The 70,587-nt window shown below is 55.1% G+C and overlaps 2 protein-coding genes across 2 annotated transcripts; both read right to left on the bottom strand.

Annotated features, from left to right (window-relative positions):
- Positions 1-19,701: 19,701 nt before the first annotated feature.
- FGF4 (fibroblast growth factor 4) lies at positions 19,702-21,487 on the bottom strand (the record flags this gene model as incomplete). The annotated part of the gene is made up of 3 exons (XM_081063370.1): positions 19,702-19,878; positions 20,409-20,512; positions 21,148-21,487. The coding sequence occupies 3 exons, from the start codon at positions 21,485-21,487 to the stop codon at positions 19,702-19,704; spliced, it is 621 nt and encodes a 206-aa protein (XP_080919496.1).
- Positions 21,488-47,088: 25,601 nt separating this feature from the next.
- Positions 47,089-54,746, bottom strand: FGF3 (fibroblast growth factor 3; the record flags this gene model as incomplete). The annotated part of the gene is made up of 3 exons (XM_081061853.1): positions 47,089-47,451; positions 52,121-52,224; positions 54,530-54,746. The coding sequence occupies 3 exons, from the start codon at positions 54,744-54,746 to the stop codon at positions 47,089-47,091; spliced, it is 684 nt and encodes a 227-aa protein (XP_080917979.1).
- Between the last annotated feature and the right edge of the window lie 15,841 nt (positions 54,747-70,587).

Raw genomic sequence — 70,587 nt, 5'->3', positions numbered from 1 at the left:
TGTGAGCACCCACAGACACTCACGGACAAAACCCCTCCATCATCCCATCACCGAGATATAATCAGTGTGGGAGTTGTGGCGTCCATCCTTCCACAGCTTCTTCTAAGTGTAATGACATATATTTATATTTTTCTATTCACCTTTCTATTCAAACCATTGTTAACCTGCTTTTTCCACTTAATTTCTTGGGAGCACCTCTCTGCATCATTTTGAATGGCACAGAATGGGAACTCGGTGTTATTTAACTCTCCGCACTGGCAGGCGCTGAGGTGGTTTCTTTCCACAACCATTTTTCTTATTGTGGAAAGTACATGTAACACAAGTTTACCATTTTAACAATTTTAAAGTGCACAAGTCAGTGGTATTTAGTACATTCGGAATGTCACATAACTGTCACCACTGTGTCATTCCAGAACACTTTCATCAGCCTGGAGGAGTCAATTACCCGGCCTCCATCAGCGGTCGCTCCACACCTCCCCTCCCCCACCCCAGCAACCACCAGTCTGCTTCCTGTGCCCACGGACTTTTCATACAAATGGAGCCCCCCACCGCGTGGCCTTTTGTCTGGCCCCATTCACGTGGCAGGATGTTTTTACGCCTCATCCCTGTTGTAGCTCGTGTCGCCGCCTCATTCCTTTTCATGGCCGAGTAGTATTCCGTTGTCTGGATGGACCCACCGGCCCGTGTTGATCTGTTCATCGTTTGGGCATTTTGGTTGTTTGGACCTTTTGATTATGATAAGTAGTGTTGGATGAACATTTGCGTACAGGTTTTTGTGTGGCCATGTTTTCAGTTCTTCTGGGGCACACACCCAGGAGTGGAATTGCTGGATCGTAATGGTAACTCTGACGTGTGGAGGGACCGCCAGGCTGTTTTCCACAGTGACTGCCTGTCCCACACTCCAGCACAAGTGCGGTGGGCAGCCAGGATCACTCTTTCCTCAGGAAAAAGGGCTGGAGGCTGAGGGCTGGCACACGCTCTCCTCATTCTGCCCCATGCTGCCCCACTGCTGGAGCCCCTCTGGGTGACAGGTACCTTGAGAGGACATGGATGGCCCTGGGTGACAGTGACACATCCCACCCGTCTTGGGGATCTCGTTTCAGCCTCTGGAGTCTGGGCTGACACGGGCACATCCCGAGGTTGCGCCACTTTGGGGAGAAGTTGGCAGGTGGCACAGGCTGGGGGGCTGGAGGGGAAGGCTGGCCTGGTCAGGGGGGTGTGGGGAGAGCCCTCTGTGCGCTTAGTCTTCCTGGGAAGCCCTGGTCATACCCAGGACTGCTGTTCTTTCTAGATGGCTGTTGTGGAGGGCTGGATAGGGTCTCCAGCCCCTCTGGGTGGTGGCTGAGGGAGGGGACCTGAGCCGATTGCCATGGGGGTGACATGTGAGGCATTTCAGAATGCCAAGTGCAGTGGCTGGGAGCTGGGGCGAGGACTGAGGACCGGAGAGGTGAAGAAGGGGAGTTCAGCGTCTTTTAGACAGAGGGTACTGCTTCTGGGATGAAAATGCCTGGAGAACACTGGCCTCTCAGCCCTGTGAGGTGGGCGTGGGCCAACCAGGAATCAGAGGAGCCAGCGCTGGCGTCTGTGGCCGCTGGGGTCCAGGGACTCGATTCTGAGGACCCCAGTAGGGAGGGAATACACATGCCGACAAGCCCAGGCAGGGGTCCCTGAGCACCCAGGAGCCAGGTCATGGAGGCCGCAGGTCACATCTGCACCCCCGTCTCTCTCCAGAGGTGGGTCCTGAAGGACAAGCAGAAATTAAGAGGGACATCTGGGCAGAGGAAGAGCAGCTCAGAGGTGTGGAGGTGGCCCTGTGCAAGGAGAGGACCAGGCTGGCTGGAGACCACGTGCTGGAGCCTTGAATGCCTGTCTGAGACAGGCGTCCACCAGCCGCTGCTCAGAGGGACACCCCTTGCTCTGCCCTGAGGATGGCCTGCCCGGTGAGGGCCAGCGAGGGGACAGGGAGGGGTGGCCTCAGGGTCCTGCAGCTGAGAGCCCCGCCCCAGCCCAGCCCTGGGGGGCTCAGGAGCCCAGGATCCCCTCAGAGCAGCCTGGGGGCCAGATGACCTTGACCGCCTCCATCCTTCTCCTTTCAGGGTTTTCCACCCTTGCCAAGGACTGAGAGCATCACTGGAGACAACACTTTGTACTTCAATAGGCACTTTCATCTGCTTGGACGCCTTTGCAAGCCCGGCTTAATTAAGGCTCCCAGCGCCCAGCCTCCTAAGTGCTGTTTTGCAGCTGGATGGCGTACAGAACAGAGGGATTAAGTGATTTGTCCAAGACCGCACAGCAGCGCTGGGCAGACCGCTCCCTGGCCTCTGCCTGCCGCCTTCCCTCTCTTCTTGTTGGGTCTCGTCCTGCTGGGCCCTGGGCACTCAGCCAGTGGCCTGCAGCCCCTGGAAATCCATTCTGGCCCTGCTTGCCAGCAGCCAGCCCACGGCGAGCGGGGCAAGGGACCTTTTCGGGATACAGTGGCTGAAGGCGAGGGTGGATCTTTGGGCCTGGAATCTGCTCCCACAGGGCCTGTGGGGCCCCCACAGGGCCGCCGCTGGCTCGGGGCCTCTGGCACTGGGCTGAACAGGGGTGAGGGGGCCGGGCAGAGATGCCTGGCTGTGGTGGGGGGTGAGATTGGCTTCCCTCCTGCCAGGAAATTCCTTACGTTCTTTCTTTAGGTCTGTGAGCTCATGCGCAAGTGTGGTGGGTGCATTTTATAAACCGGAAAATAAATCACTCATTGAAAAGGAGAAAAACAAATGAATTTCCAACCTGAAGGACCAGTGGTCGTCAAAGTGAAGGACAGGGAGGTGGCCCGGCCATCCCCAGGAGCTGGACCAGCTCGGTGTTTGCAAAGCACTAGCTCCCTGCTCCGGCCCCCCACCTGCTCGGCAGCCCTTCATCCCAGGCCCTAACCCGCTGCCTGGATGACGTCAGGAGCCTCCTGGCTGGTCTCTGCTTCTTGTCCCAGGGTGGCCTGTTCTCAGTCCACAGCCACAGTGAGCCTCTGATAGCACAAGTCACACGGACTCCTGCTCTGCCCGCCAGTGGCTCTTAATTCACTCCAAGTGGAAGCTGACAGCCCGCCATGGTCCCCACAGCCCTGGTTCTCTGCCTCCACCCCTGCCTCCCCTCACCTGCTGCTCCCTCACCCCACTCCTCACCCCACTCTGCAGCCACTGGCTTCCTTACTTTTCCAGTCCAGCCTGGCCCTTGCCTCAGCCGTGCTCTCTGCCTGGCATACCCTGCCTACTTGCTGGTTTCTGCCCGCACATCAATGCTCAAAGACCACTTTCTTTCTCAGCAAGCCCTTTCCTGACCACCTGCGTGAGACCGCTGCTCCCCACATCCTGTCTGCGCAGCATTGCCCGTGATCCCTCCTGCTTCCTTCCTCATCTTACCTCTCATCGCCATGTAGGATGTTGTCACTTTGTTTCATTTATCGCCTGACCCCCAAACTGGAACAGAGGCCCCGTGAGGCCAGGAGAGTCGCAGCGTCACCAGAAGAGTGGCTGGCGTACCATGGGCGGCAGGAAATGTCTGCCCAACTTTAAGTACCCCATGGCCCCTCCAAGCCAAGAACTGACGGGTGCCCTGGAGCCCGGGAGCTCCTCACTATGTTACATTTCCAGAGTCAGCTGTGGGACAGTTTGTTCAGAATCACGAGCCAGCAAGGTCTCCAGGGATGAAACAGAGAGTCAAGAGTGAAGCCAGACCCCAAACATCCCAGGGCAGGCAGGACGGCATGGTGGGTGACCAAGATTTGGAAAGTGGTGGCCCAGCCAGGGACAAGGAGACTCCAGGAGACAAGAGAACAGCAGGGCAAGCTGTGTTGGGTGGTCCCAGGGGAGAAGAGGGACAGAGAGATGCAGGCCAACACTCAGGACACCTGGTTGTGTCCCCAGCACCAGACATCTGTGGTCCCAAGGGACCTGCAGCACAGCCCCTTGAGAAACACACGTGTCTCCCGAGCTACATACAGTGAGCTGTAAAATGGCTTATGCAGAGCCCCATGGCCAGGACCACCCCGATGTGGGGTCTCAGCCAATCGGCCAATCCCACAGCCCAGGCGGACCTCGTCCTTCCTGTCCTGATCTTGAGGGTCACAGTCCCTCCCTAAGACCTGTCCTGGAGAAAAGGGTGCAGAAGAGTCCCCGAGGCCCCAGAAAGAAGAGCTGAGAATCAGGGTGGTCAGACTTAGAAAGCAGAAGCAGGGTCCCAGTTAAACTTGAATTTCAGAGACATATCAGGTAATTTGTTAATTTCAGTATATCCCAAATTCACTATAAGTACATAAACGTTGGGGCATTCTTACTCTGAAAGGTATTTGTTCATTTAAAACTCAAATTACACGGGGCATCCTAGGTTTTATTTGACAGTCCCTGAGGTGACTTGGATAGGAGCCCACGTGCATGCACAGAGAGCATGTGTCAGGGACCAGAGAGACCAGCTGAGCCGTCTCTGTCTAATGAACGCAGCCCATCTGGCCTCAAGAGCGGGTGCCCCGTCACTGGGGGTATTCAAGGCATAAGCGGAAGGGTTCGGTGCGGTGCAAGAAACGGCAGTCCTGGAATCCTATGATTTTCAGGGCGTGAAAGAGACTGTAGAAGCAACTAAATCTCATTTTACAGATGAGGAAACTGAGGCAGGGAGGTGGACTGACGGGCTGGCTTCCTGACTCCCTGCTTTCTGCACAAGTACACTGCCTGGAGGGAGTGTGGGCCGGGGTCCAGTGTGGCAGGGCCGGAAAGGGGGCTGCAGCAGCTGCGCCCTGTCAGCCTGTGTCTGCCTGGCCTTCAGGCCCCTCTCCACCTCACTTCCACTGCTGGGGACCCCAGAGGCCCCACATTAGCACATGAATAGGTAGAGATTTCCTGAAGCCATTTTGCCCCCAAAAATGCACATTTCTCACCAAAAGGCTCCAAGTCTAGGGCAGCACAGACTCTAGCAAGCAGCCAGGCTGATCCTGTCCCCAGGGGTGGAGGTGGCTGGGCCCTCCCAGGGGTCTGCCTGGCTCTGTCAGATCTGGCTGGAACAAATAAGCCTGCAGGGACCCAGGGTCCTGAGGCCTTCAAACGTCCCCAGGGAACAGAAGGGAACAGGAGCGCGGGGCCCTGCAGGGAGCTGCCTGGGAGCAGATCATCGTGGCTGTTGGTGAACCACAGCCTTAGAACCCATGCCTCGTGCTAACTCCTCCACTCAACAAGCACTGCTGTGCTGGGGTTGCATGGGTGAAGGAGATAAAGGAGACAACGGACAAGGACCTACTCTCCAGGGGCTCAGGGTGGGGGCACACACAATAAATGTGATGGTTTGGGTTGCTTATAGGGACTGGGGAGGCACCGAGGCTGGCGCTGTTGGAGGGAGTTTTTGCTGGGGTCGGGAGCTCACCTGTGCCGATCTGGGGCAAGAACACACCAAGCTGAGGGAGCAAGTGCAAAGGCCCTGGGGCTGGTTGGTTTGGCGAGTTGTAGAAAGAAGACAAGGGACAACAAGGTAGAAGGTGAGGCTGGGGAGGTGGCAGGGACCTTGTGGGCTGAGGGTCGCTAGCTAGCAGGTTCTGCCTTCCTCCAGATTATGTCTCATGGCACACACGGCCCATGCCTGGCTTACTCCTCTGTCTGCTGTGTCTGGCCTGTGACATTGAATGGCGTCTGCCAGGTCAGTCCTCTCTCTTCTATCCAGAGCCCAGGAGAGTGGCCCACAGCCCAGCCAGCCTGTCCAAAATGGGGATGGGCTTTTCTTCCCAACCTGTAATGGATTCAATGGTACCGCCCCGCACCCCACCCCACCCCAACCCCTGCAAAAATCTGTCCAAGTCCTATCCCTTGGTACCTGTGAATGTGACCTCACTTGAAAAGAGGGTCTTCGCAGATGTAATTACGGTAGGGATATTGAGATGAGACTATCTTGGATTTACAACAGACCCTAAATCTAAGGACAGGTGTCTTTAGAAGAGAAGGGGAAACAAACAGGGACACAACAGAGAAGACAAGGTGACCATGGGGGTAAGAGGTTAGAGGGATGTGCCCACAGCCCAGGGACACCTGGAGCCTTCAGATGCCGGAAAAGGCAGGAAGGACCCGCCTCAGAGCCTCTGGAGGGAGCCTGACCCTGCGACACCTTGAGTTCAGACTTCTGGCCTCAGAACCGTGAGAGATTACACATCTAATGTTTTAAGCCACGCTGTGTGTCATCCCCTGTTACAGCAGCCCAACACTCTCATACACCACGCTTTGACCTCTCTTTAACCTGACCCGTAGAGATAGGGGTGAACCTCCTTATCTCCTTATCTTTCCTGGATAATCTCTTGAACTTCTTACTGGGAGAAGGCGCCTAAGGAGAGTCTAGGGTTAAAGGGATTTGGGGGTCAAATTGTCCCCCCCACACCAGTTAGGCAAACTTGTGCAGGTGACTTCACTTTCAGGCTTCCCCTGTGAAGTGAGGTGACCACAGCACCCACCTCCCAGGGGCAGCGGGGCTTCTCCAGAAGATCCCAAAGCCAGGATCTCTCGAGCTCTGGGGATGGTAGCCCCACAGCTAGGCTCCCTTCCTCCTGGGCAGCACCCTGGGAAGGCGATGGGGCTGTTTGAGCCATTAACAAATTCTGGAGACAAACGCATCCCTAATCACATTAGCTCTGAAGTACAAATCAGGTCCGGCCCTGGGGCTGGTTTCAAAGAGCCAGGGGATATGTCCGGTTCTGGGGTATCTCCAGGCAGTTTGCTTCTCTCTTGAAACCTACAACCTCCTGGGCTGGTGTCAAGGAGCTGGGAAGAAGCCAGAGGCTTCCCTGGGAAGTGTGAGTGTGTCTGGGGAAGTTGGGCAGGGAGAGAGACCATCCACCCCACCGGGGCATGTCTGGGGCCTATGCCTGGCTCTGCAGCCTGGGGCCCCTGCACCCTGACCTGGGCTTCTATGTTGCCTCATGAGCACTCCCTTCTCAACCTGGGGCCCGGGATGTATTCGTGATGTTTATCAAAGATGGCCTCCCTGTCGTGAGTGAGAGTCTGGCAATTGACAAGCTGTTAGGAGACAGGGAGGCATGATTGGACCGTGTGTCTCATTCTCGGGCAAGCTACCCTGGGCTTCTTGGTGATGAGAGCCCCAAGGCTCCCATGAGCGGTAAGGAAAAGCAAGCTCAGACAGATGCTCGAGCCTCTGCTTGCATTCCATTGGCTCACGCGTCCACTGACCAAGTCACATGACCATGCCCACTGTCAAGGAGAAGCAGCGCCCACCCCTTCCTGCGAGAACCGCAAAGTCGTATTCCAAAGGGAGATGGCACAGGAACGGGAAGAATCTGTGACTCTTTTAGCAAGCTACCAGTCTTCTTTATTTTTTTTTTAACTTTCCAAGTGGTAGACATTTAACAATTCACCTTAGTATGATTTGTTTATTGTCTTATCACATGATAATGCGTGTGGAGGAGGCAGGTAGTTATTAAGCTTTCTTTGTGTCCAGAGACACAACCCAGTCCACCGACGAGAATATTCTGTGGAAGTGAGGACCACATGTAGAACCTCTTTCTTAAGGGCACAGTTGTCTCTTGTTGATGGATGACTCCAACTCACTTCCTTTATGTCTTTGTTGATTTGGGGGGCTCTACTTCAGTGCTTCCCCAAGTGTCGGTCACCTACACCTGCTGGTTTAGGAAATGGCTGTAGATGAGTCACAGACGTAGCAATGGGTCGCACTCAGCACACTGAATCCCTTTCCATTCTCCTTCATCCCTCAGATAGAAATGGGAAGGTCTCAATGCCAGGACCCCTCGCATTGCCTTTCTATGACTCACCAGTCACTTTTTAATGACAGCCAAGACGCAGGCTGCTGCTCTGGGAGGACCCGCTCCATCCCGAGTGTAGTCATGATTTTCTATACACTGACCTGTGTCTATGTCGACCCTTACCGTGTTAATGGATAGCAGTCTTCTAATTACAGGCTGGATATAGAGTTCCCTTAAAACAAAAAATGAGTGGATTAAGAGGAAAAGATTAATACTAGAATGGGTTATGCAGATATGGCAAGCGCCAGCCCAAATGGTTCTTTACATTCCCTCAAAGCAGGCTCCTTCTGCTTCCAAGATCTGCCCTTAACCATATGTGACACTTCAGATGCCATGTGTTCATTCAGTTGGTCATTTGATGAGCACATGCTGAGGGGTCTGTAGGCACCGCCCTCCCTCTGGGCTATAACACAGACCCAGGAAGGTAGGGTCTGACCCAGGAGCTCACTGCTGAGATGGGCAGCCTGCAGATATGTGTGAAAACAAACAAATACAGTCATTTCAGACAAGGCAGTTGCCACACGGGGAGAGTGACCCGGAGGACCAGCTCATCCAGTGTGGTCTGTGAAAACAAACTTCCCTTAGCCAGAGCTGAGACACGAGTGAAAAGAGGCGCCAGCCACTTGAGGGCTGGCAGGTGCAGAGACCCAGGGGCAGGAGCAAGACAAAAAGCAGGCTGGTGAGGCAAGGGGTGGCTGTGGATGGGCAGGAGGGTGAGTAGTAAGACGTTTCTTCTGGATGACGTTGTCACTTTTTTTTTCTTGCTCATGATTTTGTCTGCCCTTTAGCCCCTATCTGCTCAGGCTTAACTGCAGAGGGTGATGGGGGCCGTGGAGGCCCAACAACATGGGTCTAAGAGCAGGAGATGCAGGAGCTTGGAGGGAAGAAGAGCCAACCGTCCCCTTTCTGCTGACTCCAGGGAGAGACACGTTGGGCCCTTGGGACCTGGGTGCAAGTGGCAGCTCTCTGCCAGTTCCTGAGGATGGGATGAGTTTATCCTGTTATGGGGTCCCCCTCCTGGTCCTCAGGGCTCAGAAGGGGCTGTGTACCATCCAGGAGACCCATCAAGGATTTGCACAGTTCCCTCAGGACACAGAGAAATCCTGGATTCTTCCAGAAGCCTCTAAGATAAGCAAGCCTGGTTCTCCATTGCTGTCCTCCCAACACCAAAGGAACAAAATGCCAGCTGGCCTGCCTGCCCTGGATGTCCTGTGGTCCCAGGGCGCGAGCGGGCTACAAAGAGTGCTAGGTGCAAGCTTCACCCCACCTTTCCTGCCTCTCTGGTGGCGCCTGCTTCCATTATTTCCTGCCATCTAACAACTCCCCCAAACTTAGTGGCATAGGCCAACAGGCATTTTATGGGGTTGGCCGGTTCTATTGGAAGGAACGTGGACAGAACACACACCCAGGATGGCTTGTCTGTCTCTGTTCCATGATATCTGGAGGCCCAGTTTCGAAGACTCCAGTGGCCGGGAGCTGGAAGCATCTGGAGATGTCTTTGCATGTCTGGTACCTGGGCTGGGATGATTTTCACTCCAGCTCCATAAGGACTGTTGCTGGACAGCTGGAACACGTGGCCTCTTCGTGCAGCCGCGGGTGGTTGGGATTCAGCGCTGGTGGTCCAGGGCTCCAAGACGAGGGGTCCAGGGAACAAGAAGCTGGATCACCTTTCATGATGCAGCCTCGGAAGTCACTGTGGTATGTCTACTGCTGGGAGCAGTCCGAAGCCCACTCAGTCTGAAGGGGAGGGGACATCGATGGCCACCTCTCAGTGGGAGGAGAGTCGAGGAAGTCACAGCCAATTTTTAAGCCTTCACGGAGACTTGGCTATCATTTTATCCAACAGCCTGGGCATCTGCACCAAGAGGCACACGCCAGCAGGTCCTTGTGGAGAGGGCACTCTGCCCAGCGTCTCTGCTGCTTTTGCCCTTTGAACAGCGTGTTCTCCAAGTGCAGAGTATCCCGCTGGTCTCCCGCAAGAGAGGTAATTTTAGGTGGGACCTGGGTGGCATTAAATCACACAGGATCTCACAGTGCTTCCCTTTCGGCCATTCTTACTAAGAGGAGAACATTTCTGTTTGGTGATGGTAAGTTTTTAACATATCACTAACATTTGCGAATCTCCCTAAAACAACAACAACAACAACAAAGGCAAGCCCCAGGCTCAGAGCTTTGGGCAGGCAACTGCATCATGCAAGAATTTTTTCTTAGCATCATTTTGTGTTTATTTTTATGGGTTGCCTTTGGTCCATGGCAGGTGACAATAGTTTTCCATTGGGCTGATGCTGTAAAGTTTTAAAACAAAATTATTTCAATAACAAAGAGATTGGTGGGGACAAAAATACCAGGTACCTCGAAGTTCAGCTGGTATGTACGTACGTATGGTTAAAATCATAAAGGTGGAACCCAGAGCCCAAGATGAAACAGTGTCTCTTCTGGGGTGTGCAGCGGCAGTCTTTCTGGGACCTAAACGTCCAAGGTCTCAGAAATTCCGCTTCGTCCCTCTTAACCCTCCTAGCAACCCATGAGAAAGATTTCTTACTGTTATTTCCGTCCTGCGGTTGAAGGAACAGGACTCAGTGAGGTTCAATCTCATTGCTCGAAACTGACAGCAGGTGGGGGTCACACCAGAAGTGCTGTCTGCCTCCCACAGCCAGGCTTCCCCCACCAGCCGTCCTGCCTGCCCTGCTGCCAATCTACGGGTCCCATGCCAGAGAGTCCTGGCTGACACAGAGGGACATTTCAAGACCAATGCGGGGAAGCTCCAGGGATGGTAACTGCCCCCTGGAGTGGGGGCAGTACAGAAACACAGGTGTCGGGGAGGCTCGGGGTCGCAAGAGCCCCTCCTGAGTGAGGACCTGGCCACAGGGTCCCAAGATGATTCCATAAGTACAAGTCATGAAGCTCCTTGGGTCTTCTGGTCAACGCTGAGTGTGTGTGTGTGTGTGTGTGTGTGTGTGTGTGTGTGTGTGTGTGTGTAGGGCAAGTGGAGGTCACAGAGCACCCCCTTCTCCAATGGAAGAAATGGAGACTGAGGCTGGCAGTCCAAGTGTGAGGCCCTTTGAGGTGTGGGGTCTGAGGCAGGGGCCCTGGGGACTAAGGATACTACAGTCAAAGTCCACCTGCCCCCTGAGGCACACGGCACGTACCTCCTGCCGGAAGCTGCAGGATGGAGTGAAAATTGTCTGATGAGGCCAACTTTGGATGTGGCCTCTGAGAAAGGAGGTGTCTGCCCACCAGCATTGGGGTAACCCACACGGTGGACAAGACCAGGAAGAAGTAATGATACATCGGCTCTGCTTCACCCCAGGGGACACCCTCCATCCTGTGCCATCAAAAGGAAAACCCAGTCCACTTCTAAATGCAAGAGTCAGAGGAAAAGAAAGATATGGAAATAACTGAGCTAAATGCCATTTTACAAAATAAGGCCCCCCCCTTATCTAAATGCCATTTTACAAAATAAGGCCTCCTCCTTATCTAACACCATATACAAAAATGAACTCAAAATGGGTCAAAGACTTAAACGTTAAGCCCTAAGACTATAAACCTCTTAGAAGAAAACAGGGCAAAATCTTCATAACTTTGCATTTGGTGATGATTTCTCGGGCACGACAGCAAAGGCACCAACAACAATAGAGACAAACTGGACTTCATGAAAATAAAAACACGATGTATATCAAAAAGTATTATCCACAGAATAGAAAGGCAACCCATAGAATGAGAGAAAGCATTTGCAAGGCATATATCTGATAAGGGATTAATGTCCATAATACATACAGAACTCCTAAAGCTCAACAACCAGCCAACAACCTGATTTAAGAAATGGGCAGAGGACTTAAATAGACGTTTCTCCAAAGAAGACATTCAGATGGCCAATAAACACACGAAAAGATGCTCAACGTCACTAGTCATCAGGGCAATGAAACCCCAAACCACAATGAGATACCATATCACACCCGTTAGGACGGCTACCATCAAAAAAAAAAAAGAAAGAAAGAAAGAAAGAAAACACATGCTGGTGAGGATGTGGAAAAATTGGATCCTGTGTATGGCTGGTGGGGATGTAAAATGGTACAGCCATTGTGGAAGGCAGTAGGGCGTTTCCTCACAACAAATTGCACGTAGAATCACCCTTTGTATGACCCAACAATCCCACTTCTCGGTAAGACCCAAAAGAAGTGAAAGCAACACAATGTGATATATCGATGATGTATTACAGAATTGTATGCCTGAAACCTATGTAACTTTACTAACATTTGTCACCCCAATAAACTTGAATTGAAAAAGGAAAAGAAGAGAAAGCAGCATCTTGAAGAGATATTTGCATATCATGGTCGTGGCAGCGTTATTTGTAACAGCCAAAATGTGTGGTAGCAACTCAAGTGTCCATCAGTGGATGAAAGAATTACCAAATCATGGTCCATTCATACAATGGAATAATAGTCAGCCTTAAAAATGAAGGAAGCTCTGACACATGGTACAACATGGAATAACCTTGAGGACATTATGCTGAGCAAAATGAGCCACTCACGAAGGACACATATTGTCCGATTCCACGCAGATGAGGTCCCTAGAGTGGTCAGAGTCACAGAGGCAAAGTAGGATGGTGGGTGGCGGAGTGAAGGGAACCTGGGGGAGGGGATTGGGGAGCTAAGGTTTCATGGGAACAGAGTTTCAATTTGGGAATATTAATAAGTTCTGGAGATGGATGGTGGTGATGGTTACACAACAATGTAAATGTGCTTAAGGCCACTGAACTGTGCGCTAAAAAGTGGTTAAGGTGGTAAATTTATGTTTTATGTATTTTACGACAGTAAGAAAAAGGGGGGCATGGAGCAAGCAGCTGAGTGCTGAAGCTAGTCCTGGGCACCGTCTTAATGGGCTGGTGTGGACGGTAAGCACTTCTGTGCCACTAGCCCCGCGCTCCTTCACCAGCTGACACTGGCTTTTGCTCGTCAGCTGGGGCTGGTAGGTGGACTTGCCCTTGTGGAGAGCACACACTGCCTTTACACATAGGATGATCTCAGGAAAGGCTCCTTGTCGTGCTTGAGTGGAGCACTGGTGGGTCCTAGAGTGATGCTGGTCCTGGGGAAACACAAATGGGGAGCCAAACCAGGCCTCACCCCTGCCCTCAAAGATTCAAGTCTTGGGGAGAGAGGGAAAGCAGGCCCCACACAAGTAATTGCATAACTCATCCATCAATGAATAACTGCGGAGGGGATAAGAAGAGCAGGCCCGGTGTGGTAGGTGCTTGTGGTCCGCCGCCCCCAGGCCCCTTTCCCAGGTTGGTGCCTCCCTCCCCCAGCTGCTAAAAGATTACAATCCCAGTTCCTTACCCTTCCCAGAAAGGACTGCCTTTACACATACCGGGAGGGTCCATTTCCCCTGGGGGTAGCTGCATGCACTGACTGACTGAGAAGGGGGTATAAAAGTGGGCACCCAATGCTTTAAAGGTGGGATGGCTCTAGGGTGCCATTCACTCCCACAGCACCCCATGGGGTCTGGCTGGGCTAGATTTCTCTGGGATCATGTCTTGGGGTCCTGCGTTTCCTGACCCTGCCTGGCCTCCCTCATTTCCTTTCAGGTCCCCCCCCCAGAGCCCCTCCCTTGATAAACCCCTTGCTCAGGAATCTCCATGTTGAGTTTGGCTTCTGGGGAACCTGGTAGAGATAAGAGGGAGCCTGTGTCGGGGAATGTGGCTTAGTGTAGGGTGCGGCTGGCCAGGGGAGGTTCTGGGGACGAACAGGAGTACCTGAGGGACAGCCTCCTGCAGACCAGGCCCTCCACCTTCCACACACTTGACAGTGTTCATGTCTTTAGTCCTTAGAGCAAATGACCTTTGAGTGGTGATTTTAAAACACATCAGAATTAACTGATAATCTGGGCTATTATTACCTTCCCCCAAATTCAAGTCCTCCCAGAACCTGTGCATGTGACTTTATTTAAAATAGGATCTTTGCAGATGTAATTACGTAGTTAAGATGAGGTCATACTGGCTTAGGGTGGGCCCTCCGTCTGATGGCTGATGTCGTAGAAGGGCGACATTTGGACAGAGGCACGGAGGAGAAACAGTGTGAAGATGGAGGCAGGGGCTGGAGTGAAGCAGCCACCAGCCCAGGGACGCCTGGAGCCCCAGAGGCCTGGAGAGGCAGGAAGGAGCCACCCCTGGAGCCTCGGGAGGGAGCCTGGTTCTGCGACTCCTCCATTCCAGACTGCCCACCCTCCAGACCGTGAAATAAGAAATTTCTGTGGTTTTAAGCCTCCTACTCTGTGGTCATTGTTACAGCAGCCTCGGGATACACCTGGGTAAAGAGCTTGAGGTGAGGGAAGACCCTTCCAGGCTTGGAGGAGTATGTGCAAAGGCCCCAGCTGAGTATATGGGGCCTTTGAGCCCTGAGCGAACCGGGGAGTTGATGTGGGGGAGAGTTGTGGGGCAGTCAGGGGCAAGAGCAAACAGGACCTGTGCAGTAGATTAAAGATGGCAGCAAATTCTGTGCTATACTGTCCCCTGGAATCTAGGCTGGTCTGGTGGTTTGTGTGACCAGTGGCAGAAGTCATGTTCTGGAAAGTTCCAGGCCAGGCCTTATGAAGCCAAGTAGGAATCAGGAGCCTCAGATGAGCCACCCAACAGCTGAGTCTTTTGATGCCATGAAAAGCAGAAGAACCACTCTACCGGGTCAGGTCCAAATTCCCACCCCACCGAACTGTGGGTTTAATGAAACGGTTGTTTTAAATCTCTCATTTTGGGGTAGGTTGTTATGCAGCAGTAAGTGAGAACAGCCCGTTAGGCTGTGTTGAGGGTTGTAATCTTGACCTTAATTGCAATGTAGGAGGTAGGTGGGAGGATTTTTAGCAAAGGAAGGCAGGGAAATGATGTCGCATTGTCAGGCGAGGGTGCCAGAGGCCCTGGGTCTCCAGAGGCTGTCCAGTTCTCTCAGGGCCCAGCTTTTCCAGCGCAGGCATAGGTCCCTCCCCGACCGCGGACACAGCCTAGCGTGGACACCTCTCCTTCTCCCGACTATTTTTTAAAAGAAGAATTTAGGATTCAGATTATGAATCCAGAACAATTACACATTGTTAGCATGGAAGAAAGAATCTGAACTCAGGAGCCCTCGACCCTTCACACCATAGATCAGACCAGAGCCAAGCATTACAGGCTGCCTGGAGCTGGGGTGTCCCTGAGTCTCCCTAACAGGGGGTGGTCGTGGAAGCAGGGCAGGTCAGCGAGTGCGGGGCCCGAGGGACCCAGCCCTCAGAAGAGAGGGCCACACCCAGTGAAGGCCTGTGCTCCGCACAAGTGACGCCTAGCGCTGGGACAGCACAAAGATAAAGAGGATTGGGACATTAAGACCATACCGAAGTCTCTTGGGGGGAATAATCATAACAATAGGAAATAGTTTTGGTTGGCTGTGCCAAGCAATTTACGGGTATTATCTGCTCAATCCTCACACCCGCCCACCCACCCACCCCTCAGGTGGGGACCCTCAGGCACAGAGCTGTCACCTGGTTTGTCCAAGGTCACACACCTGGGAGGCAGTGAGACGGGGCCTGTGTGCTCCTCACTGAGGAGAGCAGGTGTGAGAAAAACGAAGTGGGTGTCAGTTAGGTGCTACTGCTATCATGGCACCCTTCCCCGGCAACCCCTGAGGCCCGAATCCCCAATCTTTGCCCCCCCATCATGTAGTCTCAGCCTGATTGGCAGTGTCGCTTCTGGGCTCGATTCCTAGGGCTGTGACAGGGACCCCGTGATCAGGCTTCTCGGACCTTGCCTCTTCCAGACTCCCTCCCAAGACTCCAGCCACAATGGCCTCCTGGAGCTTCCTCCAATGTGCCAGGACTTCTCCCAGCTCAGCATCTTTGTTTGCATGGGCTATTCTCTCTGCTGGAAAGCTTCCCGTCTCCCCCCGCCCCCTACCATGGCTTTCTCCCTTAGCCCTTCAAACATCACCTTCCCAGTGAGGTCAGGCTGGCAGCCAGGTGCCTTCCAATCCTACTCTCTTTTTGTCATACTGCCAGCACCACCCACCTTGCCAGGAGGGACGTTCCCCATGAATGTCGTCTCCCTCATCACAGCAAAAGCCCCATTGGGCAGGATCCTCATTTTCCTCACGTGGGTTTCTGAGCTTTGGGGACTGTGCCTCCCTGGCACATAGTAGGCATGCAACAGATATGTGTGAAGTGCATGAGTGACTTTACAGTCCCTCTTTGGACCCATCATCGGTCTATACTAGAGGCTGGAAGGTTTTCACCCCAGCGTGACAAGGCCATGTTTGGCCAGGACCACAGGGGCCAGCAGAAGAAAAGGCCAAGGCTGGACATCAGTCAGGCTTTCCCTCCCCACCCCCACCCTGTGAGTAACTACCCATGTTCCTTTCTGTAGGGCTGCAGTAACAAAGTACCACCAAATCGAGGGCTTAAACCAAGAATGTACACTCAGCGCTGGGGGCCAGAAGCCTGGGGTCAAGGTGCCAACAGGTTGGTTCCTTCTGCGACTGTAAAGGAGACTGGGCCAGGCCTCTCCCCAGCTGCTGGTGATGTGGGGCGTGGCTCAGCCACCAGCCCTCCTCCTTTCCATGACCTTCTCCCTTTGTCTCTTTACGTGAAACTTCCTTTTATAAGCACACCAATCACAGAGGGTTACAGCCCACCCTAATGACCTCAACTTTCCCTCAGTTACCTCTGTAAAGACCTTATTTCCAAATAAGGCCATATTACAGGTAGTGGGGCTTCCAACTCCATCTTTTTGGGAAGCACACGATGGAACCCATACCACTGCCCATGTATTTTTCATACCTGGATCACGGGTGTCAAAAAGAAGGGCAGGCGGTGATGACTTGGACAGCAAAACAGGTACAATTAAGGACCCCAAAGCCCTGATTGCCTCTTTTGGGTCTTTTCTCAAGTGATTGGATATATTTTATGGGGGGAGAGGAAACCCGGATTCTAGGCCCATTTGGTCAACACTTATTTTTATTGCAACCCACACGAATAAACATGTTCCATACCGCATCCTGGAAGAGACTAGTTATATATATCGTGTATATAATATTCAGAAGACAATCTCTACCTTTACTGTGATTGATGTACTCTGGATTTTCTCTTCTGTAAGATTTTCTTCCATTTCCCTTTTTACAAAAGGCTAGTTGGAGTTCATTATATTTATTCTAAGACGCATTGGTGGCATCTACTCAAAGAGCTTGAAAAACATGCTTGAGTCAGTCTTCCGAGGACCAGCTATGGGGGTTCCACTCCCCACCCCCAGAAAAGTGTAAACTGCCTTCGTTGGCATGGGCCAAGGCAAGGGGCAGAGCTCTGGTTAGTTCCAGTGTGGAAATGGCGTGAATTACCCCATCATGAGAATAAACTGCAAGATTCAGAGTCATCACGAAACTTTGTGACACATACCCCCGCCCAGGCTCCTGTCTTCAAGGCCACATTTGTGTGGACACAGCTGGCTAAAATTCATCTCCCCCACCCCCACCCCCAGCTCGAGCCCCAGCCAGTGGGGCTCAAGGCCTCAAATAGACACTGGGAGACAGGGGGAGGAAGCCATGTCTTGGCATTTCAAGGCAGGTTTTAATCGTTTTCAATACCTTCCCCCGATTATTTACATCTAGTCCACTGGGGTTCTCTTTTACATGATAAATGTTTTCCATTTATTCGGCATTTCAATGTGCACAGCACATACGTCACAATATGGTCGGCATCTGTATAAAACTACAGAGTCTGAAAACAGCGGTATACAGAAACCTCAAACCCCCATCACAGCAATAGAAACACTTCCCCATATTTCAAAGGTCCCGTTACATCTCTATATGCTTCCCATGTGATTTGCTGACTATACAAGAGGTCAAGGAGGACCGAATTCTGTACTTCAGACATCTTAATTCCTGGCAATTTGATTGGGCTCTGAGACAAGACAACGTGTGATAATATAAGGCACCTAAGACAATCGTGGTTCGTTACTATGAGACTACATTAAACACAGAATGACCAAATTCCATCCTTGTGCCCTCCCCAGGCAGCAGGAGATCTCTGAGCATCACCTTTCCTCAAGACTCCTAGATTCAGTCTAGAGCGTGGTTTAAAATTTTTTTAAAAAAGTATTACAGTACATGGACAGCAGTTTCAGCTGAGTGGTCCTATCTTACAGCTTCGCAAGTGGCTTCTCCGTTCTAGGCCTCGGTTTAAGAATAGTATTTTAAATAGATGATTAGCATCTGAACAAAGCATTTTAAAAAGGAATGTGAAAGACAAAAACTCCAATCAGATTTTCCAGTCTTGCTGTCTGTAGACTCCCATAAAGTTAATTCGGGAGACAGTTCAGAAACATCTAGGAGAGTATTAAAGTCTTCATGAGACATCCGGAGCATTTCTGGTAGCAAGCTAAGGTCATTTTGTATAAACTCTAAAAAGTCATTCATTAAAATTAAATGTTTGCCATCACCTCGGAACTTTTTTTAAACATCCCCGACCCTGCCTCTTCCATCTTTGCTCCAACGACAGGGGTTACATTTGTAAAATATATAAAGAAAAATATAAGGTTACTTGGTGACCATATACTGCACTCTAACAGCTGTCTGCAAATATTTTCACCATGATTATCCTTACTAAAAGTAAATCACGGGGTAAAGATAGCTCAAACGTGACAAGGTTCGAATGGGACGCACCGACGCTATCTGCAATCCTTTTTGGCTACATATGGAAAAAAAAGCCACTTGGGATGGCGAACTTCTGCACCCGTCGGTCTGAGCTTTCTGCAGATTTCGCCAGATGAGTGGTTTAAAGGCTTTCGAGGTAGATGTTAAATCCACTTAACCAGGGAATGCAACCGAGAGAAGCCCCATCTTCCCCGGTACAAACTCTGCATTAAGTGTTTTGTACAATTGCAAGGACATTCCACCTAAAATTAACAGTGAGTACTAGCCCAAAGCTTCCCCAGCACAGGGAAGTGTGCTTTTCAATATGTATCTATTCTACTATTTGTCAGAAGGAACTGCGGTCATAAACGGTATTTCATCACTAGAGTTGGGTTGTGGCTGCCAGTATACCCATCTCGTCCATTTCTGGCCTTGCAGTGAGATATTGATGCGTTTTCATCCGATTTACAAAATCGCTGTGCTTTTTGCCTCCCCTCCACCCCCAATGGCCACAGAAATGTGGCTGTGGCTGATCCAAAAAAGGAAAACGGGAGTTTTTAAAGTTGTCTAAAGGTCTCTCCCATCTGGTAGATGGAGGAAGATTGACTACAGCAAAGTTCAAAGGTCAGTCTTGGCAGATCTAAAAACGGAGTGGCAGCGGAGAACTCGACAGCGCACTTTCTGTACCCGAAGTAAACCGATATGCCCCAATTAATAGCAACAGGGCACAAAGGGAGTGGGGCGCTGGAGGGTGCGAGGAGAGGAGCCTCGCCTGGGAGCTGCCTTAGCGGCTGCCAAAGACCCAGGAGGGCCTTTCCTGACACAGGGGAGCTCCCTGACAAACTTACGGGACAGGACGGGACGGTGGTGCAAAGGCGGATGTCACTGGCTTTTAAAACACAGAGTAGCAGCACACTTGTGACAACTTTCTGACAAGTTAAATAAATCCAATGGAAGGGTCTCCACTGTTTTACCAGAAGTCAGGGGGTATATATATATATATATATATATATATATATATATATACATATATATACATATGTATGTATGTATGTATATATATAGTTTGTTTCTATTTTTTGTCTTTTTTTCAGAAAAATACAAAACACACCCACAGAACCATAAATAATTTGGTGGCAATATATACATATTTAAATAATTAATTTAAATATCTTACACCGACTCTTGCATCAAACTGTCCATAGATAGAGGTGCACCAAGGTGGCCCTCGGCGCTCCCCTCTGCGAGCTGCCGGAAGCTGAGGGAAGGCTCCATAGGTCACAGCCTGGGGAGGAAGTGGGTGACCTTCATGGTGGGGGACACTCGGTTCCCCTTCTTGGTCTTCCCATTCTTGCTCAGGGCGATAAACATGCCGGGGTACCTGTAGCACTCATAGGCGTTGTAGTTGTTGGGGAGGAGTATCTCCTTGAACTTGCACTCATCGGTGAAGAAGGGCTGGGAGGAAGAAGGAACAGTGTTAGACTGGACCTCCTCCTGGCCCAGGGATGCTGGGAGCCATGGTCAGGGGCCCCTTTGTGTCCCAGCCCCACTTGGGCTGACAGGTCAGGAGCCAAGACCCTCCTAGGGTGAGGAGAGGGACATGGCCAGCCCACAGCCGGTGGTGCTCCAACCACCCGCCCAACACCTGGCAGCCAGAGAATTTCCGCTCCAGTGTCCACCTTCCAGGCTGCAGTCCTGCCGGCTGGGACACGCCCCGGGGGCTCAGAGAAGGGCTCCCAGTGGCACCTTGTGATGGGCTAGGAGGCACCCACGAGGGAGGGCACAAATCTCGTAGTTCCTGCCTTGGGGCTGCACCCCTTGTGTAGGCTGGCCCTTGTCACAGGCATTTGGCGAGGCGGGGTGGGGGTGAGAGGGCTCTGCCAATCCTGTGACCCGGGCCCCAGCCTCAGTGCCTTGGGCCTGGAGGGGTCGGGATCCTGCCCGCGTTCCTCCGCGGGTGCTCTGCCGGCCCCTGTGACACTCACCGAGCCGTACAGCTTGCCCTTGTTGCTCATGGCCACGAAAAACCGACTGGCCACGCCGAAGATGCTCACCACGCCCCGCTCCACCGGCGAGAGTTCCAGCAGGCCTGGGGGAGGGGCTCGGGTCATTCCGGGGCAGGGGACCCGGCTCCGTGCCTCCCGCTCCGGCCCGGTCCTCGGCCTGCGCGCCTGCGGGACCCCCATTTCTGGAGTGGGTGTCAGTGGCCCGAGCTCCCTAGCGCAGGCCACCCCCAAGGAAACCCCAGAGCCCAGCGTGCGCGGGCGCGGACTCGCTCTCCTCTGGTCCAGACCCCGCGGCGGCCGAGCCCAGTCCGGGACCGCAGGATCAAAGCTGGCCCGGCGGCCCCCGAGTCCGGACGGGACCTGGGCTTGAGTCCCGGGCCCCCGCGGGTGCCAGGGGCTGCGCCGCGCGCCCTGTGCCTACGGGCGAAGGCGCTGGAATTCGGCGTCCGGAGCCCTAACTTCCGAAGGCGGGAGGCGGAGCTCGGCGGCCGGGGGGGGGGGCACAGCCGGTCCCTGCGGTGACGCCCAGAGCGAAGAGTGTTTGCGCCCCCGCATCCCCGCGCCAGAGGGACCGGAACCCCAGCTCGCCCGGGTTCCCAGAGCCCGCGAGCAGGTGTCAGCCCGAGGCCTCCGCGTGCGTTTGGGCGAATCGGGCGAATTGGCAGGGGCGGCGGCTGCCGGGGCCCCCGGCCCTTCCCGCCCGGCCCGCCCCACTCACTGTCGCTCGTGTCCGCGTGCACGCCGCCGATGCGGCCGTCGCGCAGCACCTGGAGGTGGAAGCCGATCCCCACGTTGCAGTAGAGACGCCGCAGCCGTTTGATGCCCAGCAGGTAGTCGCCCGCGCCGCTCTGGACGGCCGCCTCTTTGGGCTGCGCGGCCACCGGCAGACGCGCCAGCGACCGCGCCACCAGGCTCTCCCAGCGGCGCTCCAGCTCGGCCTCCAGCGTGCCGTTGGGTGCGGTGGGCGCGGCGGCGCCCCCACGGCCGACCCAGGGCGCCAGCACCGCCAGCAGGAGCGCCGGGAGCAGCGCCGCCGCGGCCGCCCCGGGCCCCGCCATCCCCGCCCTCGGGCCGTGCGTCCGTCAGGCGGTCTGTGCGCCCGGGCAGCGGGGGCCGAGCTGCTCCTGTGGCGGTCCGCGGGAGCCCACGGCCCGGGCGGGGCACGGAGTGCGTGGCCGAGGGTGGAGCGGGAGGCGAGCGACGGGGCCCCCAGGTGCCCGGAGCTACCGGGGCTGCATGGAGCGGCGGGCAGCCGCGAGGGGCGCACGGCGAGGACGAGACCCTGCGGAGCCGCGCGCGCCTCCCTGCGCGCTGGGCCAGCCCCGGGCCGGGCCGCTATATATAGCCGGGCGCCCCCTCCTACTCCTGCGGGGGGCCGTTCGCGTTCGCCTGGGCGCCCGGGGCGCTGTGGCGCTCGCGGCTGGTCGCAGGCCGCCTGCCAATCAGGACTGGGGGAGGGGAGGCGGCCGGGGACGAGTGCCGCGAGTGCCACCTGGAGGGTCCTGGCCCCCACCCCGGGCTTCGCCCGGCCTACGGACCTGTTTGTCCCGCCCCTTGCGTCTCCTCCACTCCTGCCTTCAGCCAAAGTTTTGCCTCTTTCACTTTGTCCCTGCCTGTCCCTTCTCTGTCTCTCCCCTTCGGCGCCGCCTCTACTTGAGCAGCCTGGGTGCCGCCCTAACCCGGCACCCTCAGCTCCGAGCAGCCGGTCCTTGCGCCCTGCCTCTCAGGGACTCTCAGGAACCTGCTTCTTTTCCTTAGGCCCTGCGGGCCGCCTGGGAATGACAGGTAGGACAGGACAGTAAGTAACACGTGGGCAAGCCCGGGAAGGAAGAACCCAGCGCGGTGGGCTGGAGGGAGGCAAGGCCCTGGGCTCTGGGTGATTCAGAGATGGAGTTCTGTAAGCCGGGTGGAGGCATCACCTCGGCTGGGGCCCTCGGGTGGGTGCTGCTAAGGGAAGGTAGGCGGGGTGCACGCCAAATGCTTGCACCCCGCCCCCCACCACACACCTCCATGCAAGGACAGACGGTAGGGCACACGCCATAGTGGATGTTCACTGCCCCTCTGCCCTTCGATTCTTCAGCAGGCACCGCCAAGTCCTTTAACCAGAGCTCCCAATGTGGCAGGGACCCAGGCCAGGCCCCTGGAAGACTCCTCCCCCCCCCCACTGTCCCCATCGGCATTGTGCCCATTATGGCCTGATGGGGGCGGGACTGGCCAGAGGCCCAGCTAGGTGCTGGCTCACCTAGGTGTGAAAATCCCTGTTCTCTGTTGTCCCTGAGGAGCCTGCAGGCCCTCCCAGCAGGCCCCGCCCAGCCACAGCAGCAGGGGCCTTGGAGCCCACCCCAACCCCTGCTGCCACCGACACCCGTGACCATTTCAGCGTCCCCCACCTCCCACCCAGTTCCTGCCTGAGGTGCCCTTGAACGCAACCTCTGAACCCAGGAAGGGACCTGGGAGGTTTGAGATCTCTGTCGTAAGGCCCAGAGAGGGGAGATCCTCAGGGTCAGTGAGTGGCCTTGGCTCGACCAGAACCCAGTCTCCAGACTCCTCCGTGAGCTCTGTGCTCCCCTCTGGGCCTGCAGCCCTCGTGAACAGCACCCACCCAAGCCAGCGCCTTCCTGGGCTGTAGGCTGTGGGCTCACGGCTGCTGCCGGGACACTGGGACGCTGGGCCTCTCCCGATGGACGTGCGGATCTGGTACCAAGAGGACAATTCTGGCCAGGATTCAAACACAGGAGACCTAGAACTTGCCCATTGGTTTCTGTGCGGCCCTGGCAAGTCCTTTCCTCTCTGGGCCTCTGACTTCCCATTCACAAAACAGCATGCAAGGTGGGCTGCCCCACTTCAGTCCAGGTCCAGGGGGGCACCTCCCGTGGGGAGGTGGGACCCAGAGCCTCTGATGCTTTCCGCAGCTCTTGGCAGAGGGTGGCTCCTGTCTTCACGGGACCCCCACAGGGAACCCCTCCCTGTGTCTCTTATTTGCTGGTAAGTTCAGTGAAGGACCTCGGCAGCTGATTTATCTCCCAGAACCTCCACCCACCCGCACACAGTAGTTGCTCTTAGTGACCATCCTTGGAAGGGCTTACAGCTGGCAAGGGTGTTAGGAGCTGGGAATTCTGGGGCTCACTGACCTGAGATCCAGTTCCCGCTTCACCATCACTCGCTGTGGGTTCCTGAGCCCATCCTGACTTCTGCAGCCCTCGGCCTCCTCAATCATCCAGCAAAGCCCAGTGAAATCCAGCGACTGCAGGTGAAGAATGCCACAGGTAGCACGCAGTGTTTCTGAACCCTCTCCGAGGCCCCCTCCTCTACCTGTGTCCCCTTGGCCGCTGCACACCAGCCACACTCACCTCCTTCCTTCCTTCCAACCTTCTGGCTGGAAGACGCTTCCTTAGCATTCTCCTTATGCAGGTCTCCCCTCAACCAGCAGCTACTTGGGGAGACCTCCCGTGTGCCCCACGCCCGCCAAGGCAGCCTCCTGCCAGCTGTCCCTCTGGACACCAGCCTATACTTGCTGACCCTCCAGTCCCTCAGACTGTCACGACCATTGGGCAAGTGCTGGTCTGTCTAGTTCCCAGCCGTACCCCCCTGTGCCTTACAGTGCCTGGCGCACGGGAGGCTGAGACTCAGTAGGTGTCTGTGAGTACTTGGCTGCCTGGCTAAGGGCAGCCCCTCCCATTCCAGGTGCAGTGCCAGTGCCAATCCCTCGCTCTGCCTGGGATGACAGTAGGTGCCTGCAGTGGCCTCGGATCCAGCTGCCAGTTCCCCACCAGAAGCCTCACACTGGTTTTTTGTGTGTTTTTTTTCCCTTTTATTTGAAAGGAACAGTTGGACCAAGGTGACTAATTTTTCCAGATCCGCTCTCTTGAGTACTTAAAATAGGCTCTTTTGCACCCCAGGGAGCTCGGTTTACCAAAAACCTGGGCACAGGGGAAGCCTGCAGGCCGCGGGGAGGCCCTGGGCTCTGGTCTCCTACGGTGGGTTCCCATCCAGGCCCTCTCCTGTCAGCCACATGCCATGTGGCTCTGATCAGGCTCAGTTTCTCCATCTATAAAATGGGCATAACAGCAATTACTCTTAGGGGTTGATGGCAATCTTAACTCAACCGTGGTCAGCCCTTTAGATGGCAAGCCCCTTGGGGGTGGTCCAGACAGGGCCTCGCTAATGGCATTTGTGAAATACACAAACCCATGTTTTTATCTGTAGGCGGAACAAAGGCTCAGACTGAAGCTGACCAGTCTGGGATCTACGCACCCTCCTGATTGTGACCTTTTTGAACCTACAAAGAAAATCTACAACGTCCTATCTTCATACGCACGGCTATCTTCATACGCACGGTTTCTTCTCCCATAAAGGAGTGACAGGGCTTCCCAGAACCACCAACCCAGCTGTGAAGGACTTATTTGGCTTAATAGTAATAATAATAAAAAAAAAGCACTCCATAAAAATTCACTTGTAGTCCTCAGGGCGGAATGACAGAAGAGAGCCTGGGGCAGGGTTCCCATGAGGAAATTTGCAAATGCCTGAACTGTCTTCTCTCCTTAACTTCCTTTTCTTGTCTTCTGAGAGAAGACCCTCACAATAGTGTCTTTCTGCAAAGTCAACGAGAAGGGTAACGCCATGGGTATAGATGAATTTACGGAGCCAAAGCACCCTAAGAAACAGTTTGTGTGTGGGTTTTTTTACACCTTTTTCTTCAGAACGCCCAAAGAAAGGATTCAGGCAATGTTTTGTAGCTTTTTTTTTTTTATTGTGGTAAAATACACCTAACATAACTTTTGCCATTTAACCATCTTTAAGTGTATGGTTCAGTGGCATTAAGCACCTTCATATTTCTGGGCCACCATCCCCACCATCCATCTGCAGAACTGTCTCATCTTCCCAAACTGAAACTGCCCCCATTAAATAATAACTCCCCACCTCCTCCCCCAGCCCCTGGCACTCACCATCCTACTTTCTGCCTCTATGAATTTGTCTTCTCTAGGAAACTTATATAAGTGTAATCACGCAGTATTTGTCCTTTGGGGACTGGGTTCTTTCACTCAGCATAATGTCCGCCAGGTCCGTCCATGGTGTAGCAGGTGCCACAATTTCTGTCCTTCTTAAGGTTGAATGATATTGCAGAGTACGCATGTTGCACATTTTGCTTATCCGTTCACCCGTCAATGGACACTCACGTTGCTTCCACATTTTGGCTGTTGTGAATTATGCTGCTATGAACACAGGTGTGCATATACATCTTCAAAGGCCGGCTTTCAGTTCTTTTGGGTCTATACCCAGAAGCGGAATTGCTGGATCCTGGTACTTCTATGTGCAGTTTTTTGAGGACCTGCCAAACTGTTTTCCAGAGCTTTTTTCTTTTACGTCACCTTGACCTTGAGGCATCAAGGAGACGGGACAGTAGGTCCTTCTTGGCTCACAGAGGCATCCAGGGTAGACAGAAGTCTGCCCAGAGGTGGCTCTGTGCCCACTAGATTGCCCTCTCTCTGGTTATTCTTCTGGTTTCTCTTTTACCTGGACTGAGTGATGGGCGCAGGGGCGGTTTTTACAACCGCAAATCAATACAGCAGTTCACCACTCAGAGGCACAGGTGTGTGGACGCCTGCAACCTGTAGATACTCAAGCCTGGGAGAACGAGAGAGAAAACGGGCCTCAGCGTCCTCATCTGTAAACAGAGGACTCAGAGTTCTCACTTCGGAGGGCACCTGGGAGAATTAAACGAGATGACCCGTGTTTAGTGCTTAGAGAGGCAGGCACACACCCACTTAGTGGGGTGCAGCTGTTCTTTCATAGGTCGTGCCGCTCAGGCTGAGCTAGGGAAGCCGTGCCTGATGCGCGTGCCAGGCCTGCCTCACTCACCAGGTGACCATGGCCATTGGCTCAGTCCCTCAGTGCCCAGTATGGGGCTGTCGGGAGAACTAGTGCTGGGGTACTATCCATGAGTGTGACCCATTGGGGGTTACCAGCACGTCTCCAGATAAAAGCCGAGGCCAGGACGTTTATTCGACACTCTGGGGAGCCAGGCTATTACGCTGGGCTGAGCTTTGTATAGCTGATGCTGTTCTTCCCACCCTGGAGGGTGGGGCCCGGCTTTCACCACCATTTCACAGAAGAATTAACCAACTGAAGCTCAGCCTGAGCAGCTCACTCAAGGTCACGGGGCCAGCAAATAGTAGAAGCCAGAACTCAAACCCACGGCTGGATGCCACGCCCGGGCTCTCAGCAGCTCTGCTCACTACCTCAGTTTCCTCTTCTGTAAAATGGGTTCGTGGCTTCCTGGGGACATTAGGGATCTTCTGTCGAAGGAAATGGCAGGGAGGAGAGGGGAGAGGAGAGGTCTTGCATTCTCTGAGAAGGTGGGTTTCTACAGCAGACCTCAGCTCTCTGGCTGAAACGGAGGAAGCCTCCACCTGGCGTGGAGTTGCTGACTGTTTCTTCCCTGCAGAGGCCAGTGGGTGTGGGCCTGGGGCCTCGCTGCCTTCTGCCCTGGGGTTCTGCCCCCTCCCTGGGAGAGGTGTTGCCACGGATCCAGGCGTGGGGGGATCCCTAGGAAAGGGGTCTGCTGTAGCACCTGGACAGGGGCGTTTCATTGAGGCTGCACATTTTCCCACTGGGGTGGGAGTCTTGGGCAAAACGAGGCTCCCACTTTGGGGCTGATCCCTCCCTCCATCTCGTTTGCACAGGAGTCACGGCTCTGCTCCTGGGCAGTTCTAAACTTTGTGTTGTCACCTGCACAACACACTTTGGTCCATTTAGCAATCAAGGAGTGTACCCCCGAAGGGACCGATAAATACGACTCCCCCAGATTTGGATTTGGGTTGACCTTGGTCTGAAAAGAATTCTTTTTTTCTTGGGAGACACATGTGTTTCTTTGTTTCAGGGGAGAGGACTTCGGAGGGGAGGGGGCCAGGGCCTCACTCCCTCAGGTTGGGCAGCCTGCCCACCATGCCTCCTCAGCCCAGGGTTCTTTCCTTCACAGGTGGCAGGTGTCTCTCAGGGACCCCAGCTCCTTTTCCGCACTAGCCCACTATCTTCAGGGACAGTTTGTTCTCATGGATGTGAATGAGCTGCCTCCCTTGGGCTTTTTCAACTTGAAATCCAAAATTTATCATACATAGTTGCAGACGACGTAATCTCTAGTGCATTTTAAATATTGACATTTTAAAATAAAATTCTTCTATTACTCTTTTAAATGTATCCAATGACGACTGAAAAACTATAGCGATTCGTTATCTGCCAGCCTTTATTTTTTTAAAAATGAGATGAACGAGCTTTCCTCCAACTGCCAAATATCATAAATCCTAGCCTTTTTTCTTCGCGTTTATATTTCCACTCTATTTCCCTCGCCAATTTTACCCAAGTTTAAGGTACTTTTAACCTTGAAAATCTTTTTTGATCATTCTGTCATAATTCTCTAGAACCAAAATACTTCTACGAATGAAAATATTTTTAAAAATGAATTTCTGGTGACAGTTGGCATTCAATATTCTTGTTCTGGATTGTGTTTTCATCACAATTATCATTAATACATAATCTAGCAAAACGTGTGCAATATCAAATAATGGACAAGTAAACAGTACAATTGAAATTCCATTGCAAATGAATCTTTCGGTTTGAAGGAGGAAGGCTTTGGGTTCCCCTCCCCCCCAAATAATTCATACGATCATCATTGCTCATTGCTGGGCTAATATGCGATTGACCCCAGTTTCATTCTCATTTTCCATTTCTACCGGTGTAGAAGCCTAGGAGCCTTATTCATAGAAAAGGAGAGAGAATGGAAGTTTGTTACGGAGATGTCACGTAGGGATTGGAACACCTGTCAAGGTATATGCTCCAAATCACGCACGGTTTTTCATCAAAAATGTGTTTTTTCCTGCTCTGTCTACTGACACCTAACTAGATTTTTTTGAAACTGGTTGAGTGCAAAGACCCAGAAGCTGCCCAAGTTGGCAAAGGATTTATCGTCAGTCATTGGAGTCACATTCTTCAGCTTCCGGAAAAGTTTATCCAAAGGTCTTTTCACCAAGACCTGTGAAAGAATTATTATTGTGCCAGTTTTTGTTGTAATTGGTGGTCCATTAAACCCCATGAGATGGGGGATGGGGAGAAAAAAGGAGTGGAAATGGAACTATTGCTAATTTCAAGGCGGCTTGGCCAACACCATGGGGATAAAATGCTTCTAATGTACTTCATATTATGTTTTACGTATATTTCTTTCCACACTTGGGAGCTACAGCTTTCATTCATCCAATATATAGAACATTTCTGCCAGGTAACAAGATAATCTGCGAAGCCATTCTTCAGGGGGAGAGGCCACGACGCCAGATTACAACCAGGAGACATCTGACAGCATTTTTCAATTCTGACAATCAAGTTAATATGGGTCTCTATAGCAAACTCCCTATTTCTGACCTCTAACTCTGAGGGCTGGTAGACGCACAAGAGAGAAGGGGCCAGATCTCTGCCTTGAGCTGGCTGCCTGCTGGTCTCAGGAGCTGCCACCATCTTGGCTGTCCTGGCCTCTTTGGCAGGAGAAATGTCAACTGTGTGGGACTTAAGAGGCAAGGTCATTGCATGAAACTGTCATGCCTCCGGCCCTCCCCTCCCCAAGACATCTGCATTCACAGCTGCCTAGTGCAGGCCAAACTGCCTGAGCTGCCCCTCACCCTAGCAGGGGTCTGCTTCCAGGTCTGGAAGAGCTAGGAGTGTCACCTGATTTGTCACCTTGTCCCTTTGTTTGCTGCCTGGAGGCTTTTGCAATTAAGGAGAGTTCCCTGTGAGTTCTGGGCAGGGTGCAAAGTTTAACTTTTCTTTTGTAAAGTTGGAGAAAGACCACTGTGAAGGGAGGTGGGCGAGGGGAGCCCCCTGGGGCCTGAAGCCTTCTCAGGGAGGGGTCTGTTCTGGACAGCACACATTTGGCAACAGGTCGTCTGTTCCTTCTGTTCACCAGTCTGGGGAGATGGGGGCTGGGAGATGGGGGGGGGGTGCTGGGATGGAGTGGAGAACTTTTGGAGAAGCGTTCCTCCCCCTTCTTGCCTAGTTAGCTAATCACATTTCAGACCTCAGCTCAAACTTGAACTTTCAGGAAAGCCTTGCCTGACCTCTCCAATCCAACCCCCATCACAGGATGACCATAGGAAAGTTTAGCTCAGGCCTTTTGATGGAGAAACAGGGTGCTCTTGACTATGGCACTGGGACCCAAGGTGCACACCTGGGCATTTCTGGGCGATGGGGGCCTGTATCACCTTCCTTGTTCCCTGTGACCCACCATGCACTGTGAGTGCCTGAGAGCAGCCTGGTTGTTGGCATGTGCCTCTGTGGTGGGAGCCAGGTGCCCCTGGGAAGGACGCAGCGTACCCGCTTCCCCTGGGACGGCTGGGGTGTCGGCTACGAGGCTGGCGGTTTAGAGGGCGGCACTTGACCCATCGTAAGCGTCCCCCAGGGGACCGGGCAGAGCAAAGGGTGATTGGGGAAGGTGGCAAAACTTCAGGCTGGCACTCCGATGGGGCCCGTTTCTCATTCGCTCCTCAGAAACCCGAGGTGGGCAGGTGTCTTCAATCACTTTTACCAGCGAAGGAGCTGAGGTCCAGAGGGCGGTGACATCCCAAGTTCTCATGGAACGTGGAGCTGTATCTTACATGGGATCTAGAGTCAATTGGGCAAAGCAAACCCTCACTGAGTCAAATGCATCTTGGAGAAAAGCCTTCTAGAAGCCAGCACCTGTCAGGTCCCAGTAGACCATTTTTCCTGCAGTGTTGGTGCCCTGGCCGCATCCTGAGCAGTCACCCCTGATTCTAGGGCCCATGTTGGATGAAAAGTACCCCCCCCTGTATACTAGTCTCCTACTCCGGTAGGAGTTGCCGAGCCCAGGCCCTGACAGGAGGGACAGGGCGGCCCTCGGGCTCTGGGAACAGCAAAAGGCATCACCCACCACAGAAGGTAAGTTATTGTTCCGCCACTCACCAGCATTGTTGTTATTGCTGCCACGGATGGTGGAGCCACACAGACTCACATGGTCCAATCTGGGGACTGTGAGGACTGTCTGGCTCTACCTCCTACTGTGGCTGTGAGGCCTTAGGCAGATTCATATCCTCAGTCTTCCTATCTGTAAAATGGGTAGCAATGAGAGGCTGACACGAGTTAATGCCTAAAGGAGCAGGCGCTCCAACCATGTTTGCTCTCCGGAACCAGTCCCGCCTCTGACCTCACTGCACGGGACACTTCTACTTCCTCAAAGTCAGGGACGCTGACCCTCCAAGGTGGCCCAAAGGCCATTGCTGGGCCTCTGGCCTCAGTGACAAGAGGCCTTTCTCTGCCTCTGCCGCCTGCTCGTTGACGTCCCACATGCCTGCCTCTAAGCCCAGATGCGGCTTTTAAGCCGGGGCAGACCCAGCCTGCTATTCTGGGGTCTTCTTTCAACTATTTTGGCAAAGACCAAATGGCAGCCACCTTTAAAATAGATGCTCCCAGCCCAGAGGTCATTCCCTGAGAACCAGGTCAGATCGGCCCGGGCTTCTTCCCAGCCGCTCATTCAAGCCCAACTGAGACGCCGTGTGTAGCTGTGATGAGGGCCCCTCCAAAATACCGATGGCAAATGTGGGGCTGAAGCCAAAATAAAATTCGGGTGGTCCTCCAAGGTGTCTCTGGCATCTCAGTTTCACAAAAGCTTTTGCTTTTTTTGTGAAGTCATAGGGGCCAGCTGCAGGAGGCAGCCAGAATGCCAGAGTGGATTCGAAGCAGTGACAGCAGGCCCAGCAGCTCTAACTTGGGGCTACGCCATGAACGTGTGTCTTGGGAGAAAAGGCTCCTGTTCAGAAATGTATGCCTGAGAATCTCCCTGGGTCCTGGGCACCCTCACCATGGCTGAGCTCCTGAAAAGCAGCTCTGATCAGCGAGCCCCACTTCCCCTGATTTCCACTGCCAGAGAAGCTAAGCCTTTGCTCACCTAAACCGTTTAATATCATACACATATAATAATGGAGGAAACTTTTTAACAAAACAGAAAGGAACTCCATTGTATTAAAGGTGGCAGGTCATCTTCCAAAGACATCAAGTTGTAAAACGGTTCAGGTGTGTAACCTGCCAGGTGTGTAACGCTGGCCATCCTCTAAACTCAGCGGGTCCCCTCCCTTTAGCTCGAGGGTTTTTACTATCTTACCCGCCTCACCACTCTCTCCTCACGTTCCTACCTTGGCTTTGTGATGGCGTCTGGCCTGGAGTGCAGGGAGCATTTTGTCCACTTCGAAGGCCAGTAAGTCATTCAACAAATGCTGGCTGTGCTTCTGCACGTGCAGGCTCTGTTCCAGGTATAGGGATGCGGCAGAGATGGAGCTGGGGAGAAGCAGACACTGAGCAAGGAGTTACCCACAGGGTAAGGATTCAGAAGGGGGAGCCAGAGTTTCTGTGGGTGGGGTGTGATGAAGGTGAGGCATCTGGTCGACCTGAGGCTTGGGTTGGAATGGGATGGGGTGGGTGGCGTGGGCAGAGAGTATAACACGTGCAAGGCCTGGAGGTGAGACACAGGGGGCTTCTGGGGAGAGGGCAGGCAGCCCAGGGAGGCACAGGGCTTTGCAAAGCCGCTGGGTGGGGCACAGTAGCTTCGTGTTAGAGGCAGGGCTCTCTGGCTGCTGTGAGCACCTCCAGGTGGGGCAAAAGCTTCAGTCCCAGCTCCCAGCACAGAGCCAGACGTGGGGGCAGCACAAAAGGCTTCTCCCTTTCATCCGATGTCAAACCAAGCTTGTGGTGGGTTCTGGTCCTCTGATGGCCATCAGCCCTGTTTCCGCCCTGTAGTGCTGGGGCAGCCCCAGGTCTGAATGTCCTGCTGGGACCCAAGGGCTTAGTCTGTGCCTTGAAATTTGCCCTTGACCTGTGCAACCTAATGGGCAGCCTGGACCTGCCTGCACCCCACGGCACACGGTGGGGCTGGAGACATGGGAGATGGGTTATGGGGTCTCATGAGCCCGGGAGAGGCATTTTTATCTGGAGAGCAAGAGATGCAATTGGAGAATAAAAGCTGGGGGATGGCTCCACCCATCTATCTAAGAGCTCGCTGCCATGGAATGGGGGTGGGGCACCCCATTCTGGAAGGAGCCAGGTAAGATATATTTGCAGCTTTTGGGGCCACACAGCCTCTCTCCGCCACTCAATTCTGCCACAGACAACAGGTGAATGATGGGTGTGGTTGTGTGCCTGGAAGACTCCATTTTTCAGAACAGGTGGTAGGCTGGTTGGGGTTCAGGGGTGTGCAGAGCCCTGGTGGATGGATTGGTCATGTGGCCTCATTCCACAGCTTGCCCACCTCCAGCTTCTCTGTCTCTCCGTGAGTGGCCCTTCTGCCCTGTGGTCCCCAAGTTAAAACACCATCTCAGCCCTCTAGAGACTTACGGAATCCAGGAACAGTAATGATAGGCATTATGTCACGATAATAGCCACCGTTAACTGAGCAAGTACCATGGGCATTTTTTTCTTATCTCGTGCAGACCTCACAACAGCTGGAAGCCGAGGAGGAAACTGAGGCAATGAGGTCAGGCATATGCAAACTACAATGATGATTTGATGTCATTTAAGGAAACAAGGGAGCCATGCTGGTCCTCCAGTGCCATACATGTAACAGAAATCCCCTTATATCATGTAAATAATCAAAACCTACAGAGGGAACCGAGGAACAAGGAGCCACACATAAGTTAGCCCGGGTTGTTCAACACAAACCCTTTGAAGATGTTGCAAAGAAATCGGAGCTCCAAGTCCTAGATGCTTGTGACGTCTCCCTTATTCTTTTCTGGGGCCCCACCCACCCCTAATCTGACAGCATGACTTTTTTAGTCAATGTCTTCACCAAGTCTTTCCAAAGCAAAGTTTTCGTGGGTGCACCAGCTCCCTTTTTGCATTCGTATTTCATTCCTCTGTTTTACAGCTTGTTTCATTTCCCGGTTGGCCTTACAAGCACAATGGTCCCAGTGGAGCTTGGGAATAAACCCCGCTCAACGTGGCTTTGAGGCGATGTGAGCATATTGAGGAGAGAACTCTGGGGAGCTCCACTCTGCCAATCACTTGCTGTGTGACAGAGGGCAAGTCACTCACCGTCTCTGAGCCTCAGTCCCCTCCTACCCTCGTGGTAGGGATTCAACAAGAACGTGAGTGAGGAGAGCGAGAGACCCCTGTGCGAGGCCGGTTGGTGATCTGATCTCCATCCACTGGGCACTTTTGGGAGTGGCGTGGCGTTTGCTGGCAGCAGGTTTCTGCTCTGGAACACAGTGGAGGGGCCTGGGGGTCTTCTTCAGCCCGGATGCTCACGCACAGGGCGAAACGGGCTTTCTGCCGTCCTCCTCTGTCATGCCCGGCCTCTTGCGACTGTGCGATTCTGCTTCCCAGGACCCAGGGCTCAGCCGTGGACGGCAGTCAAGTCGGCCCCGGGATGTTTGGTTTCTCACGAGCCATTGTGGTCCCAGGGGGCAGGGAATGTGGACATGCCAGAAGCAGTGACCGTGGCACTCGGAAGGGGCCCGGCCTCTGTCCATCTTGATCACCCAGGCCAGGAATCCGGCAGCAGAAACGCCCCTTGAGATGGAGGCCCCGATAGGGCCTGAAGGGAGGGGCTGCTTCCTCTGGCAGAGGGCGCGGTCACGGTGAGTGGGCCCACCACAATGCGGGAGGGCGGGCCGGGGGCCAGAGCCCTGGCAGTGGCTCCTGAGAGACGCTGGGAAGCAACCCGATCTGGCCATTGCCTCTTTAATGGCTCCCCATGCCAGACGGAAGAGGTCCGATGGCCTTGGGTGTACCTCTAGATCTGGTCTCCCTGCACAGTCCCCACCCAAAGGGACAGCCAGCACACTTGCTCTATCCCCTCTGTGCTCCCCCTGGAAAGCCCATCCCACCTTCTCTGTGATGATGGCCTCAAAAGCAGCTCATCTTCAGAAGGTCCAGCCATCGCCCATCCCTTACCCCACCAGCCCCAGGGTCCAGCATGGTCACCTTCATCTTTGCCCCCACCTCAGGGGCTGATAGCAGTTGGCTCCACTTCTGGTTCCACTTGGGAATTCCACGACACCGAGCGCCTGAGTGTAGGGGCTGCCTGGTGCAGCCAAGGCCTCCATAAATATTTACTTGCTGAATGAACTGATGAATGAATGAATCATTTTGCAAATACAGTTTTTGTTTTCACTTAATAAATACCCCCTGCCATTTTCCCACTAAACGCCATGACTTCTGTAGAGAGGATGGAGACACCAGGGTTTATTTAACCACTCTGTTCCGTTTCTAATATTAGGTGGTTTCCGAGATTTTTTTTTTCTTTCCTATTGTAAACAATGCTGTGTCGAACATCCCTGTCCATAAACACTGTTGTTTTTTTTCTTCTTTCTTTTTTCCCCTTGTATTTGGGATGTGAACTTCAGAAGCAGAATCTCTGGATTCAGACCAAGAATTTGGGGCTGTGAATTGACCCGTTTGTGCTGACAGCAGGACGTTGCCATCTGCCCATTTAACAAAATCCTCACCAGCACTGGGTAATTCAGTTTTTGTTTTGTTTTGTTTTGTTTCCTGCTAGTCTTTACTAATTTGGCCGGCAAGCAATGACCCTGGACTTTTATTTCATTCGTTAATAAACTTTTCATTTTATAACAGTATGGAGAGTTCCTGTGTACCCCACACTCAGATTCTCCTTATTAGCATCTTGCATTATGGCACATTTGTAACAATTAAGGAACCAATTTTGACACATTATGAACAACCAACAACGGAGAAACAGATTTCCTTAGTTTTTCCCCAGTGTGTCCCTCTTTTGTCCTGGGACCCCATCCAGGACACCACATCCCATGCAGCTGTCACGTCTCCTTAGGCTCCTTTTGGCTGTGATGGCTTTCTCAGACTTGCCTTATTTTGATAACCTGGACAGCTCTGAAGTGATGCTTGGCTTTTATTTCCACTCCTTGACAGCCGATGATGTGTCCATGCGTTGCTTTGCTGTGGGTGTCCTCTCCTCGATGTCCCTTTATCTCTTGGGGTCTTGACCATTTTCCTAGAAGTCTGAGAGACTGGCGATTGTCAGCATGACCTTGCTTCACACACACCTATTCTCCTTCTCACTTGGGTTGTCATTTTGTGGTACCTGCTCATGAGCTTTTGAGTAGATGGGTGCGAGAGGGTTAGGAGACAAGGCTGAGTCAGTATTCATATTCCTCGGCTTGGCAGGGGTGGGAATGAAATCTGGGGGCGGGGGGTATAGCTACAGCTCAGCACAGGCAGTCCTTTGAGAGCCGGGGCTCTCTTTCCCAGGTGGGCCACAGGCCAGCTCCTCCCCACAAGCATATGGGGGCCCTGCCCCTGCCTTCAGAGCCATGGCCCCAGATTCACTCCCTGACCACACTCAGGACAAAATGCAGGGTCTCCGGCAGGGCCCTGCCCACCATCGCTCATGCTCTAGGTGGCCGCTCAGCAGGCCTGGCTGCCTGGAGCCTCGGCCAGGACTGTCCCCCCAACAGGGACATCACACTTGCCGGCCATCCTCTTTCCACAGTGACTCCTTCTCATCACTCAGGTCCCAGCATGGATGATACGTCCCCAGACAGATCTTCTTGGCCAAAGTGTCAGCTGCTTCCCCCCCATGTCACTCTCGAGCCCACGCCGAGTCTGGCTTTATGAAATGGGAAATGCTTGCACCATCGGAAGGTAGCTATTTGTCCCTCATATATCGTTGGGGGGGGGGCCCTGTGGAGTCGGCTGTGCCCTTCTCTGTCTGTCAGAGCCAGGGCCAGGCTGGCACCTGTGAGAGGAGCATAGGTGGCACAAGGTGGGACTTCCCCGCTATCAACGAGACAGCACCATCTGCTGCTGGGGGCGGCCACCGTGCTCGGCCATGCACAGTGGCGGGCCTGAGGACAGGCTCTGCCCATGTGGTGTGCTGCCGTGAGGAGGGTCTGGCATTGGACAGCGCTGACTTTTCCCCAATGACCAGAGGTCACCGTGTCTTTGCCCAGAATCAGAGCCCCAGCCTCACCCGCCTCAGCCGCGTCCCTTGGGATCTCAGGGTGGGCCAGCTCTCCAGAAGCCCAGCTGGCCTGTCTCGTGGACACCACATCAGGGGCTGCAGCCAATGACCTGTGGGGTCTGCCTGCCTAGAGACCCAAAGACCTTCTCACCTGAGGGTCTTCCCTCCCTGGTTCACAAGGTTCTCTATGAGGGGCGTGGGACACAAATGGGCACCCCGATCTTATAGGGAGAAACCGGCTCAGAGGGACAGAGCCACTGTCCCGCGCATGGAGCTCTAGGTGGAGGCGGATTGGAACTCAGGGCTGTCTGACTGCCAGGCCGTGCTCTGACCATGAAGACCCAGTGATGCGGGACCTAGGCAGATGGCTTCACCTCTCTGAACAGGTTTTTCATCGGCAAAACGGACATGATAATAACAGCACCTACCTCCTGGGAGAATCATGAGCCCCACGCAAGAGAGCATGTGCTTTGGGCGCAGTGAGGCTGGCGTTTCACGGGGCTGCCAGCCACGGCCAGCAGGTCGAGAACCCCCATTCCTGGTCCGGTGTCCTCTTCCGCCCTTGCCCACCTTAGCCCCTCCTGAGTCGTGGCAGCGTTATCTTCAGGGGGAAGAATGCTGCCCGGTGCCCTCTGCCAGGGAAAACCTACTGGACTGCAGCCAAAGTCCACACGGAGGCTGGCTCTGCTGCAGGCCCCGCTGAGTGCCCCGTGCTGGCCCCCGGCTAAACCACCATGAGGACTGACCCACGGACGGCTGTCTAGAAAGCAGACAAGCCATTGCCCTGTGCCCGCCATGCCAGCCTCTCTTTGCAAGGCGCTGAGAACGCAGGGCCCAGGGGGAGATGGGGCAGGCTGAGACCCTCCACCTTTCCCACCGTACAAGGTGGGCTGGTGACCAGAACCTCCAGCGCCCACAGCTGGGTCAGCTCAGCAAAGTGTGCAGCCAGCGTCACATGCCTGGCATGCAGCCCCCTCAGGGCCCGGCAACCCCCTCTAACTTCCCCACTCCCTTGGGGTTGTGGTTTAGAGGAAGGTGCTGACCTGGCTAGCGGCTCTACATGGCCCCACCCCGGGGTGAGGATGGGAGCAACAGGTGAGGGCACCAGCTCCTGCCCCCACCCAGGGAAGGGCCTCTGGTGACAGCCGCTCAGGGTCCTGTTGGAAAAGCCTCTGCATCCCTGGGCCCATGGCAGGCTTGGGGTGGGACCAGCAGGGGCTCTGACCTCCAGCAGGTGGCCTCAGGCTGGGATGGCAATAAATCTTTACACCACTTCCGCAGCAGGGAGGACATCCAATGGGCCAAGTATTCTCCTCCTGTGTTCCTGACATTTGAAGAAGCCACCGGAGAAGGAAGGACTTGACGGCCCCTTGACACAGGTGGGAGAGGAATCACAGTGTCCACTTTAAGGAGGCAGAGACCCCTGGTATCCTTTCTCTCTTTTCTCCTCGGTAATAGAAACCCTGAGTTTTGCCTGGTGTAGCACTGTTAGGAGTAAAGACTGCATTTCCCAGCCTTTCTGGCAGCTGGGAACCACCATGTGACTGAAGCCTGGCCAATGGTAGGTAAGTAACACTAGTGGGTGCGGCTTCTGGGAGATGTCCTATGAAGATGGACACAGGCCTGTTTTCTTTGTTGTTGTTGGGTGCAATGTGGATGGGATGGCTGGAGCCCAAGCAGCCATTTTTACCATGAGGTCAAAACCATATGAATATGGAGGAAAAAAGATGGGAGGAAGTTGGTTCCCTGATGAATGTGGAGCCGCCTCATCACGCTGGACCTCCTTTACATGAAAACATACATTTTTATCTTTTTAAAAGTACGTTCATCTTTTGTTTTCTGACCCTTGTAGCTGAGCTGAATTCTAGCTCATAGAAGGAAAACAGATATTCTGGACTCTGAGAGATTCAAATGGGACCAAGACGGGTTATGAATTCAAACCCATTTGGTTCCAAAAGCAACCTTGATGTGGAGGTGGAGGTGGGGGGAGCATTGGGAGGACCCTACCTTTTGCTGACGGGGCCGGGGTGCCCCAGACGAAGTGTTGGTGAACTTCAGGGAGCTGTGGCCCCCAAGCCCCACTCTGGCCTGTCTCTGTCCGGCAGAAGGTCTGAGGTGGTCCCAGGCAACGATGCCCGTATTTCAGTGGCATTGCAGAGACCTGCATACCTGGGTGGAGGTAGCACTTCTTTACCCAGCCCTCTACCTGCCCTCTAGCCCACAGAGTGTGTGCGTTTTGGGGCTGCAGCTGTGTTCCCCAGGGCCATTGTCTGTCCACAGGTCAGCAGACACAGTGACCTCAGACCTAGTTTCCAGTCTAAGCTCATGCCTTACCCTAGGGACCTGAGCTTCAGTCTCCCCACCAGTAAAATGGGGATCAGAATGGCCAGCCTTGCAAAGCGACGGGGAGAATTCTGAGTGATGATGGGTAGAAAGCAGCCAGCCCACAGTAAAGTGCTTTATGTGCTAACTTAATAAATGTGAGCAACCCGGAGGGATGTCCCTTTAAATCAGAGGTTCCTAAATGCTAGTGCATGGACTCCCCTGGGGGCTGGGCTCCTCCCCCAGGGTTCCGATTCAGCAGGACTGGAATGGAGCCCTGGACACACCTCTAGCCAAATCCCAGCTCAAGTGATCACCTTTTGAGCATCACTGGTTTAAATCAAGGGCCCTAAAACAAAAGCAGGGTGTGAGCCCCTCCTTAAGACCACCTGAGCCCAAGACCAGCAGGGCTCTGGAGCCAGGTGACTGGGATTAAATCTGGGCTGCACCCCTTGGAAGCTGTGCTGTTTGGGCGAGTCGTCTCCCTTCTCTGAGCCCTGGCTCCCTATGTATCACATGGGAGAATTTGTATCCAGCTGAGATTACTGACGGGGAGATCAATGAAAGTGATGTGGTGCCGAGCTGGGCAAGGGCCCAGTTCCACTTCCTCTTCCTTCTCACTATCCTTATTATTATCATTAGTTTGTACGGATTAAACGCGTTCTCCGCAGGGAGAGCAGCTCTCTCTTTCCGGGCCAGTCAGCAAGAGTGGGCACCTGCTGCATAGCCTATCCAGGACCCAGGCCCACCACCTGCCCTGGGCCTTGTGTCTGGGGAGGGGGTCCTCGGCCCTCCATGCGTCATCCTAGGCGGACGTACTGGGATGGTCATCATGGCCCATCCCCCCAGGTTTGGTCAGTCCTGAACTGATGGCCAACTTCTCCCCAACTGCCTGACCCACAGTGACTCAACAGACACTGTGAGGACGTCACCAACAGAGTCGCTGGTCACCCACCAGACTCCGGCAGACCAGGTCCTCAGCTGGGTCCACCTAGGGCTTGTCGCTGAGGTCACTGCCATCTGCTGGTGGGCCGTGGTACTGCAGGAAGGGGTGCCCTCCCAGACAGCTTGGGACAACCCAGCCCCCACCTCCTGTCCCCAGACTTGTCCCCAAAGCCTGGGGAGGGCCTGACCAGCCCCACTCTCACAGAACGACTTTCAGACATGGCTGTGACAGTCAAACTGATTGAGATACAATCTACATACCACACATACAATTCACCCTTTTAGGGAGCACAAGTCAGAGGGTTTGTATTGAGGGCGTGTGCAGCCACCACCTCAGTGTGACAACATTGTCATCACCCTAGAAAGGGACCCCGTACCGATTACCAGTCTCCCCTGCCCCCAACTCCCTCCAGCCCCTGGCAACCATCGGTCTTTCTGCCTGCACGGATTTCCCAGTTCTGGACGTTTCGTACAAATGGAACCACACAGTACGCGGCCTTTTGTGTCTGGCCCCCTTCCCTTCGCATCACGTTTCCAGGGTTCATCCATGTTGTGTGTGTGTCAGAACAGCTTTCCTTTTTATGGCCAAATAATACGCCATCGCACGCACGGAGAGAGCACATGTTGCTTCTCTATTCATCCACTGATGGACTTTTGGGTTGTTCCCACTCTTTGACTGTTGTGAATAATGCTGCCACGAATACTTGTGTGCAGGTTTGGTGTGGACATACATTTTCAATCCTCCTGAGTCTACACCTAGGAGTGGAATCGCTGGGTCCTGTGTAACTCGATGTGTAACATTTTAAAGAACTGCCAGACTGCTTCCCAAAGTGGTTGTGCCATTGTGGCCTGCCCCCCCACCAGATGTCCTCTCTGTCCTGCGTAGGACAAGTGTTGGAGCCTGAGAGACCCTGGGACCAGCCCTGACATGACCCTTGCCAGCTGTGTGACCTTAAGAAAACTGCGAATCTCTCTGAGCCTCAGTTTTGTCACCTGTGAAAGGCAATGAGAGAACGCAGCAGACGCTTGGTATTCCACCCACATCCCCGGGTCCTCACCGTCCAGTGCACATGCACCCCAAGCTTCCGACCACAAGCCCCCGGGCTCTGTGCCTGAGGGGAGCAGGCCAAAAGTACTGGGGAGGGCTATCTCTGGGAGCAGTCCTCCACCAAAGGCAGACTTTAGATGATGGATAAATAGGCCAGGTGTCTCACCCCTCAGGTGGGTGATTGGTAGGGGACCAGCAGTGACTGTACAATTAACTAGATAATTATAGATTGTGTAGGGGGTCTGTGAACAAAAATATCAAGGCATTGTGAGAAAAAATAAGAGGGGACCCAGTTTTGGATAGGATAGTCACAGAAGGTCTCTCTGAGGAGGTGACAGCCTGAGAAGTGAAGATGGAGAAGCCGCCAGCCAGGTGAAAAGAGACTATCCCAGCAGGCAGTGGTGTGTGCAGAGGTCCTGGGGCAAGAAAGAGCCTGGGATAGGCAGAGCAGCGAGGCTGGAGGGCGAAAAGGGAGAGAGCGTGAGAGGCATAGAAAGGGGGAGGCGGGGGAGGCCAGAAGAGCACACTGGTGAAGAGACCACTCTTGAAAACACCGCTAAGTCTTCCTGCATGCTTGGAGGGTCCGTCTGCTCTCCCGAGACATGAATTTGAGCTTTCAAGTGAACTTGCATGGTGAGAGTTCATGGACGGAGGAGGTCAGAGGGGAATGTCTTGTAGGGAAAAAGGAACCTCGTACTAGGAATCAAACGGGCAGGGTACGGTTCCCCAACACCTCCGCCCCTTCACATATTCAGGCAGCGTCCCCCGGCAGCTCAGGGAGGGCCAGGAGTGGGGTCTCCAGGATGGACCCGTCTTCCTTGGAGAGCCCGGGAGCTCCATCCCTCTACGTCTGGGCAGCCTGGCCTGGCAAGGGGCTCTGTGAGGCTGCAGGGCGTCGTGGGTGAGGGGGCATCGAGACTGGGTTGGCCTAACTCCAAGGCCTGTGATCCCAAACACCCATCATCACGAAGGCAGTTTTTTCTCTGCCCCATCTCCCCCCACTTTGTCCCCCGCCCTTCTATCTGGACCCTTCCATGTCCCAGTGCAGCCCTGAAGGCAGATCAAGATGTCAGATTGTCATCTAGATGGTATCTGACTGGCCACAAGGCACTGGCTCTGAAGAACAGGGTCCTGACCGCTGGTGTCTCAAATCATCCTCACTAACACGGAGCTCCCCAGCTTTTCTTGAATTTCTCCAAGTCACTGCTCCCAACCTGCTATTTTAGAGCTGTGCCTCTAGCCTCCACGAGGCTGCAATCTCCTGACAAACAAGGATAAGCTGCTTTTACCTGTGTGGCTGCCCTGCCCAGCAGAAGGTCTGGCATTTATTTGGCTGGCCTATGCTCAATGGATGGATGTTAGAGCAGTAGGTGGCTGGTGGGTGGGTGGATGGATGAAGGATGGGTGGATGGATGGATGGATGGATGGATGGGCAGATGGATGGATGGATGGACGGAGAATTATGATACTATTCTTCTGAACTATACAAAAGGCAGATAAATGTATTTATTTTGTCAGTGACAATAAATGAATTTTGAAATTTCTAACTTGAAATTAGCCTGCCAAAGGCAAGGGATTTCCCAGGAATTCTCAGCTGGCCATCAGCCTTGCCCACGAGACTTTCCAGTCCTTCCACCTTTGAGCTCATCAAACAAAGTGCTGCAGAGCAGGCACCTTGGGGAGGAACACTGTTCCTGATACATCTCCCAGATCTTTCTGGAAAGAGCAGTGCCCAGCCTTCTCCGCTGTCCTGTCAGCTATTATTCATAGACCAATTCTTATTCTTAGACCAGTTATGATCTGCATCTCCTCAGAGGATCCCAAGGACCACTGTGGGAGCCCGTTGACAGTTGGGGAGACCGAGGCAGGGGAGAGACAGAGGCTGATCCTGGGCTCTCATGATAGCTCGTGACACAGGAGAAGTGGCCGCAGCCATGTCTGAATCCAGCACCGTAATGCCCCTTTTCCCACCCAGCAGCCCCGCTCCCAGATCCCATTCTGCGGTGTGGACACACAGCCCGGCGGGCGCTCAGGCACAGCGTGGGCCGCCCTGCTCGTCCAGCTGTTGCAGCCTCAGAGGGGACGGGTCAGCTCTGGGGCTATATCTGGCTTGGCCCTGGAATGCGGCCCCGGCAAGGTTGCCCTCCGATGGGTGGGCGCTAATTATAGACGTGCTTGCTCACCTTTCTGAGTCCTTCAACCCCCAGGGAAGCGGGTGGCCTCTGAACCCGCTGAGGGGTTCAAAGGCCCGCTTGGAGCAGCTGAAGCTCAGTCACCCAGGGCCCTTCCTGCCTCCCCCTCAGAAAGGGCCGCCCGGGGCTGGAGCTCAGGGGCCGGGTGGTAGGTCCTGGTCTGTTGGCTTCACACAGGCAGGGCCACCTTTTCCCCGGGACAGGTAGGGGGTGGACCAGGCCTGGGTGAGCAAAGTGGCCCACAGCTTCCAAAGCCACGTGGCTGCCTCTCCTGTCAGCGCCGTGCAGGAAGGGTGACTGGCTGGCCACTCCCAAGAGGTTCTTTTCCTGTTTTAAAACAGTGTACTCAGCGTTGTTTATTGAGCATGTTTGATGCTCCCACCCCTGTATGTTTTTTGCTTGTGTGTTTGTTTTTGTTATTTTAAGGAGGGTGCAGCTCACAGTGGCCCATGCGGGGATTGAACCAGCAACCTTGGTGCTATCAGCACCTCGCTGTAACCACCTGAGCTAACCGGCCACCCCCTCCACTTCTCTGCTTTTGGTGGGGAAGGCCCATGACTCCCACAATTAAGGCTTTGCAGTGTTTTCTGATGTTCTTTTTACCATTTTATCCATTTTTTAGTGTACCAATTCATGGCTTTAAGCACACTCACAGTCTTGCTAACCGTCACTCCAATCCATTTCCAGAACTTTCCATCTTCCCAGACAGAAACTCTCCCCATGAAACACTCACTTCCCAACTCCCTACCCCCACTCCTAGTTACCTCTATTCTACTTCCTGTCTGCCTGAATTTGAAGACACTAGGGGACCTCATTTAAATGGAATCACACAGGATTTGTCCTTTTGTGACTGGCTGATCTAACGTAGCAATTTGTCCTTACGGTTTGTCCACGTTGTAGCACGTGTCAGAACGCCCTCCCTTTTTAAGGCTGAGTGATATTTCATTGTCTGGATGGGCCACGTTTCGTGTAGCCGTTCATCCATCGATGGACACTGGACACGTGGGTTATTGCTACCTTTTGGTTACTGTGACTAGCTCTGCTATCACATATCCTAGGAAGCCCTGCTTTCGCTTCCTTTGGGGGATATTCGCAGAGGTGGAAACTGCTGGGTCACATGCTTACTCTGTTTAGCTCTTTGAGGGACCACTGCCCCGTTTTCCACAGCAGCTGTCCCATTTTGCATTCCCATTCTTGCAGATTTTTGACCCAAAGTCCCACAGACCCTTGATGTCCAGGGCCTGCCCCACACCCTCCACCTCTCTTTCTCCCCCTCCTTCCCAATGCCATTAGGCAGGTTGGGGGAAGGAGGGAGTCTGCCATCTCTGGAGCCTCTGAGATGCCCTGTCCTGGCTCAGATGGCATCTGCTCATGGAGGGGTTCACGGAGCCCCCCTGGTCCCAATTTATTTTTCTGGGGGATCCTACCTGCCTCTGCCCCCCCATGCATGCAGTGCACTGCCTGTCCCCACAAGGGCTCTTTGGGGACTTGCCATTCCCCAAAGGAGAGAAGACAGTGATAATGCAGGGCTTGAAGGTGGGCTAGGAGGCACGCTGCAGTCTGGGGGGAGGTGCACTGGCATCTGGGGTGTCCTCAGTGTCCCTTGCATAGATGACCTCCATCTGACTCCGCCTTAGGCTGTGGGGGGCAGTGAGAGAAGATGGGAGGGGGGGTAAAGCTCTGGGTGTGGACAGGACGTCCTGGGGGGCCGGACCAGGGCCTCTTCCAGGGGAGAACGCTGCCAGCTTGGTGTCCTGCAAACGTGCAGACTGGACCGAGGGAGGCCTGGGGCGGGTGGGCCTGGCTCCCTGTGTGGGAGGAGCAGTGCCTCGGCCTCCTGGCGAGAACAGGTGCCACAGGTTGGGAGGTGGAGTGGATCAGGGCAGTGGCAATGCCACCTTCCCTGTGAACCCAACTTGGCACAGGCCCTCACTCTGCTGGCACCGGGTGGGTGTCCAGGGTCAGACCGCCCAGGAGCCGCGTGCCTAGCAAGTCACGTCTCCTCCTGGGCCTCAGCTTCCCCGGCTATGAGGTGGGCTCTTGCTGTGCTGGGTTCTGCCAGTCCTGGGGGCCGGAAGTCCGAGACCTAGGTGTCAGCAGGTCCGGTTCCCCTGAGACCGTGAGGGACAATCTGGTCCAGGCGTCGCCCCCAGCTCCTGGGGTTGCTGGTGGTACGTGGCTTGTAGAAGCATCTCCCCATCATCTATGCTTTCATGGTGTTCTTCCTGTGTGCGAGTCTGTCTTCAAACTTCCCCTTCTTACAGGGACACAGCCATACTGGGTTAGGAGCCCCCTACTCCACTATGACCTCATCTTAACTTGATGACATCAGCAACAACCTTATTTCCAAATAAGGTCACCGTCTGAGGCGCTGGGGGTCTTAGGACTCCAACATATGAATCTTGGGGGACACTATTGAACCCGTAACTCTCTCCTAACCCATGCCCGAAATGAAGCTGTTTGGCCTGCAGAGGGGGTCAGAAAACAGAGGTTGTCTTGTCAAATCTCTTACATATTAACCAAGAGCCACCGTCTACCTTCTTCAGGGATCATCTGTTGATCATGTGGCATTGAGCGCAGGCGTGGCTGGGACGCTGCTGCACTCCTCTAACTGCATGCCCCGGGCATGTTCACCCGACCCTCAGTGTCCTCACCTGCAGAATGGGCGTGACGGTAGCACCTGCTCCTTCTCGTTCCAGATAAATGACGGAATCTGCTGCCAAAGCTCAGCGTGAGTGGTTGCTCCTGATCGTCACCACAAATGTTCCTTCATGCAGGGGGACAATTCCTGGGAATCTGACTTGCCAACCCCCCGACACCTCACTGCCCCAGCATGCCTTCCCCAAGATGTTCACATTTATTGCACAGGTGTTGGTGCTGAGACCCCAGCCACGGGCGGGGCAGCAGAGACCCAGGCCACACCCCTCTCCTGGGCTGGCCCACCAGGGAGGGCTGCCTCCTGCAAAGTGTAGTAAGAGTGAGCACTCTGCCCTACCCTTTGGCTCTCACCTGGGCCTGCCCCAGGTGACCCCGCCCACCACCAGTGCTGGGGAGCAGGTGGAGGGGGCAGGGACGGCACATGGTCCAAGATGAGCTTGGCGCCCTAACGGCTGTGGACTCCAGCAAATGTTGCCTCTCTGAGCCTCGCTTTCTTAGGCAAAGACAGAAATGCACAAGGCCCCGAGGGCAGGTTGCAAGGATAAAGGGATTCCTGGGAGAGCCGTACCTGGCACACAGCACAGGTGCTCAAATGGTCCATGGAGAAGCATACAGCTTCACAGTGGAGGGAGCTTTTTGGAGCTTTAAACAGAGTAAGCCTCTCTCTGTCTCTACACATGCGTGCATGCACACACATGCACAATACAGATACACCGGGGAACACACTCGTGATGTACACAGGTACACAGGTACACACACATACTGATGCTGCAGACACAGGAATTCACACGTATGTGCACACGTGCACACACACGCACTCCCACACTCATCAGCCTGTTCTTTCCATCACATGGACCATCTATTGGTTTCAAAAAATAACAACTTTCAAAACCAGGAGATTAAATGCATGTTTAGCCCAATTTCTCAGAATACAGTCTTACAACTTAAAACAGTGATTCGGCACCGACTCTGCTTTCCTCACAAGCAAATACGTTCAAGTAAAAACTGCACGTGTTTCTTTTTCTTCAGGCTGCATTATAATCTATTAAATAACAACGTAGAATAAAATACTTTAATGTTCCAATTAGGCAAACCCTCAAGTTGTGCCCCAGCTGTGCTGCAGGGAGGCTCCCCGGTTGGCTAGGATCCCAAACTTCGGCTGGTGTCCCCGGTGGGCCACCGGGTGCCCCTGGCCAGCGCAAACCCACAAGTGTCTTCCTTTAAAGGGCACTTCCTCGCAGTCCTGGCTTGGCCCCCAGTTTCAGTTTGATTGACCCTTGTTTGAGAGAATCAGGAAGAACTGGGGATGTGTTCTGCTGACCCTTGAAAGAGCAGCCAGCCCAGAAGCAGGAAAGGGGGCAGGGACGAGGGGAGAGTCGTCCCCTTGGAAACCTGCCCTGCTGTGATGGTCAGGTCTCATAGCTGGCAGCTCAGCCACTGGCTCATAAACTCTGCCGGGCCAGCCATGGGTCCAGAAATCATGAGGCCTCTGCTCCCCTGGGCTGGGGGCTAAGCATGGCGTCCCCGTCTCCTCTGCCGCTGTGCCTGCCGCCGTGGCTGGGCACCCTTGCCCGGTGGTCTGGGCAGGCCACCGCGGAGCCCAGCCCCACTCTGGAGCAGCCGCACCATCTCATGGTCCTTGTGGTCCAGCACACGGGGCAGGAAGAGCGAGGACTTCTGTGTGCGGCGCGTCTTGAAGCCCCTGCGGGGCCGGCCCTTACCGTTGACGGACACGTACCACAGTCTCTCGGCGCTGGGCTGGCGCCGGGCCCCTGGCCCGCTGGGCACCGTCGGGTACAGCCGGGAGGCGTAGGTGTTATAACCCAGCTCGTGGATCCGCTCCACAAACTCGCACTCGGCGTTGTAGTTCTCCTGCGGGGAGCAGGGCAAGACGCTGTGCTCAGTGGGTCAGCAGTGGGCCCGGGAGGCCACACAGAGAGGGGCAAGGGGCACAGGGACCACTCCTTCTCAACACCTCCCTTCCTGCTTTGCTCCTGCCCGGTCTGGCTGCATATCCTGCCCAGACACGTGCACTCTCGCCCTCCCACCCGTGTCTGGTGAACTTGGCCTTTGAGATTCAGCTCAAGTGTCTCTTCCTCTGACGTTTCCTGAGCACCTTGGGAAGCCTGGCTCGCTCTGTCTCCCGTCTCTGGTCCCCTCGCCTCCCACCCTCCTCCATGGGTACTTTGGAGAATGTCCCCAGCACAGGAACAACAGACACAGGGCCTGCCCGACCCAGGTGCCCTAAGTGTCTGCTGGCAGCATGGACGTCAGCAGGACTGGACATTTGGACAAAGGAAGAAGATGGCTCCCCAGAAGAAATCGCATAAACGAGAAAGAAGGAAAAGAACATCAAAAGTGGAAGAAAGGGTAACACAGCCAGGTTGTTAACGACCCTGTTACAGGTTGAGTTTGGGTCCCAGCTCTGGCTTTGAACTCAGGGAGTCAGCTGTGGCCTCGCGGTCCCGGCACCCCAGGTTGAAGGAGGGACGGAGCCGCATGGAAGAGAGCCAGGCGCCCGGCTGGACTCGAGCTGGTACATGGCGCAGACCCTGCTCTGAGCGCGCTGTGGTGTCAGTGGCCCCGCCGCCAGCAGAGGTACAGGAGGTTGAGGTTGTCAGTGGGGATGAATGGAACCTCTGTCCCCCTGGGACAGTGTGGGGGATGTGGGTCCCTGCCCTCTGGGAGGCGGGCTCTGGAGGGACAGAGGTGAAAACTTGGAACTGAAAGAGCTTTCCTCACAGGGACGCCTGTGGGGTCTCCCCGTCAGGGGTGGTAAAGAGGGGGTATGCCTTAGGCTGACCCAGGTGTGGCTTCCATCCCAACCATAGGTGGGTGGGTGGGTATGCCGAGGGCCACCCCCACAGTGCTTCCCTCCCGGCAACGTGCCAAGGGGCTGGGCTTGGGGCGGGAAAGGTGGGCAGATGGACGTGGCCTCCTTCCCAGGACTGGCCCCAGGGCAGGAGGAAGAGACCCCCGGGGTTTGTCTCTGAGTGCAGGTGGCCCACAGGGCCACAGGTCCATTCTCAGAGGTCACAAGCTGGCAGGGGCCAGACCCATGAATTGGGCAATATGTGGCTGGAAGAACCAGGAAGGAAAATGGTTACGCACAGAACATCTGTTTCTCAGTGGCATGGACATCTGGAAGTGAGGGCTGAGGGTGCGGGGGAGCCCTCTGGCTGAATCAGGGTGGGGGCTGCCTCGCCCCATAAGCCCAATCCCTCCTCTGTTCTCCCGCCACTCAGCAGAGGCTCAGAGATTGGATGCCCAAGACCAACCTCCGCACTTTAGAGATGGGGAAACTGAGGCCCAGCGTGGTGCCGGACCCCAAATCGCAGACAGATATGATGCTATTCTGACCTGTGCTAGACCCCTGCATGGCGTGGGCTCAGGGGCCACCTGGGGTGAGTGGGTGGGCTCAGGCAGACTTGCCCACCCCCACGCGAGGCACACTAGAGTAATGTCTAGCTCCCACGTGGCACCTTGAGATGTGCCCTAGGCCCCTCTGTCCTGGAGAGGACACAACTTCCAGGGCTGAGGCCCATCCACCAGGCTGGGCTTCCTCTGTGCAGGGACACTTGGGGGCAATTGAAGAGACACAGTCCTGTGGGCCTCAAAGAGCAAAGGGCTCAGGGCCTCGCGAGGGGTCCCAAGTTACAGAGCTAGGACGGGAGGTGGAAACAGAAGGCAGTCTTGGCCGCTGCTCTGTGCACTGAGCTAAGGCACCTGGGTGATAATCTGCGGGTGGTGGAGACTTCCTGGAGGTCATGACAGAAGTGGATTTGCATTTTAGGAGACCTCCCAGCAGGTACCTAGCATAGAGTGTAACATATGGTAAGTGCCCAGGACATTGATGAATGATGGACGGGCGGATGGATGGAAAGAAGGAAGGAAAGAAGGGAGGAAGGGAGGAAGGGAGGAAGGGAGAAAGGGAGGAAGGGAGGAAGGGAGAAATATAGGTAGATGGATGGATAGATGATGGATGGATGGATGATGGATGGATGGATGGATGGATGGATGGATGGATGATGGATGGATGGATGATGGATGGATGGATGGATGATGGATGGATGGATAGATGATGGATGGATGGATGATGGATGGATGGATGGATGGATGGATGGATGATGGATGGATGGATGATGGATGGATGGATGGATGGATGGATGGATGGATGGATGGATGGATGATGGATGGATGGACAGACTGGAGGAGGGCGAGGCTGGAGGCCTGTAGCCTGGTCCCAAGGTTGCTGTGATGGTCCAGGTGGGAGGTGATGAGGGCCTGAGTTATAAGGCACTGGCCAAGAGGATAAGGTGAGAGAGGTGAGGGGTGTGGATAGAAGAGGCGATTCAAGAGGTAGAGTCTAGGACTTAGAGATGGACTGCGAGAGAAGGAGGTGTCCATCATGACTCTTAGCTGACCTGGAGCTTGAGTGAATGGCTGGTGGGGCAATAATTCGGGGGGGGGGGTTAGGGGCACCACTGTGTTCAGCTGGGGTGTGCTGCCCTCTGTCAGGAGTCTCAGAGCCATCGGGACTTTCAAGGAGTGATCCATACCTCAGAAGGGAGGTCAGGGCTGGAGGTGGGAGCTGCCAGGGTGCAGTGGATGAGCTGGCCTGGGAGGCGAGATGCAGGCTGACAGCAAAGACTAGGACCCTCACAGCCGAGAGGCAGGGCCATGGGAACTGCACTCGCAAGCCAGTTGCCTAAGATGGGAGCAGGGGGTGGCAGTGACCGGGTGGCACCGGACTGCCTCACCTCCCAGGTTCCTGCAGGGCAGTGAGACCTTGCCCGATGGACGCTCTGAAAAGTTCCATGCCATCCAGCTAGACCTCCTGGTATCCCCCAGTGGGGCTGGAACCTATCTTCCTGCTTCCCCAAAGCCATTGCCACCAGCTGTCAGGGACAGAAGTCGCAGGTGGACTCTGACCCGTTGGGATGGCTCAGGTAATGCTTTCTTTGTTCTGTGTCCCAAAGCCCTGGGCCTGGGTCCCCCACGGAGGAGACGTGAGAGTACTTAGGCTTCTCCTCTCGTTTCAGTCCTCCCTGCCCCACTGTGAACGTCCCCAGTATGGGCGAAAGGCCTTCTGTGGTTAGTAAGACCTGTCCATCACCACAAGCCAACGAGACCTCCTCCCTGGATGTCCCCTCTGCCTAAGGGACAAGTCTGAGGCCATTTTAAGAATAGAAAGTCAGCTCCGCTCACTCGGCACAAGGAGGACAGGGCCAGAGGGTCTGGAAAGCCACAGGCCACCACAAGAAAAACTCGGGGGTGGCCTCTTAGCTCTGTTGGTTGGAGCGTGGCGCTCTTAACAACAAAGTTCCCGGTGCAATCCCGACATGGGCCACTGTGAGCTGCGCCCTCCACAACTAGATTGAAACAACTACTTGACTTGGAACTGATGGGTCCTGGAAAAACACACTTAAAATAAATTTTTAAAAGTTAAGAAAAAGAAAAGAAAAACTCGGACCGAACCCTGGGCCAAGGGCATGTCGTTATAAACCACAATTGGTGTTTGGAGATGCTAGAGGCACATACAGAGGAGTCTGGTCCTCCCCCCAGACACAGCTTCAATCACATGGCCCCAGACTCAGAGGTGCAGTCCAACTTTTGCATTTCCTTTAGCAAAATAATCTGAGATGAAGTAATGCGCATAAGGCGAGTTTTTCTGCAACTCTTCTTGATCACGTTTTGCCTGACTGCAAAGGGGGCAGGGAGATGGCGGTGTATTTCCCCTGCAAACACTGAACAGAGGGACATGACTGTGGGAAGATGGTCCTTGGGCTGCGTTGTCGAGGTTACGTGTGGATGGAAGACCTTTCATTGCCCAAGAAGGTATCAGCTGAATTGCATGTAATGACTAGTTGGAAGTAGCACATTTCCTAGTTCTATGTATTTACTCCATGTACTCCCCGCCCCTACCCTTGGGGAACACGCCCACAGAGTCACAGGACCCCTTTTTGTTGTGGTGGGTAGACTGGGTTCCAAGCCTGCCTGACTGCGACACGTCCCATCTCCCTTCCTCTGGGTTCCCGCCTAAGAACTTTCTGCCCTTGGGGAGAACTGACCATGCCACACCCGGCTTCATCCTCCCCTCGCTCCCAGGAGAGCTGTGGGTGAGCCCACAGGGGAGCTTTGTGCAGTACACACTCTTGGTTTGCTTGGGTCCACTGATTTCAGTGGAAATTTGAGGGACACTCTCTCCCCTATCCTCAGCTACCTTGAGTGAAGAGCAATAGCGGTGACCACAAAATGTTTGGAGAAACAGTTTCTCATCCAACAGCACTGGCCAACATAAGACATGTCTAACTCCCAGTGTGAATTCCCTGTGGAGTGAGCTCCAAGTCACTCAAGCTGGCAGCTGCCTCTGCCAAAAGCTGCCCAAAGAGCCCGAGGTGTGGAGTCCCCGGGGCTGGCTCATGTCCTCCACATTCCTGGGCAAAGCACTGTACTGCCCACGGGCCCTCTGTGCCCTGATGTGATGTCCAGGGGAGCTGGCTGCTCCATCCGTGCCTGCCCACAGACAGACTGGACTTACCGAAGCGTAGAGCCGTCCCCTCTTGTTCATGGCCAGGTACCGTCCGGAGAATAGCCCCTTGATGGCCACAACGCCCACCTCCACGGCCGTTATCTCCAGGATACCTGGGAAGAGTCGGGAATGCATATCACTCCCTCAGCCTCTTAGAGCACAAGGGGCAGGGCTGAGCGCCCACGGGCCCTGTCCAAAGCTGAAACACACACCCAAGAGGGGTGACTTCGGAAATTCAGGGGGAAAAGAAATTACTGGGCAGGAGGTGAAGAAAGTGGAGCATCAGGAAAGGCTTCTCCAAGGAGAAAAATTCAAAATGGGGCGGGGGTATAACAAAGCTAACATTTCTACATGCTGACTCTGTGCCAGGTACCCTGGTTTTGCAGGACATGGAGCTCATTGGAGACTTTCAACAGCTTTGTCAGAGAGTTTTCAGGAAACTGCTGACATCGAGTGACTTGCCCAAGACCGCACGCGTGTTTGAGCTGGAAGTCAAGGCAGGACTGCAGACACCAGTCTGAACTGCCAGTTCTACGGTGCCCATGGAATACGGGAGTAGGGAAAGCTGGGGGCCCGGATTGAAGCAGGTTGATAATATAACCCATATACAGCACCTTGAGGGTGTCACCCAAACCCGCTGGCATTGGACCTGCGCGGGAGATAATTACCCAGTGATGTGGGAGGGTTACACCCTGTTGGCAGGAGGCCAGGTTAGACCCTGCAACTCACAATGGGAAGTGGGCAGGGCTCACCCACTCCCCACTGTGGGTAAGAAAGTTTAAATCTCCCCTAACGCCTTTCCTTCTGGACACAAGAGCACTTTTTCGCGGGGACCTGCAACAAAGGCTGGGGTGGGGCCATTGTCCCCTGAGAACCGCTCCAAGGGGAACTGGGGCACAGGGGAACTCTCCAGGGCATGCTTCTCCCCTGCCTGTCCCCCCCCTGCCCCCTCCCCCTGCACGGCAGTGATCACAGGGCTCAGATGCGGGCCGCTGGAGGCTTGGCCCAGTGTGTGGGGTGCAGCCTGTGCCCCCGGGACACACGCAGGCTGGGAGGATTCCACAGCGCCCGCCCGCGGACCAGAGAGGCGCGGGACTGTATACGGGATGGGAGCGGCTGCACGTGCGCGCCCTACTCCGGCTCCGTGCTCCCAGCTTTGGTTGCCCCAAGAATTTTGATGCTCTGCGACTCCAGGGGGAGACTGGATTCAGAGAGAAATCGGGTGTCCCTGCGAGTCTAGCGCGGGCGCTCCCGTGGCTGCGCCCTGCGCACTGGGACGCCTTGGCAACAGCTGGTCTCCACCGTGAGGCTCCAGAGGCGCCCTCCGAAAACGCCCTCGCAAGACTGAGGCTTTCCTCGAGGAAGGAGCGGTTTCTCGCCAATGCCTTGAATCCACCGCACAGCTTCCTGCACCAGGGCGGAGGCCAAGCGCCGCGCACCTCATCGGAAGACCCCCGAGGCCCCGGCCACACTCCCACGCTCCCCACTGCAGTCCTGCCAGGCCCGGAGCTCGGGTCTCCTGCTCTCCAGCGATAGGAGCCGCATCGAGTCCCTCTGGCTCTGCGCTTCTCGCAGGAGGGAGGCTCCGCACAAGCTTGGGTCCCTGTGGCCGGAGGAGCCAAACGCTGGAGCCTTGCGGTACTCCGGTTCAAACACAGTGCAGGCCGCGGGTCCTGGCTGCGGGACGGGCTGAGGGTGTCTCTGTGCCCCCGGGCCCAAGCGGACGACTCCCGGTACTCCTAACCGCTATCCCGAGGCCCCCACCCGGCGGCGGGGGCACCCACCCTGGTGGTCGCTCGGCGGCCAAGGGCGGATGCGGGAGGGCTGCGGGTTCTGCCCGGGGAAATGGCAGTCTTATAGGTGGCAGCCGCGGCCGGGGAACCCGGCTCTGCCCGGGCGAGCATCTTCCGCGCGGACGCAGAGGCGCGGGGCGGCCACCTGGGCGGCCGAGAGCAGGGAGGGCGGAGGGGCCGTGGGGCGCCCCGGGGTTGGCAGGAGGAGAAGTCGTCAAAATAATAAAGAGGATGATAAATGCCTCGTCCGGTGCCTTTTCTCCGAAAACCTCAAAGGGCTCAAACTTGTCAGGGCCACCGCATTCAGCCGAGTGGGGAGCCCAGAGCCGCCTACCGCGCGCCCCCTCTGACCAGCGGGAGGGGCGGGGGGTGCAGACCCCGCCAGGCCAACTCGCTGGGACGGCGGCCGGTGGCTGCCCGCGCCCCCTGCGGACGTGAGCCCGACCCCATCCCAGCTCCTCTCGCGCTCTCCTCCTGGACGTGGAGGGAAGCCCGGGGACCCGGCTGCCTCCCTCTGGCCGCGAGGAGTGGCCCGCTTTCCCCGGCTCCCCTCGAGGACCGACCCCTCCTGCGCACCGCTGCTCCCCGGGGACCGAGGCGCGGCGCCGCGGGGCCCCGCACTCACTGTAGGCGCTGTTCTCCAGGCTGCCGTTGACGCGGCCGCTCGGGTGCAGCTGGAGGTGGTACTTGGTGGCGCAGTAGAGCTTGCGGCGCCGGGGCGCCCCGCCGAGGTGCTCGTAGACGCCGCCGCGGCCGCCCGCATCGCGCCGCAGCCGCGCCCCGGGGCCCGCGGGCCAGCCGGGCTCCAGCAGGCTGAGCAGCAGAAGCCAAATCAGGCCCATCGTGGCATCGCGCCCGCTCCGCGGCGGCGGCGGCTGCAGGCGAGCGCGGCGCCCATGGAAGGGGCGGCAGCGGAGCCGGGCGAGGCGCGTGGAGCCGGCAACCCGCGCCCGGCGGTGCCGACTCCGGCTCCGCAGAAAGGGGGGGGGGAGGAGAGAGACGGGGCGGGGGGGTAGGCAAGGGGGGGGGAGAGAGAGAGGGAGAAGGAGAGAGGGAGAAGGAGAGAGGGAGAGATCTAATTTTCACCCAGGATCGGGTGAAATTTCTGTTGCTGAGCAAAGCGCTGAAAGAAAAGACGGTTCGGCAACAAAAGGCCGACGTGGTCCCCAGGCGGAGGCGCGGGAGGGGCGGGAGCCCGCGCGGGTGGGGAGCCCGGCGGGAGCGGGGATCCGGCCGGCGCCGCCCGCGCACACCGCCGTCGAGCCGCGGCTCCGCTCCGCCGCGCGCCCTCCTGGCTCTGAAAGGTCCCTCCCCGCCCCTCCCCCGCCTCCTCCCCCAGACCAATTATGCTTCCGAAAATTATAGACCGAGGCCTCGAGGCGGCCGCCCCAGGCCCTGTCACCCCCTCCCGCCCCCCATCAATCCCCCGGCACAATGGGGACGCCGCAGATGACTGATGTCCGCGACAACAACTTGCGGGGAAGTCGCGCTGACAAACGCCCATTAGAGGCGGCGCATAATGAAGGGGCCACAGAGGACGGTGGAGGGGAGGGTCTGGCGCGCGGGCGCGCGTGGGGGACCCTGGGGTTGTGTCTGCGACCAGAGGTCCCTGCTGGAGCCTGGGCGCGTCTTCCGCAGCCCAGGTGAGGTGAGAGCTGCCACGAAGTGCTTTATCCTGTCTACGAACCCCGACCTCGCATATCCGGAATGCTAGGTTCTATGCACGTCGGGGGCCTCGGAGGGTCCCTCCTAGCGACCGGCCAGAGAGGGTGCTGTAGAGGGAGACTGGAGAGCCAGAGAAAGGGGCCCAGACCCAGACAGCCCCAGAGAGCAAGAGAAACCGGCACGGAGAGAAAGACAGGGAGAAAGAGAATGACAGAGAGGAGAACAAGAAGCAGAAATGGAGACCAAGAGAGCAGGGAGTGATTCCCAGAGCAAAGCAGGGGAAGGCTGGTGGCCACAGAGAAGGGAGAGGAGAGAAGAGACAAGTGGCGAGCGGAGCCAGGGGTGCGTGGAAACCCTGCCGGGTGGGTCAGGAGCAGCAGTGTAGCCGTCCCTGGGTGGCCCATGGACTGGGGCAGGGCCCTGTCCCCTAGGGACCCCAGTGAAGAGGGGCTCTGGAGAGTGTTGGAAAAAGCCACATCCTCACTCCCTTCTCTGTTCCCCTGGCCTCTGCTCCCCAGCAGCAGTCCCCCCACCCCGCCCCCCAGCAGTAGCCAGCAGGTACTGACACAGACTCAAGCAAGGGGGCTTGTCCCATGGCAAGGGGGTTGGGACGGGAGACAGACCAGGGACTGGATGGGCCCTGTGGAGTCCAGATCTAGGCCAGAGGCTTGGCTCTAATCTCAGGGGCTCTGAGATGAGCCAGGGGGGGCTGGTGTCCTGCATCTCTTCTACCTGCATCAGGATTTAGAATCTCCATCTTTCCTAGGGGCGGGGCACGTATACAGGGCATAGGGGACTCCTTTGAGCAGTAGGAACTTAGAACACCCCATCGGGACGTTTCTCACCACCCTGGCCTAACACAAACAGGCCAGCGTGTCCTCAACGAGCCCACCCCAGCAGGCTCAGTGCCTGAGGTCCCTGGGGGGCACCCCCGGGGCATCACCCAGTACCTTAGCCCCTAGGTAGCTCCTGGCCATCAGAGGCTGTGAACGTTCTAAAGACTGGACCACCCAGTGCTAGAGCCCTAGACTCTCAAGGATGGAGCCTGCTTTACTGAGGACAGCGCCCAGCCCCCCAGGGACAGAGCCAAGAGAGGAACTTGCCCACTGTGGCTCCACCCACAGACCTGGCCTGGGACCGCTGGGCACTTGAACTTCTTACAAAAGCACAGAGGGACACAACAAGGGCTGTCAATCCCTAACCGCCAATAGCTCTGCTTCTGAGAGTCAGGTAGGTCCCTCCTGAGGGGGTGTCAAAAAGAGATGTAGGGTTCCAGAGGGAGAGTGAGCAAGGAATTCGGGGGGGGGGAGGGGGAGGAGGAGATAGAATAAATTTTAGCGAGAGAGTGGGAGCACGCGCTATCTGCTGGGTCAGGGAAGCACGGGGTTTCGGACCCCCTTCGGGAATAGGCCTCAGCCTCCTTCCCTGACGTCCTTTTGGGAAGACCGGGAGGAGCCAGAAGAATCCAATGGAAGTAACTCTGGGTTCGCAGCCTCGCTTGTGCTCCAGTGGAGCCCTAGGGTTACTTTCGATGCTGCCCACTGTGGGCCAGCCTGTGCCCGCCTCCAGGTCAGCTTGGCCCTGGGACTGGGAGAGGAGCGGCCGTAGAGCAGGGCTCCGAGAATGGCGGGAAGCCAGGAGGGCAGGGGGTCTAGTGGCTTAGTTCACTGTTGTACCCTCAGCTCCTAGACAGTGCCTAGCACACAGTACCCCCTCAGTACCTACTCCTTGAATGAATGAATGAATGAATGAATGAATGAATGAATATGAACAGCTCAGCCACTTCCTTGCCATGTGGCTTTGGCCACGTAGCATTGCTCTCCTGAGATGCTGGCTCCGCGTGTATAAAATGCCTCAAATATAGTGAGGGAGTCTCAGTAAAGTTATCGCAGCAAAGGTCCCTGACGCCTGTCATCGCAGAACAGGCCCAACAATAGGAGACCACTGTTTACTGTGCAAACTGTGGCGCCTTTGATAGTGAACTAGGGCACTAGTAACAGTTACACTGGGACAGTGGGCACCCATGGCTTCAGGTCCCTTCCAGTGTGTGTTTTCCGAGGCAGCAAAACTCCCTGGGCTGTGGGTTCTTCTCTCCTCTGGTCCTCCCTGAAATCAGTGGGTGTTGTCTAAAACCCAAAGCTGCCTTCCCCCACCCCCTGCACCAGGCCCTGCGGCAGCCCCAGCCTTTGCCGGTGATGGGGAGCACTTGCCCACCCCCCACCCCCACCCCAGTCCACTGCCCACAACCTCTCCCTCCAAGGCTCCAGTCCTCTGTTCACCCACCCACTGAGGCCCTCGCCTTCATCTAACTCTCCCCGACCCCCATCTTCCCTGACCCAGGAAGCCCCCTGCCCCCTGCCCTCCAGGGCCTGGGCTTGGCTCCGGACATGGGACATTGCTGGGCTGCCAGGCCTCAGAGGCGGTCTCAGCTGAGGGAGAGGTACCTAATTTCCTGGCATCTTCCTGGCAGGGCAGGGCATCTCATTCATGAAGCCCTGCTTGGCTGGGCTGGGCCGAGGCACCCACAAAACCCACACCCCGGTGACCTCCACCCCTCCCCCCAGCACGGAACCAGGTGGGGGGGTGTAATGTGGTAATAGCGACCCTGTTAATTGCTTCCAAATGGTCACTGTAACCATTTGACTAATTGGTCTCTTCCAGACCCTGGCCTGGACACCCCCGGGCCTGGCCCCAGCCAGCCTCACCAGCAGTCCTGAGACCTCTGCTCTGGGTGCCCCCACCCCCAGGTCCCCTTCCAGACCTATCAGGTACCTGGGTGACACCCTGTGACCCCGCCCTCAGGTCCAGGCCTCACACCTCCAGCCCCTTCCCCTGGAGAGGGAGCTGGGGAAGGGGACAGGACAGAGAACAGTGTCCTGTGATGTGGTCCCAGCCTGCCACCAGGGGTGACTATCAGATGTGGTGCTGGCTCTAGGCCCCAAACTTACTCTAATTGCGCTCCCAAGAGCAGCCCAGGAGAGAGCCCAGGCTCCAGCGTGCCAGCCCGGAGCCATTAGCCCTGAAATCCTACGGGCAGCCCTGCGCAGCCCCACCTTACAGATGAGAAAGGAAGGCTCGGAGAGGTGCGTGCACACAGCTGGCCAGGGAGGCAAGGCACCCGGGAGCGCTGTCTCTGCCTCAGCTTGGCCACCTGGTCCTTTGACCCTGAAAGGCTGCGGGGTCCAGAGCCTAAGCAGAGAATCTTTGCTCTCAGCCTCTGCTTTTGCTTCAGGCAATGTTAGAAGCCTCGAGCCACGGGCATGGGACCTGAAGGCGGGATTTCCAGGCAGAGCCCAGCCAGTTCTCCTCTTGGTAGATGGTGCCTCTGGGTAGACCTTGTCTGGCCGCGCTCCCCGGACAACGCCACCCCACTCCTAAGGGCAGAGCCTGGTTTCCTGGCCAGACAGGAGCTTACTGGTTGTGGGGGCACAGCTCCCTCCTGGGGTGCTCCTGAACGGCACCCAGCTAGCGGCTTCCTTAGTGCCAAATGTCCCAGGAACCCTGGGACAGAGAGGTGGTAGGGCCACTGGCTCCTGTGGGGACTTGCACGCTGCCTGTACCAAGGAGAGTGAGGGCTGCTAGGCACGGAGAGGAGTGGGGACCCCCTTATCCTAGATGCCAGAGGAGTTTGGGTTGGGGCCAGCTCTGGATCTGGCATCGCAGGACAGGAATTCCTCAAGTGCACAGCGGCTCACCGAGGGGGCAAATGAGACACCCAGAAGAGTGTCTTGCAATCTGAGGGCCTAAGGGTGTGACCACCCAAGCTGAGGCTTTTTAAAACTATATTTATTTGTATGTTAAAAACAATTGTTTTGTAATTAAAGCTTATTGGGGTGACAATGGTTAGTAAAGTTACATAGATTTCAGGTGTACAATTCTGTAGGACATCATCTGTATCTCACATTGTGTGTTCACTGTATGTTTTACATTTTAAAGAGCTTTACTGAGACGTAATATACACGCCCTATAATTCACTCGTTTAAACTGTACAAATTCAATGGCTTTTAATGTGTTCACAGACTGTGCAGCCATCACCTTTCATAATTTGGCAACCTTTTCATTCCCCAGGGAAGAAGGCTCTACCCTTTAGCTATGACTCCCCGCTCATTCCCCCTTAGCCCTAAGCAATGCTATTTACTTTCTGTCTCTATGGATTTTCCTGGTCTGGGCGTTCCACACAGATGGAATCGCCCAATATTTGTCCTTTGGGTCTGGCTTCCTTCGCTCAGCATGTTTTGAGGTTCATCCCTGTTGTAGCAGGTGGGTCGGAACTTCATGCCTTTTCATGGCCGAGTAAAATTCCACTGAGTGGATGGACCACACTTTGTAGATCCATCCATCTGTTGATGGACCTTTGGGTTTTCCCTACTATTTGGCTCCAGGCTGAGTCTTACAGGAGGAGGAGGAACACTCAGGATTGGGGGGAGGAGGGGACAGGGACACACATCTCGAGCTGCCCTCCTTCCTCCCCGTAAGTCCAAGGGCAGCCTTCAGCCTCTCTGCCCTCCCCTTGGTGCCTGGCATGCGGCCATACATGGACTAGCAGACATGACCAGCAGTGTGGCCCCTGGAGACGGTGGCCTGTGTCTTTGACCTTTGGCACGTGGCCAGACCTCTGTGTGCCTCAGTGTCCTCACCTGGGACAGGAGTGACAGTAAGTCCCACTGCTCGTCCTGGGTCTGAGGATGCGAGGAGTGAGCACGCAGATCGGGGCCTGCGGGAAGCAGTCGACTTCCCTCAGTGACTACGGCCCCTGGCAGGAGCCCACATCCAGACCATGTTGAAATGGTGGGGGAAGGGCGGCAGCATGTGGTTAGGGCTGCACACGTCAGCTCAGCTGCTGTAACAAATGCCACAGTGTGGGGGCTTAAACCACCGACACTCGCTGTCTCCAGTCCTGGAGGCTGGAGTCCGAGAGCCAGGTGTCGGCAGGGCTGGCTCTGAGGCCTCTCTCCTCGGCGTGCGGACGGCCGTCCCTCTGTGAGTGTCTGTGTCCCGATCTCTTATTATAGGGCCCACCCCAGTGACCTCATTTTATTTACCGCTTTAAAGATCCTCTCTCTAAATGCAGTCACATTCTGAGGTCCTGGGGGTTATGACTTGAATATAAGAATCCCATAGTTAGTGCTAACAATGTGCCTCAGGCCTGCAGATGGGGTGGGGTGGGGCCTGGGGCTGCGATTTGCACCCCCCTTGACTGTGGCACGGCAGAGCTGCATAAGAGCTACGGAAGCAAACCCACCCGCACAAAATCACCCCTGCCCCCCCGTCCGCAGCCCAGCCTTTACACATTCCCGTCACTCCACCTGGGGTACCCTTGGCCCTTTCCTTCTAGAAACTCCTGCTGTTCCTGCAAGACCCAATGCATGGCACCTAGAAGCTCCCACCTCCCCAGGCTAAGGAGTCTCCCCCTCCCCCCACGCGCCACCCGTACCCCAGATGTATTGGTTCCAGGGAGGAGAGCCAGGGCCAAAGGACTGGCCGGGCCCTGCTGGGCCATGTGACCTGGAGGGGCCTGCATCCCTGGGACCAGCCATAGGCACTCAGGTGCAGGGGCTGGTGTTCCGTCCGCTTCTCTTGGTGAGGTCTGCGGATGCTGGCCAAGTGGGTGGACCACACCTCGGACCACATCGCTGACCAGGGGTGAACTTCCGTCTTCTCACTCTGTGTCAGGCCCGGCTCCTCCCACCCCACACACCAGAGGCAAGCCCTTCAGATGTGGCTGCCGCAAGCGCCCCCTGGATTTCATGACTGTGACTGTGAGGAAGCTGTTCAGCCACCTGGCTGCCGTAGGGTGCAACCCTGTGGCCGGAAGCCCCAGGCCAGCAAAGGGGTTGGGGGCCAGGTCAGGAAGCAGCTGGCTGGGCACACGCTTGCTTTTGTTAATAAGAAACGGTTCTCATCCCCCGACTTCAAGAGGCCGGAGAAAGGGAGAGACCGCTCTCCTCCCACAGACTCAGCTGACAGCCTTCCTCTCACCCACCCGTCCAGCTGCCCTCATCAACTGAGCAAGACGGGCTCCCAGGGGTTGCCTGCCTCCACCCGCATCACTGCCAGCTGCCAAGCCAATGTCAGTGTTGCTGTCAAGCCTGCTGCACACTCCGCTCTTGACCTGTGCTGCACCCCGTCCCCTGTGGGGCGAAGGCCACGCCCCTCGCTTGGCCTTGGACCTGGTCTGGCTCCTGCCCACCTGTCCGGCTGCTTCTCCCCCACACAGCAGGCAGGCCCTTGACCATCAAAGTGAAGTCGTCATGGAACCCGTGGAGTGTGCCTCGTGTTGGGGCCTCCGCATTGCTTGTCCCCACTGCTCACAGCGCCCCGTCCCCTCCCCTGCTCCCATTTTGGGCTTCTCTACATTGTTCTTGGCCATCCAGCTGAGAGAGGCTGTCCTCAACGGGGGTGTATAGGGGGTGTCCCTGCACCCCCTCCCCTCCCACACTCCCCGACTGGGTCAGGGGTCCCTCTCCTGGCTCCCTGTGTCCATCTAACTCCTGAGCCATGAGCTCCCAAGGAGGCAGGACTGCTCTGCTCTTCTCTGTTTCTTCAGTGCCCCCCTCGCCCCGCCCCCAGCTTGGCCTGAGCCAATCCCCTGTAGATTATGAATGGTGAATGAATGAATGAATGACATCTCCCTACGATCTCTTGACCTGATCATGTTGGTCCTTTGAATGAAAAAAATGGAGAAAAGCAGGTCCTGATGTGGGTCCTGATGCTGCTGGCATATGGGGAGCAGAGGACAAAACAGCAACATCCCTTCTCACCACCTGGCCAGGTGGGGAGGCCCATGTGGAGTCCCTGTTTTCAAGAGGGATGGAGAAGAATTTCTGGAACATTTTCATTTGGCAAAACTCAAATGCTGTGGTCACACAATAGCATGCAGCCGTGGCCATGGTTGCAGGGTGCCCTGGAAGGGAAATGCACAGCAGCAACAGTGTGGAGAGGGCAGCCCCTTGTGTGACCTGCTGGGTTGCAGTCTCGATTGTGCCATTTGCTACCTGGGGAAGGAGGTACACCTAAGGGCTGAAAGGGAATTTTCCCTTCTACACGTCAGTGTTGTGCTGACTTTTACTGCCTGTGTGTATTGCTTTGGGGGCTCATCAGGGACACCCTCCAGCTGGGGCAGAGGTACCAGGACGAGGACCAGGACCAACGCCCATCCATCTGCAGAGATGAGACGGAAGGAAGCGGATGAGGGCAGTGACTTCCCGCCCTGTGCACTGGACACGCTCTTTTTCCTCTGATAGCAGCTCCGCCGTACGGAGACTACGACTGGTGGAAGCCCAGGTGACCCGAATGACCTTAGGTGGACATCTCAGCATAAACATGTGCCCAACTGCTCCCCCCGTACCCCCCCACCCCACAGCCTTGGAATAATGAATGCTTGTGTAGAACTGAACTAGGCAGGCAGACTCCTTGGAGACCCCAGGCTCCAGACCTGCTCCCCCATCTTGTACACAAAACATTGACACTGCAAGATGGAATTGGACCCAACTCGACAGCCGGTGGACAGAGGGACGGGCTTAAGTAAAGCCCCCACTTGACTTAAGAGGGGAAGTCGGGTTCCACGTAGCCATGGCCACTGTCTGTTTGAAGCCTGAACAATGCTGCTAATTGGCCTCAACATTTTTTTCTCTTGAATTTTAAATCCTTTTAGCAACAGATTATGGGACAATGGGCCGAGTTCACGGGAGAGCCATTAGGCTGGCAGGAAGTGCAGGCTGGGCCATGGCTGGGCGAGCCTCTTTACTGGGTTATTTGGTGGTGCCGTGTGCCTATCCTGGGGACATGCATGCAGATGTAAGAAGATCTCTGAGCCACAGTGGCATTTTCATTACGGCTGCCCTCACAAAGGAGCCTTTCCCTGGGCTCAGGGCCCACGATCCAGAAGGTTCTTGATCTGCTCTTCTGCTCTCTTGCTCTAGGTGAAAAGGAGGCACCAGAATCAAGTCAAACACCCTGACCTTTGCCCCGCACTCAGCACTTGTCCCCAGGGAGAGGCTCTTTTGGGGTCTGGGCCTGGGTTTGGCTGCACTGCTCTCCCAGCCCTCCTGCTTTTGGTCCCTTTTATCCCTGCAGCTTTTGATCTCACCTGCCTGTCATGGGGAAGAACTGCCCTCTCCCCATTAGCCTGCAAATTGGCAGCAATTGCCCCCCAGATACCCCTTTCCCTGACTGGCAAGGCCGGCCCCAAAGCCGCCTCCAGGGTGCTGGGGCCATGGCATGGGGTGGAGAACTCTGGGCCCAATCAAACCAGATCTAGGAAAGAATTCTGCCCAGAGTCCTAAGCCTCTTCCCACTGCTTCCCGTACGCGTGTGGGGTTCACAGGAGAGTTTGGGGAGCACAGATCCCCTAAAACAGAGCTCCTGGTAAAGGCAGAAGAGGAAACACTGTCCCACAGCGGTGCACCCCTCCGGTGGCTTCTGTCTTTCCCTGGCGGTTTTGTAGCCTCATTTGCAAAACTGCGATTTACTCAGCTCCATTTTCATCACCGCTGATGAGCTTTTAAATACAGTCTGCCTTGTACCCAGACAAAGCCAAATTTTGACAACTTGGCACCGCAGCAAAGAGAGACACAGGTCCCCCCTGCTTATCTGGTGCCTTGGCCAGCGTCCGGGGGGTGGTCTGAAGGGGCTGCACACCTTGCCCGGCCCTTGCTGGGCCAGGCATGGGACTCTGCGGCCAATACCTGGCACTGGCCACGGTGCCGACACAGACCCGTTTGTTTTTATAGCACCTTTATCTGAGCTGTAACTCAGATACCACACCATTCACCCATTTATGGTGTGAGGTTCGGTGGGTTTTAGGGTGTTCAGTGCATGCGGCTATCACAGCAACATTAGAACATTTTGATCACCCCTCAAACACCCTACACCCATGAGCAGTCACTTTCCTTTTCTCCTAAATTCTCCAGCCACCAGTCACCACTCATCTATTGCCTACCTGTATGGATTTGCCTGTTCTGGAAATTTTACAGAAATGGACAACACAATAGGTGGTCTTCTGTGAAAGGCCAAATCTAGTTTTGAAACAAAGAAAGGGGACTCTCCCCTTCCCATCTCAGCACCTATGAGCCACTCACAAGTAGCAGGTAGCAGGGTGGCAGGGCCCCAGGTCCCACCTGGTATGGAGACAAGTGGCATTTTGGCCACTTCTTTTGCACTAGACCCTGAAAAACAGTGGCCTGGTCAGAGACCTTTAGGGCGGAACTGGCCATTTCAGGCCAGGCTGGCTGAATTCCACAGGAAAGCACAGAAATAGTCCTAACAGTGAGCACAGTAAGAGTCCCTGCTGCCCTGCGCCCGAATCGGGGTGGACTTCCATCACCTTATTCTCACATCTGTGCCCTTCCCACAGCTGGGCTCCCTCCTCGGCAGGAACAGGCCAGGAGCCCAGGTTGTTGTCCCAGACGCCAGGAGCCTCTTCTTCTGGCCCCCTGCCCACATTCCCCAGTACCTCCTGTTTCCAAATCCAGAAGCTGGGAAACGACGAAACCTTCCCCCAGTTTTCGCATCTGAAAAATGGGCACATCAGCAGCGCCCTCGTGAGGCTATTGTCAGAATTGCAGCGCTAGGGCGGCACTCAGCAAGCACCTGCTCTCTCTGCTCTGGTTTCCTTCTCCCTCTCTCCCCACACCCTTCAGCGTTGGTTGCCTCTCCCTGCAGCCACATTGCCTCTGGACATAACCGTACCGTGTGAGCCACTGCTGTGAGCGTCAGACCCGGCGGCACCACCCCACGCCCAGGGAAGCCGGGAGCTTCTCTATCCCTTCTGTCTCCTGGCTGCCCCAGTGCCACTCCAGCATCTGCTGAGGTTGGGACTCTACAAACCCACCTTTCCCAAAGCGAAACCAACCTGAGAGCCAAAATTCACTGGCCCTGTGCCTTGGAAAACCACCGACATCTCCAGATGTCCCTCCTGCTTCCCTCCGCCTCTCTGCCTCCCTCCTTCTGCCCTCCCACCCACAAGTTTCAGGTTGCCAGGTCAGTTTTACGTCGAGTCTGGGATGGTACAAGCCATCCTCATTCCTAGCCCTTATAAACAAGAGGCAGAGAGCATCCCCAGGCCCTCACAGGCCCCAGAGGAGCTCAGAGCCTTTTGTGATGGATGCCTGACAGATCAGGAGGAGGAGAAGGGGGACCCCACCCCGTGGAAGGGCCAGCTTCTCCAACGTGAAACTAGACCACCCTCATGCACTTTTATCTCTCTGATTGTTACTTCCTTATTTCAATCGGCTGTTGGATGCAGGGAGTGGCCTTAGCTTCCCACAGGCCATCTCTGTTCTGAGATGTAACCCCATTGCTGGCCTTGGGCTGGGGAAAGCAAGGAAAGCCGGAGGACACTGGACTGGTGTGTGAGGACCCAGCTCCCAGGACCTGTCCCCACAGGCCTGGAAGGTGCAGGACCGTCTGGGAAGACGCCCGGGAAGGAACTGCCTTTCTCATCACAAACCTCTGTAAATGTGTCCTCAACACATCGGACCTTAATTCCTTCCCAAAAGAGAGTTTGTGCAGAGCCATTCAGCCCATCTTCCTGGGATGGCTATGCAGGGTGCCACCTGTTAAAATAGCTGCAGGAGTGTTTGTTCAAACCACTGGTGACTCAACTGTGTAATTGAGATCAGACAGAGCAGACCTTGAAGCCACCGACACCACCTGGAGACCCCACTGATCGCAGGGTCCTCCGAAGGCACACGGTTGGAGGAGCCACTGCCATCTTCATGACAAGTGCCCTGGCTTCGGCTGCTTCCAAGGGTCTAAGAAGATTCCCCAGGCCAATCTGACACCTACTAGTTATGGGAATTGCCATCTTAGACCATCTGTGAGACCAAACTACAGCCTGATAGTTCCTCTGTTAAAAAGCTGTCATTCGTTCACATACTCACTCATTCAGTCAGTCATATTTTGAGGTCCGGCTTCGTGCCAGGCTGTGAGCTGAGGACGCAGTGATGAACAGGACTCATTGCTTTCCTGGGGAAAGGTGGGGGTGGGGAGACCCAACAAACATCTACAACCAGGGAAAATGTGGGTGACAAAGGTGAGTGACACATCCAGGCCACGTGGGCTTGGGCAGGGTCAGGAAGCTCCTCCCTCCTCCCCTCGTGCTGGCTAGCTTTGGACCTCCACTTAACCATTCAGCAAGCATGGTGGGTCCCCCCATACTCCAGGTCTCTCAACTGTCATTTCCCCCCAAATTGTTCCATGTTTGGGCCGTGCCTTCCTTTTCCTGCCCACTCTCCGTTTAATCGCATCCAAGTTCAGTGCAACAGACAGGGTAGAGAGTAGCTGCTCCATTTCACAGATGAGGAAACTGAGACCCAGAAAGTAATGGGTGTGCTCACTGAGGTGAGCGAATGAATACCATCAACCAGAAAGAGGAAACCAGACAATGCTCTTCTTCTGGTTGGGATTTGTAGACAGTGGGGCTGGGCACACCCAGTGGCTGACGAAAGGTGAACACCTACTTACTCGATGTTCATATAGAGCTTGCTACGCATAACGTGCCCTCCGAAGCATTTTATAAATATTAACTCATTTAATCCCCATCACAGCCCTAGTGGGTAGGAGCTATGAGTAGCCTCATTTCAAAGATAAGAGAACAGAGGCACAGAGAGGCCAAGCGACTGGCTTGCAGGTGCTCAGCGGCAAAGGGGCTGAGCCAGGAAGCCTAGGCAGGGAGCCAGCTCCAGAGTTAGTGCCGGACCACCCTGGCTCCTCTCTCAGGATGGTTTACAGCACCCCGTTAAGGATCCTATGAAGATTATGTGCTGCATGGAGACACGCTGGTGATAAAATAAGTGAAAAAGTAGCGTTCGACATTGTACATATATTTTGTTCACAAATGGGAGAAAAATATAGCTCTATTTTATATAAAAAAACACACTATCGGTCTGTTACCTGGGCTCAGGTCCTGGCAGGGGGAAGACACAAAAACACAAGACTCAAGAGTGATTAGCGTGGAGGAATGGGGCTGAGAGGGGTTTTTTTCTCTATTTCCTCTCCTTCCGACCCACCCCATTGTCTTTACAACAAAAATAACTCATTTCCCCATGAATGGGTTTCTTTAAAGTGTCACTTCAAAATTCCTTTCGGATTCTCCAGGCTCACTCAGGTGCCAGGAATGGGAGGAAGGGGCCCATTATCCCGGCTCAGGACCCAGGGACCGGAGTCCCACCCTTGCTGGGCTTTGATGCTGCTCAGAGCTCATCCCCTGAAAAAAACATGTCATTGCAATGGGCACCCCGGGACATCCAAGGTAACCAGACCCCGGGTGACAAGCCTCTGAGCTCTCAGCTCCAGTAGACTCCTGCTTCACCTGGAAGTAATTCCACCGGGCATTTCCCCACCCCTAAACCTACCAGGCAAACTGCACTAAACTCAAATGTTTCCTGAGGACCTACTTTGTGGAGGGGACGGGCAGGCAGCTGTGGGGGCCAAGGAAGTTGAGGCTGGGCCTCTGTACAATGGGAACCCCCAGACATTCTGCAGGACCAGTCTATGAGGAGGCTGCAGCCACCGGCGCTGTTTATATGGGTTTGAAGAATTTGGGGACACCTCTGTCATAGCTGCAGTGCACAGCGTGGGGTCGCACACGGAAAGCTACCTTACTGCCACAGATGAACACCCACATGCCCACATGAGTCTTGACATGGTTTGTACAGCATACCGGCTCAGAAATCAGCCTCCAGGCTCAGACCGACTCTTTCTGTGAGTTAACCACTCCATGCCTCAGTTTCCTCATCTGTAAAATGGACACATAATAGCACTTACTTCGTAGGGCTTTTGTGATGACAGACGCCTTAGAATGGCCCCACAGGTAGTGAGCATTAGAACAATGTCAAAGCTATGACTCTATAATCCTTACAACATCCCCGTGAGGTGCCTTCTGGTCACCCATCCTTTGCAGCTAAGGAATGAAAGTGCAGAGAAAGTAAGTAACCAGCCCAAGGTCACTGGGCCGCAGCTTTAGGTGTGTTTGGGCCATTCCTGGATTCACACCACCTCCCTATGATCATCGCTGGATCCCAGGTCCTGGGGTGTGGTGGGCTCCCCATCCCCACACCCCATAGTGCTCATGGTAGGTGAAAAACAGCCCACCAGACACTGCGACAATAAAACCATCTGCAAAGAACAAAAGGATTTATTTTTATTTTTTATTTAAATTTACTCGTACTTCCAAGGAAACTGCACACCCTTCTGCAGAATAGAGACCAGCGTCACTTGCCTAATTAAAATGTAACTATAAAAATAAGTTCAACAAAAGGGTGGTATTCAGTTCGAACTAACCCCAGGCAGGACAGGGGCACCTGCTCTTGCTGTGTAGAGAGGGGAGCAGCAGGTGATGGGGGGAGGGCAAAGGTGGACTGCAATTCAGAAAACTTGGAAGAGAAGAGACTGGAGGGAGCACCTCACACCCGCCATTGCACGCCCGTGTCCCAGGCTCCGGAAGAGCTGTCCTTGGTCCCGCTGAGCCCCCGTCCCATAGCCAGCTTCTTCCTCATGCCTTTGATGTGCCTACCAGCTGGTATGGGAGAGTGGAAAGTGTTCCAAGTGTCTGAATCACTGCCCTGAGGAATCCCCAGTGGGCAGGGCCTCCATGTCCCCCGGAGGCTGCCCTTCCACAAGGGAGAGGGCCCTGGGGGGGGGGGAAGGGAACTCCTGCTGCCCCTCCCACCTCCCTTCTAGGCAGTGTTTTCTTTTACCACCTCCACTGCTTCCTTATTTACCTTCAAAGCCAGAGGCCCAGAGAGGGCAAGAGACTTAGGAAGGAGCAAGCACACAGCAAGCAAAGGGACTCGAGCGTCTCAAGCCTCCCCTACTCCTCCAAGCTGGGTTCTGTACTTAGCGATGGTGGCAGCAATGACCTTAGCTGTATTATGGTCACATCTGATCCCCTCAAACCAGGGCACAGGTGAAGATGGGCTCAGAGGGTGGAGTGACTTGCTCAGAGTCTCACTACCAGGAAGTGGGGTCCAGGCCTTGGACCCAGGCCCAACCCCCTAGCTCATGTTCTCCTTTGGCCCGCACTCCTGGGGGGGCTATGGGGCAGGAACAGGATCAGCCGATCCCAGCTCTGCCCTTCTTCAGAGCATTCTGGACTCCAACCTCCCTGCCCCCATTTGTCTGGTTTTAAAGGGATACTGTAGTCTTTAACATTCCTTCATCTTCAAAGCTGGAAGAGAAAAGGCTCTGGAGGGGCCGAGCGGGCCTTGTGAGTGGCTGGGAGAACTTTGCTTAAGTACCTGAAATGATGACTAATTGGAGCCCGGTGGCCACTTTCAAGGAGCCGCTGGCATTGTGAGTGCTGTAACCGGAGGAGCTGGTCAAGTCTCGGGAGGGTCGGAGGGCAGCAGCTGCCACTGTGTCCCCACAACAGCCCTGCTAAGCAGTGTCCACAGCCCCACGTCAGACATTCGGCGGCTTTGGAGAGACCCACCGGGCTTGGGCTCCTGGGTGGACGGCTACTGTCCTGGGGTGCCTGCTGGGATGGGGCCGTAATAGCAACAATTAACTTTCTGTCTTACTTTCCTGGGGCCGCTGTAACAAAGCACCATACATTGGGGGGCTTAAGACAACAGAAATTCCTTCTCTCACAGTTCTGGAGGCTGAAAGTCTGAAATTAAGGTGTCAGCAGGCAAACGCTCCCACCGAAGGCTCCGGGAGACAATTCTTTCTTGTCTCCTTCAGCTTCTGGGGGCTCTGGGCGGTCCTCAGCTGGGAGCTGCATCACCCAGTCTCCGCCTCCGTCATCACATGGCCTTCTGTCCTGCGTGTGTCTGCACTTAAGGACACTAGTCATTGGATTAGGGCCACTCTATTCCATTGTGACCTCATCTCGACTTGATTCCATCTGCACAGACCCTCTTTCCAAATAAGGTCCCATTCACATGTTTGGGATTGGGGACTTGGAGAAACCTTTTGGGGGGCACCATTCTATCCCATACTTTTATGTGATGTCCATGGTAGCCAGTCCTCTCACAGGCATTACTGCAGGGAACCTTTTCCATGCAGTCGCCCTGC

The sequence above is a fragment of the Rhinolophus hipposideros genome (genome assembly GCF_964194185.1).
Source record: "Rhinolophus hipposideros genome assembly, chromosome: 10".
NCBI lineage: Eukaryota > Metazoa > Chordata > Mammalia > Chiroptera > Rhinolophidae > Rhinolophus > Rhinolophus hipposideros.
Note: the sequence above shows the minus strand (reverse complement) of the source record. Positions and strands in the feature narration are given on the sequence as shown.